At 40.6% G+C, this 55,525-nt stretch overlaps 2 protein-coding genes and 1 long non-coding RNA gene across 7 annotated transcripts; 2 read left to right on the top strand and 1 right to left on the bottom strand.

The window, feature by feature from the left end:
* The first annotated feature begins 9,689 nt into the window (after positions 1 to 9,689).
* Positions 9,690 to 12,278, top strand: LOC311119952. Of its 5 annotated transcripts, XR_014612053.1 has the most exons (6): positions 9,692 to 10,017; positions 11,008 to 11,213; positions 11,302 to 11,388; positions 11,488 to 11,555; positions 11,810 to 11,849; positions 12,039 to 12,278. It is a non-coding gene; the product is annotated as an uncharacterized lncRNA (long non-coding RNA). The 5 variants fall into 5 exon arrangements; XR_014612051.1 differs by having other exon boundaries at positions 9,690 to 10,017; positions 11,488 to 11,849; XR_014612052.1 differs by lacking the exon at positions 11,810 to 11,849.
* Positions 12,279 to 22,549: 10,271 nt separating this feature from the next.
* On the top strand, positions 22,550 to 30,367 carry LOC311123948 (uncharacterized protein; the record flags this gene model as incomplete). The annotated part of the gene is made up of 3 exons (XM_084158234.1): positions 22,550 to 22,574; positions 29,359 to 29,605; positions 29,714 to 30,367. The coding sequence occupies 3 exons, from the start codon at positions 22,550 to 22,552 to the stop codon at positions 30,114 to 30,116; spliced, it is 675 nt and encodes a 224-aa protein (XP_084014360.1). The 3' UTR covers positions 30,117 to 30,367.
* A 765-nt stretch (positions 30,368 to 31,132) lies between these two features.
* LOC311116656 (uncharacterized protein) lies at positions 31,133 to 45,241 on the bottom strand. Its single transcript, XM_084157438.1, has 29 exons — positions 44,615 to 45,241; positions 44,361 to 44,461; positions 43,973 to 44,189; positions 42,684 to 42,841; positions 42,364 to 42,494; positions 42,215 to 42,276; positions 41,961 to 42,061; positions 41,573 to 41,789; positions 40,284 to 40,441; positions 39,964 to 40,094; positions 39,815 to 39,876; positions 39,561 to 39,661; positions 39,173 to 39,389; positions 37,882 to 38,039; positions 37,562 to 37,692; positions 37,413 to 37,474; positions 37,159 to 37,259; positions 36,771 to 36,987; positions 35,483 to 35,640; positions 35,163 to 35,293; positions 35,014 to 35,075; positions 34,760 to 34,860; positions 34,373 to 34,589; positions 33,044 to 33,201; positions 32,723 to 32,853; positions 32,574 to 32,635; positions 32,322 to 32,422; positions 31,974 to 32,149; positions 31,133 to 31,841 (listed from the first exon to the last, which is right to left on the bottom strand). Exons 2-29 carry the CDS (start codon positions 44,428 to 44,430, stop codon positions 31,746 to 31,748), a joined length of 3,687 nt encoding a protein of 1,228 aa, XP_084013564.1. The 5' UTR covers positions 44,431 to 44,461; positions 44,615 to 45,241; the 3' UTR covers positions 31,133 to 31,745.
* Positions 45,242 to 55,525: the final 10,284 nt, after the last annotated feature.

Genomic DNA, 55,525 nt, shown 5'->3' with positions numbered 1-55,525 from the left:
GCATGTCTTGTGGGTATGATAATTGTGCGTCTAACTTTCTCACTCATCATTATTCACAAGTCGTTCAGGATTAACTGTAATCATGGTAGCATCCACATGAATGTAGATGTGTTTAGAAACATATTATATTCTTATTTCCAATAAAAGTGACAACAATTAAACAATACATTATTTACCATTAATTTCTATTGGGCACAAAATAATCTGAAACACAACCAAAACAAACAGAAAATGCATCCAACAAATTTGTAGAGTCACAAGCTTGATGTAATTATTGCATGGGACCAAATACTACACCTTTTACTTCTTTAATAAACATATAAGTGAATTTGGAAACACTTCCTTTTAAGGGGTCATCATTACAGTGTAATTACCCTGTAACCAGTAGTGTAGTTGACTGTAAAAAAAATCATAGTTACAGTGTAATAACAACATGTAACTTGTAGTAAATGCGGTCTGTAATTACAGAAGTGTAACAACGAATGCTTCTTACCATGTTTGTTACAAATGTGTAGGTTTCTACTAAATTAAACAATTTATTGTTTCGATTTTTCTCAGCTGCATCCGATTTAATTAACAACTGTGACAAAGGTTGGGATCCCTTGTGGATGCAGTGGGTGTCTGAGAGATTACAGTCTATGCTCAATAGGGTCTAATTACTTAACCATGAATGTGAACTGTTCAAAATATATCTCCAGTATACATTGTTGCTAGCACTTGCTCCCAAAATAAAGTGTACCATCTGGGTTAACTTGGTTGAGTTTACAATAACTGATCTAATACGAGTGTCATCCCAGATGAGGAATAAGACACTATTTCAAAGCACATATAATGTTTGCCTAAGTACAATGTAATTACTAGTTGTTACACAGGATTTAGCTAGGTAAAATGAAGTGTTTCTTGAGGAGTACTTACTTGTAATTAATGTGTACTTATACAGTACAATACCCATCCTGACAACCTGACCAGATATGCATCTGTTGGTCACAGATACCTTTAAAAAAAAGGTAGGGACGTGGATCAGAAAACCAGTCAGTATCTGGTGTGACAACCATTTGCCTCTTGCAGCGTGACACATCTCCTTCGCATAGAGTTGATCAGGCTGTTGATCGTGGAACGTTGTCCCACTCCTCTTCAATGGCTGTGCGAAGTTGCTGTATATTGGCATCCCAAACATGCTCAATGGGTGACATGTCTGGTGAGTATGCAGGCCATGGAAGAACTGGGACATTTTCAGATTCCAGCAATTGTGTACAGATCCTTGCGACATGGGGTTGTGTATTATCATGCTGAAACTTGAGGTGATGGTGGCGGATAAATGGCACGACAATGGGCCTCAGAGGGATCTCGTCACGGTATCTCTGTGCATTACCATTTCCATCGATAAAATGCAATTGTGTTCGTTTTCCGTATCTTATGCCTTCCCAAATCATAAACCCACTGCCACCATGGGGCACTCTGTTCACAACGTTGACATCGGTAAACCACTCACCCACACAATGCAATACAGCGCACACTTCTCCAGCGTGCCAGTGGCCATCGAAGGTGAGCATTTGCCCACTGAAGTCGGTTGCCGAACTGCAGTCAGGTCAAGACCCTGGTGAGGATGACGAGCACGCAGATGAGATTCCCTGAGATGGTTTCTGACAGTTTGAGCAGAAATTCATCGGTTGTGCAAACCCACAGTTTCATCAGCTGTCCGGATGGCTGGTCTTCGACAACCCCAGCATGTGAAGAAGCCGGATGTGGAGGTCCTGGGCTGGCGTGGTTACACGTGGTCTGCAGTTGTGAGCCCGGTTGGACGTTGGAGGCGGCTTATGGTAGAGAAATTTGCATTAAATTCTCTGGCGGACATTCCTGCAGTCAGCAGGCCAATTTCACGCTCCCTCAAACTTGAGACATCTGTGGCATTGTGTTGTGTGACAAAACTGCACATTTTAGAGTGGCTTATTTTACTGTCCAGAGCACCTGTGTAATGGTCATGCTGTTTAATCAGCTTCTTGATATGCCACATATGTCAGGTGGATGGATTATCTAGGCAAAGGAGAAATACTCACTAACAGGGATGTAATCAAATTTGTGCACAACATTTGAGAGAAATACGCTTTTTGTGCTTATGGAACATTTCTGGGATCTTTTATTTCAGCTCATGAAACATGTTACGAAAACAGCCGAGGCTGCCCCTCCTCCTTGCTCAGGCAGGCTTCGGCATTCGTCGTCACCGGAGTACTAGCTGCCACCGATCGATGTTTCTGTGTTACACTAGTCTTGTCTTTATTAATCACACCTGTTACCCATTATGCTTATTTGTGTCCAGAGCACAAGGTGCACCTGTGCAATGGTCATGCTGTTTAATCAGCTTCTTGATATGCATTTTACATTTACATTTTAGTCATTTAGCAGACGCTCTTATCCAGAGCGACTTACAGTTAGTGCATACATTTTATATTTATCATACTGGCCCCCCGTGGGAATCGAACCCACAACCCTGGCGTTGCAAACGCCATGCTCTACCAACTGAGCTACATCCCTGCCACCCATTCCCTCCCCTACCCTGGACAACGCTGGGCCAATTGTGCGCCGCCCCATGGGTCTCCCGGTCGCGGCCAGCTACGACAGAGCCTGTATTCGAACCAGGATCTCGAGTGGCACAGCTAGCACTGCGATGCAGTGCCTTACATATGCCACACATGTCAGGTGGATGGATTATCTAGGCAAAGGAGAAATGCTCACTAACAGGGATGTAATCAAATTTGTGCACAACATTTGAGAGAAATAATCTTTTTTTGCTTATGGAACATTTCTGGGATCTTTTATTTCAGCGCATGAAACATGTTACGAAAACAGCCGAGGCTGCCCCTCCTCCTTGCTCGGGCAGGCTTCGGCATTCGTCGTCACCGGAGTACTAGCTGCCACCGATCGATGTTTCTGTGTTACACTAGTCTTGTCTTTATTAATCACACCTGTTACCCATTATGCTTATTTGTGTCCCGTTTGGTGAGCTGTTGTTCTGCTCTTCCCTGCGTGGAGGGTTTGTTATGGTTTACTTTTGTTTAGTAAATCCATTCATTTTCTCAGTTCTGTGTCCTGCGCCTGATTCCGTTTCACCACTTCACCCAGACGTTGACAGAATCACGCACCACCTATGGAGTCAGCAGGCATGTCCGATCTCAGCGCCTCTGTGGAGGAACGCATCCAGCAGCACTCGACCATGCTGCAGGCTTTAGGGTCGGCTATGGATCGAGTGGTGAACACCATGGATCGATGGGAGAGAAGTGGGTTTCCTACACTTCCTCCTCCTCCGATTTCTCCCCCATCAAGACCATCAAACCCTGGATCCAGTGGAATTCGGCTCTCGCTCCAGAGGGAATATGATGGGACAGCTGCCGGGTGTAAGGGTTTCCTGCTCCAGGTGGAGCTCTACCTGGCAACCATCCACCCGGCTCCCTCGGGATACGAGAGCGTGTCCGCCCTCATCTCTTGTCTGTCTGGCAGAGCGCTGGAATGGGCCAACGCGGAGTGGGGTGGAATAAACGCTGAGTCCGTACGTTACAAGGATTTCACCCGCCATTTCCGGGCTTTATTCGATCATCCGCCAGAGGGGACAGCGGCGGGGGAGCGTCTGTTTCACCTCAGACAGGGGAGGTGGAGCGCACAGGACTTTGCCCTGGATTTCAGGACACTGGCAGCCAGCGCGGGATGGATGAGAGGGCCCTGATTGACCACTACCGATGCAGTCTACGGGAGGACGTTCGTAGGGAGCTGGCCTGCAGGGACACGAATCTAAACCTGGACCAGCTGGTAGATTTATCGATCCGGCTGGATAACCTGTTGGCCACCCGCGGACGTCCGGATCAGGGTCCGTCCAGTCCATCCCCCAGCACTTCCGACTCCACTCCTATGGAGCTTGGAGGTGCTGATGTGTAGAGACCCGGCAAGGGTGTGGTCTCCTGCACCAACTGTGGCCGCAGAGGACACATGGCGGGACGGTGCAGGAGAGGACCCTCATGGAATCGAGGCAGCAGGCAGGGCCCTGGTGGATCATCCCAGGTGAGTAGGCACCCACCTCACCCAGAGCTCCCTGTTGCTCACATGATGGTCAATGTAAATTTCCCTGGGTTTTCCTCAGATTCCCAGCATAAGGCGCTCGTAGATTCCGGCGCAGCTGGGAATTATATGGATAGGCTGGTTGCGCATAAATTAGGGATTCCTATATTGCCTGTAGATGTGCCCTTCCCCATACGTGCCCTAGATAGTCGCCCTTTAGGGTCGGGTATGGTTAGGGAGGTCACAGTTCCACTCCGGATGGAGACGCAGGGGGGTCATGAGGAGAGAATTAGTCTCTTCCTTATCGATTCTCCTGTGTTTCCCATGGTGCTGGGGCTTCCCTGGCTAGCCAACCATGACCCCAGGATATCGTGGCAACAGAGGGCTCTTAAGGGATGGTCAACTCAGTGCTCGGGAAGGTGTGTAGGTGTTTCCGTAGGGGCAACTACGGTGGAGAGTCCAAACCATGTCTCTACAATGCACATTCCCTCAGAATATGCCGATTTGGCTCTCGCCTTCAGTAAAAAGAAGGCGACTCAATTACCACCCCATCGGCGAAGGGATTGTGCGATAGATCTCCGGGAGGGCGCTGCACTTCTCAGAAGTCACGTGTATCCTCTGTCACAGGAGGAGACGGTGGCTATGGAGACATGTCACCGAATCTCTGGGACGAATACAGCCGAGGCTGCCCCTCCTCCTTGCTCGGGCAGGCTTCGGCGTTCGTCGTCACTGGAGTACTAGCTGCCACCGATCTATGTTTCTGTGTTACAATAGTCTTGTCTTTATTAATCACACCTGTTACCCATTATGCTTATTTGTGTCCCTATATTACCTCTGTTTTCCCTCCTGAGTTTGTGCGTGATTGTCCGTTGTCTTACGTCATTTGGTGAGCTGTTGTTCTGCTCTTCCCTGCGTGGAGGGTTTGTTATGGTTCACTTTTGATTAGTAAATCCATTCATTTTCTCAGTTCTGTGTCCTGCGCCTGATTCCGTTTCACCACTTCACCCAGACGTTGACTAAACATGGGACCCACACTTTACATGTTGCTTTAATATTTTTGTTCAGTGTAGGTAGGCCTACCAACTTGGCTAGCTAGCTAACAAAAATGGCAGCTAACTTTTTCTATATAGCTAGCTACGGCTCTGCAGTTAGATAGTTCGCTAGACAACACTTGGCTAGGCAGCTGGCAAATGCTAGCTAGATGGCTAACTTCCTATGCTAAATTGTCCAGCAGAATTCATGTATCCCCCCTAAACACTAAACAAATTGCATGAAAAACTTACTTTCTCTCTCCTGTCTTGACATTTTTGTCTCGTCTACAAAACCTTTCTTATTTCGTGGCAATATATAATGTCTGGAGTTTGCACATTGACCTTCTTCTTGACCCTATTCTTTTACAAAGGGACAAGTTCGGGGTCATCGTTATTTTAAGCGTGTGGCGCAGATTGGGAGATATTAAGCTTTAATTACTTGACATGCCTTATATCCTGGGATAAATAATTGCACCAATGCATCACATCCAAAAGTGAGAATGTTCTTCAACATTGCAAGGTTATATGATGGAATAAGAGTTTGTCTCATGACAATTTTAAGTGCATTTATAAACCATTATTCAACCAAGCTTACAATTTGGCAAGCACAAATTACTATCTCAGAATTGTAACCATAACTGTTTATTAATGTGTCCATTTTTTTTGACCCATTGTCAATTTAAACTCCTTTGACTCATGCCCACCACTTTCAAAACTACTGGCTGAAATTATACGAACGTTTGAGATTGCATCTTTAAGTAAACATACTTCAAAGTACTACTTAAGTCGTTTTGGGGGTATCTGTACTTTACTACTTTTACTTTTCCTCCACTACAGTTCTAAAGAAAAATAATGTACTTTTTACTCAATACATTTTCCCTGACACCCAGAAGTACTCATTACATTTCGAATGCTTAGCAGGACAGGAAAATAGTCAAATTCACACTCTTATCAAGAGAACATCCCTGGTCATCCCTACTGCCTCTGAGCTGGCGGACTAACTAAACACGAATGCTTTGTTTGTAAATTATGTCTGAATGTCGGAGTGTGCCCCTGGCTATCCATAATATATTTTGAATTTGTTTAATGTTTGCCGTCTAGTTTGCTTAATGTAAGGAATGTGAAATAATTCATACTTTTACTTTTATACTTTTACTCAAGGAGTATTTTACTGGGTGACTTTCACTTTTACTTCAGTCATTTTCTATTAAGGTATCTTTATTTTTATTGAAGTGTGACAATTGGATACTTTTTCCACCACTGGCTATCGGGACACTATCATTACAAGTAAGTGCCCCTCAAGATAAACTTCATTACAACTAGCCACATTTTTTATTTTTATTTTTTTTATTTCACCTTTATTTAACCAGGTAAACCAGTTGAGAACAGGTTCTCATTTACAACTGCGACCTGGCCAAGATAAAGCAAAGCAGTGCAATAAAAACAACACAGAGTTACATATGGGGTAAAAAAACATAAAGTCAAAAATACAACAGAAAATATATATACAGTGTGTGCAAATGTAGCAAGTTATGGAGGTAAGGCAATAAATAGGCTATAGTGCAGAATAATTACAATAGTATTAACACTGGAATGCTAGATGTGCAAGAGATTATGTGCAAATAGAGATACTGGGGTGCAAAAGAGCAAAATAAATAACAATATAGGGATGAGGTAGTTGGGTGGGCTAATTTCAGATGGGCTGTGTACAGGTGCAGTGATCGGTAAGGTGCTCTGACAACTGATGCTTAAAGTTATTGAGGGAGATAAGAGTCTCCAGCTTCAGAGATTTTTGCAATTCGTTCCAGTCATTGGCAGCAGAGAACTGGAAGGAATGGCGGCCAAAGGAGGTGTTGGCTTTGAGAATGACCAGTGAGATATACCTGCTGGTCCAGTGTAACAACTAGTAATTATATTGTACTTCACATAGTAATTACATATTACATGTACTCTATGGTGTACTAGTGTGTTTATTCTCCCACTTGGATCGCACTTCCAGAAACTTCAAAATGAGGGCCAGGTTGTCAGGATGGGTAATGTACTGTATAAGTACATATTAGTTACAAGTAAGTACCCCTCAAGATACACTTCATTTTTACAAGCTAAATCCTGTGTAACAATTAGTAATTACATTGTACTTTGGCAAACATTACATGTGCTTTGAAATAGTGTCGTAATCCTCATCTGGGATGACACTCGTATTAAATCTGTTTTCGTAAACTCAACCAAGTTAACCCATATGGTACGCTTTATTTTTTAGACAAGTGCTAGCAACAATGTTGACTGGAGATATATTTTGAACAGTTCACATTCATGGTTAAGAAATTAGAGCCTATTGACCATAGGCTATAATCTCTCAGACACCCAGCGCATCGACAAGATATCCAAACCTTTGTCACAGTTGTTAATGAATCAGATGCAGCTGAGAAGAAGCAAAACACTAAGTTGGTGAATTTAGTGGAACACTGCCCATTTGTAACAAGCATGGTAACAAGCATTTGTTGCTACACTTATGTAATTACAGACCACAATTACTACCAGATACATTGTAACTATGAGTCGCTTCAATGCTTGTTAGTGTAATTACACATGTAGATACACTGTAATAAGGACCCCTTAAAAGGAAGTGTTACCGTGAATTTGGCCCAATACTTTTGGTCCCATAAAATGGGGGGACTATGTACAAAAAGGGCTGTAATTTGTAAACGTTTCACCCAATATGGATGAAAATACCCTCAAATTATAGCTGACACTTTAACCTCATAGTCATTATATCATTTCAAATCCAAGGTGCTGGAGTACCGAGCCAAAACAACAAGACCTTTGTCACTATCTCAATACTTTTAGAGCTCACTGTATGTTGAACAATAACTAAGCAGACCCTGATTGTTTGGCTCCCTCTTGCTGTAGAGACAAAATACGACTGCAATAGTGAAATATGATGTATCTTCAGACTGATGGAGGCGGTCTTTGTCCAGTCATAATTTCTTCACATAAACCTTTCAGGAGACTGAGTTAAAGTGGCACTCCAGTCTCCTTTTCACCTCATTTAACACCTGATTTACTTAACAAAAGGCACATCTGAATTGAGTACCACAGTATGAGTCATAATACCCATAAAACTTATGGTAAAGCCCGGAAATGGTTCCAATCGTTTTTCCACCATTCATTTTTCCGTAAGGATTTTAGAACTATACTCTTCCTGTTTCTTCAAGAACGTTGTGGTGGGAAGCTAGCTAGCAAGATGGCAGAGAAAACAGCCTTTACATGGTGGAAGTATTCACATTATTTTTAATTGGTAGAAGAAAAGGAGAGAAACAATAATAAAATGCAAACTGTGCCTCTGGGATAAGCGCCTGTCAGCTGCGAAGAACTCAACTTCAAATATCAAGAAGCACCTTCAGGCCAAGCACAGCTCCACCAGACTGGTGGAGAAAGACCCATGCCAGCCGATTGCCGTTGATGCTGAGTATGACGGTGCTTCTACTCCAAAACAGCAAAAGTTAGATTTCTGTTCAACTAAACCTGTCACCCCAAGAACTAAATGAACATGTATGCGTCTTTGATGATTGTAAGTAATTCCTTTGATTGCATGCCATTTATTTCAATGCATTATGTTTTGGATTTCTTTGACAGTTTGCATTCATGGTCAGCAGTTTAGTGCACAGGTTAAATATATGTTCATGTCGAGCTTGTTGACTTAATAGCCTGTATTTAGTGACTTTAATATGTATATTTCGTTTAATAAAGCTGCTTAAATGTTGTTTTTGATTCATGGACAATGTTCCTTTGATGCAACACTTTGCATCATCAGACATTTCGATAGTTGAATGTAGAATTTCTTTAGAACACTTGGACATAGGCTATTATTTATACATCTTTCTTTATTATCATAATGTGTATACATGTCTCCTCCATCATGCATTATTTGTGGAACAGTTACATTTCAATAGGCTGCTGAACTATAAAGACCAAATAATAATGCAATAAAAAAAAGAAGACATTGTTTCTTGCAAAATACACACTTCAATTTACTAAAAGAACTGAAAAAAACTATTAGGAAATCTGACAGAGATCTCGGTCTTGAGCTCTCCCATGATGTCCGATGACATCAGTGCTGCCTACAGTGTGGCGCATTGCCAACTCTTTAGGTGCTCATATATCCGGCGAGTACTAAGTAGGCAAGCCATTCTAAGGTAGTGTGCACCCTCTACTGGGCATAGCAATGACTAACACGCCCAAAGCATTTTAAGAGGGTTTTCTGTTTTTGGTAACGCAAAAGTAATGTAAGGACTAGCAAGTTACTTTCCACAGTAAGTAACGGTGTAATGTAACAAGTTACTTTTAATGGTAGTAAAGTTGTAACCAAACGAGTTACTTTTAAAAATACCTTTCCCCAACACTGGTGTTTCTTGTAGGCTTACCCTGGCGTGCCGTTTTGATATTCGTGCAAATCTCTCTCGGACAAGGTAACTTTTATCAATATATTTGCCTGTAATTACCCCCAAAAATGAAATGCTAATTATCCGCTAATGTGGCTATCATACAGAACTACACATCCTGTCGCAAGCTTTGACGTAATCACTCAAGACCCAGGGTGGGGAAAAACCTCCATGTTTCTCCATGCAAACTCTCATCGACAAGTTGCAAGTAACATAGCGAATAGATATTATAGCCATTTTAGTTTCTCGTGTAAATAATTGATTTTGTATATTTCTCGTGTGATTTCTTGTTTAGCATTTTTCAATTATCTAGTTAGCTACCTTAGGTTTTTTTAATTACTAGAATTTTTTTAAATTACCCTGGCCTTTGTAGCGATCAGAAACAAGGATGGTTCTGTGCTAGGTACCGGATTGTAACCCCTACCCTGTTCAACACGTGCATTTGATCATTTTCCGACCTCTGTAAGCGAGAGGCATCGCTGGAGCTGTGTGATAAGGTAAGCCCTGTTTGCTAGCTGCTAACAAGCTATAATGGTTAGGTCAAAGATCTGTGGTTAGCTAGATGCTTTTGAAAATTATCTACATAACCACTGACTGTAGTTACGTGTACAACATACGTTACCTTCTTTACAAGTAAAAAGAAATCCAGCATTGGCTAGCATAATGACTGTTGTTACCTTTTGTGAGCTAGCCAGCTAGTTAACGTTAGCTCACAGTTTGTGTAGTAATACTTTTTCACATGCTAACTAACGTAAGCCCAAGGTGCTAGTTAGGCACCTTGGTTGGCTAGTTGGCTTCATTAGCTAATGTTGCACCGTATCTCACCGTGGTGTAGTCAGACATTCCTGACAGGTAGTGTCACCACCCGTGGGGTCGGGGGAAAAGTCTGACTACACGAACGATAAGCTAACATAACTATCTAGCTAAACGTTAACTAAATATCCATGCCCTGGTTGGGTAACATTAGCTAGCATGTCACCACGTGGAAAAGTGTGTACACGAACGATGAGCTAACGTTAACTAGCTGGCTAACTAGCTCACAAAGGACTTGTGGGCTCAATGTTTTTTCATAGAAAAAACAAATGGTTTTGTTCCACAAGTGCATCTGTTGTACATGACTAATAAAATGACCTTTAAGTCAGATATACATGTCAGCAGCGATGGAAAGTAAGCTAGCCCAAGGCTAGTACTTTTCAGACTGGGCTAGTAGACATTGTGCCAAACTTGCCTGGCACAGTAGTGACATTTTTCCTTTACAAACATCGCATGCCACAGATTTAGGACCTGAATGTTACCCGGGCTAGTAGAAATCGTGGTCTGCTGGCCAGTGCCCAAAATTAATATGTTACATCCCTGCATGTCAGTCCCTTTCAGACTTTTACCATTACTATAGTCAAGTCTGTGGGTTTTGGGATTGTAATATAGATTTTACCATTTTAGTAATCAAATTAGCTAGCTAGTAAAAGTCACTTTTTTTTGTCTTTCAGATGGGTGGATCGGAAACCCAGTGACAACACCCGGGTTTGCAGCTGCCATTTTCCGGTGGGAAAGAGAAATGGCCCTGTATTTACCAGAAAAGGTGGCTCATCCACCATGGCAGAAGAGGAAGATCCAGACTGTTGATTGGGAATCAAGAACAAACAATGAGGCATGAGGATTAGGTGTTGAGGGACCACTTGTCACATTGTCCAAGGTGGGTTTGTGGTATGATAAACAATGCATTTTCTGTCCAGATAAAGATGTTTATACAGCATTGAAAAATACCCACCACTGACCAACAGGAGTGCATGGACATTCTGTGCCAGTGTGATCTGAGCGCAAGCGTCCAGTTGTGGAGACTACAGCTCATCGAGCCTGTGGACGGACAGGTCAGGAACTCATCAAATATGATACAATATTGTGTAAAACATTGACTTTGTAGATGCAACGAAATGTTGACTTTGTCTCCCCTTTTCCACATGTTTTAGACAGTGCATGAACAATTCAGCAAGGAGATCTGCTGGAAGTGATGTACTCTCTCTCTCTCACTTTGGGGGTAAGACATAATTTAAACATCACAGATATAAATTCTAACTGTGTCGATGATAAAATGCAATGTGAATTGTTTTGTACTACTGAATGAAACTGAGGAGATGAGCTCAGACCAGCCTTTGTGATTGAACTTGCATTAACTACATTACTTTAGTTGGCTGCTTTGAGCAAAACCTGAATGTAATATAACCTATTCTAGGAGCCTATTGTTTTTGTACGATCTTTATTCATTGTTCACTTGTTTTTCAAAAATGTCAGGTACAGGCAGGGATGGACTGGGGCCTTCAGCAAATAAGACGCAAGTGGCAATAAATAATTTGAACGTCACAGATATAAATCCCCAATGTGCCCATGATAAATTTAACTACAATACTTTAGTTGGCTGCTTTGAGAAAAACGTGTCTGTAATATAACCTATTCTGGGAGCTTAGTGTGTGTGTATGAACTATGTGGAATATTTGTGGACCATTGGCTTCCATGAAAACAGGTACTGACAGGAAGAGTAATATGAGTCTGCCAGAGGTCGTCACGCTGGATGGAGATGATGATGGAGGCTTTGGTGGTCAACACAACGAAGAAGCAGGTGTCCCTTCCAGTGATGTGGAGTTGACCTTGGACCTGGTTCCAGTAAGAATGGTCTTCACGGAGGCTGGACATTTGACCTCCACCACTGCTGTGGTGCACACCAGACCATCCGGTGAGGCACCCAGGATCCCAGAACCCGTGACCGAAAGCCATGACTCCTGCACATCCATCCCTGTAGCCATGTTGAATGCCTTGATGCCCTCCTCTTTGTTATCTGTGCCCCCACTTCGTAAAATATTTAATAAACTTTAATTTTCACATGAGGACATGTGCAGTTTTTCCATGAACTTTTAATTGCTAACTTGGGATTTTATCACTTGACATATCATATATTGGAAGGATCCTATATATCAAGACTGTGTGAATGCATGTAACACTCCGAATAAATAAATACTGTACCTTTGAAGATGTCTCTGGTCGTGAACCTACAACATAAGCTGGATGTCTAAACAAAGTCCATTTTGAATGACAACATTCTAGAACTGAGTTATCACTCATTGAAGTCTTGTATCTGGGGTAATCTGGTTAATGATTATATAATTGATTAAGTGTCTCTTTCCTTGTAGAATGTTGACAGCTGTATAGAACACATTGTATTGTTATATTATTAAGATGCTCAAACTTAACTTAATAGCTATACTCACTGACACAGGATAAATGTTATCCCTCATGCTGGCCCTGACCAAACTGGTAAGTTGCCCCTCACTATAGCTGCACTTCTCCACATGGCCAGACTTATAGTGATCTTCTCCCCTTTTAAATGCTCTTATGCTCATCCTTAAAAAATGCCATATGTTCTGTAATAGACACCAAAGTCAACATACTGTACAAACAATTATCTAGGCTAAGTAAAACTAAACTATTTTTTTATCTCCTGCTCTGCTAACTAGCTAAAGTGTAATCGGTGGCTAGCTAAGACAGAGAAAGGGGACATAAGTTCATGGATTGGGCACAGAAGGTCTCTGGGCACAAAGGTCTCTGATCGAGCTGGTGAACGGTAGCTGACAGTGTCGGCAAGACATGACGTGCAAGAGCTTCCTGCAGGAATTTGTAGTCTTGCTGAGGTCTTCTCTGTTGCTAATTAGCTTTTCATTTTCTTTTGTAAGTTGAGGCGAATATATTGAGAAAACTCAACATGTCCGAGAGAGAATTACATGGCTATCAAAACGTAACGCCAGGGTAAGCCTACACAAAACACAGACCTTATATGAAGTAGTTCTAAAATTCCAGACGCAAAAATTAATGGGGGAAAAAACTATTGGAACCATTACCAAGTTTTACCACTAGGTTTTATGGGTATTATGATGCATCCACTGTGCCGGACTATTGTAGCTAGCTTCTCACAGGTGTGCACTGCAGAGTTGTTGAAATACCAAACACATGGCAGAGTTGTTAGTTCGGCTGTTGATCAGCACACATATGGATTAAAATGTCAAGAAGACAGAAGAAGGAGCATACTGTAATGTATTATGAATGTTGGAATCTGGTGAGTTTGCAAAAACCCATTCCATAAATTATAAGATAGCAGCGTGACAATTTGCCCAAAGTTTGGTGTTAGTTTTGAACTTATGTGCGTTAGCTAGCAAGCTAGCTAGCTAGGTTTTGTGGAAAAATGTAGGACTGGCATTTGAACTTAAACTAGCTACCGTTAGCTGGATTCTGTGTCAAAGTCAGCTTTAGTTGTCTGGCTCAAGCTAGCTAGATAGCTAAATAGCTAACGGCTGAAGTTATTTGTATAACAAACCTTCCGTAAACAAATATAACTAGCTACCTTTCTTTGCCTGTTCGTTAGGTAGCTAGCTACAGAGGCTAGCTGCTGGACTTTGGGCAAACAAGCTAACATTAGCTAACAGCAGCTGTGTTGTTGCTACCTGCCATCACATCATCTGGCTCTGAGGATCTTCCCTCGGAGAAGAGGCCATTCCCAAAACTATTAAATACAATTTAATATTGTATTCCGTATTTGTTGTTCATTCAGTTAAGCCTGTACTCGATTGAAGTACTTACTCAGCTAAGCTCTGTATCTACTTTGATACTACTCATGGGTGATTTAAATATACACATTGATGACTCCTACAGCAAACTTGCTGATGAGTTTTTCTCTGTACTGGACTGTTTTGATTTGTGTCAAGATGTTGATTTTCCCACACATAATCGGAGGCACATTTTGGATCTAGTCTACTCTGCTGGAGTAGGCATTAGTTATCTGACCACAGAGCCCTTCTCATGACTTCCATCCCAAAGCCAGCCCTGTGTAAAAAGAGATGGATATGCTTCCAGACTCTATCACCCCCAGCTCATTTGCAGAAGCATTATCTGGTGTGCAATTGCTCCCTACATCTTCAACCTCACTTGAAATGGCAGTTGAACAATATCATTACCATATCTAAGTGCTTGCTTGTCAGCAAATAAAAAAATAGAAAATGAAAAAAAGATTTCATGTTGCTAACATGCTGTCAGTTCCACTTTTTCCATAACCTTAACCAGACTGTTAACCTTAACCCTAACCTTAAATTAAGACCAAAAAGCTAATTGAATTTTTCGATACAGCACATTTTGACTTTGTGGCTGTGGTAACTAGTCACAACCGCAAAGCAGCCTATGCGGAAAATGACGCAATCATTCCAAAACTGCAGCTCATTGTTGGAACACATATTTCCCTACTTCAGTCAACCAGTACATTTAGAATTTGTGTTAAAACTGTCAAGAAATGTAGCTTGTTGAAATGCAATTGAGAGAGTGGGACACTGAGGGGAAAGGGAATTTAGGGAGAAGAACTGTGTGATGCTTGGCTTGGTTTATTTTTTGTTGTGTCCCGCAAATGCACATGTACAAATTGAACACTACAGTCAAAGCAAATTAACATTGTCTTCAAGACAAAATTTCGAACAACAAGTTTGACAGTATTTCAAGAAAATGTGATCTCTGGTTAAACATTGAGTTTTGATTTCAGTTTGAGTACTCCAGTACTTAATTACTCATGCCCATCTCTGTCCCACAGCACTTATGAAATCCAGCCTCACTCTTCTCACTCCAACAATAACCAAAATCATAAATTACAGTCTTAATTCAGGTACTGTTTCTAATTCCCTGAAAACTGCCTCCGTTACACCAACATTAAAAAAACCTGGACTTGACCCCAACACCCTTGACAATTACAGACCAATTTCCAACCTGCTCTTTCTATCAAAGGTCCTTGAATGTGTAGTCTCAATACAGCTACAGAACTACCGTTCAACCAACAGTCTCCATGATCCCTTCCAGTCTGGCTTCCGTGCACAGCACATCACAGAGACAGCCCAGGTAAGAGTATGAAATGACTTATTGATGGCAGCTGATGATGGGGACACTAGCATCCTTTTGCTTCTGGACATGACATCAGCCTTTGACACAGTGAATCATGACATTCTCATCAACAGACTACACAACTTTCGCTCCTATCTGATGACAGACAACAATTTGTGACATTTGCCAATTATAAATCAAACCCTGCCACAGTCACTCAAGGGGTCCCACATGGCTCTGTTCTGGGGCCACTCCTGTTCTCTATATACACGCTGCCACATGGTATACTTACAGTGGTGGAAAAAGTACTAAATTGTTATAATTGAGTAAAAGTAAAGATACCTTAATAGAAAATGACTCAAGTAAAAGTGAAAGTCATCCAGTAAAATACTACTTGAGTAAAAGTAAAAGTATTGCTTTTAAATATACTTAAGTATCAAAAGTAAATGGAATTGCTCAAATGTACTTAAGTATCAAAAGTAAAAGAAAAAGAATGGAGTAAAAAGTACATTATTTTCTTTAGGAATGTAGTGAAGTAAAAGTAAAAGTTGCCAAAAATATAAATAGTAAAGTACGGATACCCCAAAAAACTATTTAAGTATTACTTTTAAGTATTTTTACTTAAGTACTTTACACCACTGTATACTTATCCAAAGATTTGGACTGAACTGTCATTCTTATGCTGATGACACACAAATATATGTAAGGACAAATGGGGACACTGAGACTGTAAAAACTAAACTGACAGACTGTCTAAATGCAATCAAGAGATGGATGCAGTTGAACTTCCTGAACTTTAATTGCAGCAAAACAGAGCTTGTGCTTAATGGCTCTAAGAGTGCATGGAGCAAGCTGAGCACATTCTCAATTTCTCTGGATGATTACACCACGCAGTTTACCCCACCACCAGGAACTTTTTTTTTTACTGTAATCTATCATTTGAAGCACACATCCGCAACACCAAGTGTCATATTTACATCTACATAACATCGATTTGATCATGTAGTTCTTGTCCACTGTCGATGCTAAGAAGCTTGTGCATGTCCTGGTAACATCATCATGACTACTGCAATGCACTGCTGACAGGAATCCCAGTAAGGCTCCTGTCTCAACTCCAGATGATCCAGAATGAAACTGCCAGAATAATCTCACACACCACACAGAAATAACACATCATCCCTGTTTTATTAAACCTCTAATGGCTGTCTGTTTAATATAGGAACAAGTTCAAGATTATTCTGCTCACCTTTAAGGCCCTCAAAGGTGATGCACCTAAATACATATGCCAACTTCTAGAGAACTATTCCCCAGCACGCACTCTATGATCATCAGGCTCAAACAGCCTGGTCATACCAGCCACAACCCTGCACAGCATGAGTGACAGGAGCTCCTCACATGTGGCCCCTCAGCTCTGGAACACTCTATCTGTACATGTCAAGGAGGCAGCTTATATTTCCTCATTTAAAAAACAACTAAAGTGATAACCATTCAAGCTACCTTTTAATGTTTGATTGCTTAATTTGCTTAAAGTCTATATTTTGCATTAGTAGGTAATGTTTTTATGTATTGTGATCGGTTTCTACTTTTTTATGTATTGACGCTGTTTTTAGTTTAGCTTTTGTTTTCTACCTTATGTGCATTGAACTTGGGAAATGCGTTCTAAAAATGAAATGTTGTTATTTTTATCATTATAATAACCCAGGAGTAGTAAAGGGTTGCAAAAATGGAGCAGTAGCTTTTCAAGGTTGTGCCCTTTAGCTGGGCACTATGCCCAAAAGTGATCAATACAATCAGTTGATCTAAAAACAAATGAGTTTGTGCAACTTGTTTCTAACCAGCAACATGTATCACTTCTGAACTTGTACATGCTCCCTGAGGGGGATGGCTGACTCAACGTATCTAATTGTTCAAATCAGAGCCTTCTTGGCTAATAAGGAACGTTGCCATGGATGTAATGTGTGTGCAATTCAGTTATGCTTGCTAGGCGAAGAGAACATGTTTATTTTTTTAGGGTGTAATTTTTTAGGGTGTGAAGGCTCATATTCATTTAGTTTGTAAGGCTCATAGGGTGTGAAGGCTCATATTCATTTAGTTTGTAAGGCTCATATTGCCCAACCTATTCACGGAGTAATATGACATTTCACATTCAACAAAACCTGAGATGACATAGTCTCGGATATCTCAGACCTTGGAGCATCGTAAGCTATAGCCTGGTTACCCATCCACATCGTTCTGGCCAACTGACGTTTCTTCTCCTCTATGAGTCTGGAAATGCCTCCGTCCCTGATGATTTCTAGAATGCAAACACATTCTGACCGTTCTGATTGCTCCCAGAAATCAATGGGTTGGGACAGAGCAGGCCTACATGATGACGTTATCTGTATTGATGAGGTTGAGGTTGAGTGATTGTTTATGACACTATTTTACAACACCTGTGGTATATATGGTGGCAATGGCGGAATAACATTAAAAGGCCATACTGATGGCCTTGCAGTGGATAGAGGAAGTCAAACAAGACAGAGTAGTTATTTGCTCTGATTCATGTGCAGTGTTAATGAGTCTCCAGTCCTTTAGCTCACGTAGCAGACAAGACTTGCTTTATGAGGTGCTACAAACCCATGGCAGGATTAAGCAGATGGGTATTCAGATAAGATTTACTTGGGTCCCAGCCCATGTGGGGGTGGAGGGGAACGAGGCAGTAGAAGAACAGGCTAAACAAGCACTTAGTAGTGGGGCTGTTGATGTTGAAGTTTCAATGAGCAAGGCAGAGGCAAAATGATATATACAGTGATGATGCAGAGGTGGCAGGAGAAGTGGAATAGAGATAATAAGGGAAGGCATTTATTTCAAGTACAGAGGAAAGTCGGGGAGGGGAGGATGGCAGGAAGGGACAGAAGAGAGGAGGCTTTTTTTTAACAAGATTAAGGGTCGGACACAGCCAGTTGAATAAGACATTACATGTGATAGGAAAGCATCCAACAGGAAAGTGTGATTATTGTTATGAAACAGAGACCGTGGAGCATGTATTGCTGCAGCATGGGCAGTATCAGAGGGAAAGAGAGAGGATGAGATCTAGTATGAGGGAGAAGGAGATACAGGAAATTAGTTTAAAGAGTCTATTGAGTAGAACGTCATTAGATATAGTCTCAAATATTTTGTTATCTTTTTTAAGAGCAACAGGGCTGGCAGGTAGGATTTAGTTTCTCCCTGTCTCAGGCCCACACTCCAGTACAGTACGTGGCGGTACTGCACCATAACGTTGGATGCCAACCGCCGATAAACCCCACTGAAGATGAAGAATAACATTATTGATGGTGTTGGGTGTGCTTGCTCGCTGTGACCCACTAAGTAATACTTGGTACCATGAGTGAAAATCGTGTTTTTTTCTGTGAATGTGGGAGTTTATGGAAGTTTAATGGATGTTATCAAGCCACCAAAGGCTTTGAGCCTGGATTGGAATGTGGACGCGAATTGGAAAACATTTCTGCAGCGGTTTTTGCTGTATATGTCTGCTATTGGAGTTACAAAGGAGCCGGATGAACATAAAGTTGCTCTCTTTCTTACTATAACGGGACCACAGGCAATCGATATATTCAATACCTTCACATTTCCAAATGAGGAGGATGAAGACGAGTTTGCGAAGGTACTGGGTCAGTTTGATGTATATTGTTTACCTAAGAAGAACGAGACATATGAACGTTGTGTGTTTCGTTGTCGTATAAAACTGCAAGGTGAAAAGTTTGCCGTCTTTCTTACAGATTTGAAATTAAAAGCACAGACGTGTAATTTTGTAGACCTAACCTCCTCTATGCTTCGAGATCAGATTGTGTTTGGTATAAATGACTCCAGAGTTAGAGAAAAATGTCTGCGGGAAAATGAGTTACATTTGGACACTGCAGTAAAAATATGTCAGGCGAATGGCCTGGCACAATTGCATATTAAAACTTTTAGTTCCACACCAGCAAACACTGCTATGGAGGTGGAAAATACAGCAGTGAATTTTGTAGACAAAGACACAAGGTGGCGCTATGAGCAAAGGAGACACAAGCAATATGACTTTGACCCAAGGAGTCACAACCAACATGAGTGTAATAGGAGTGGCACCATGCACCAGGCCAGGAAGTGCCCTGCTTTTGGAAAATGTTGCTACAAGTGCAAGGGTAAAAATGTGTTTTGCAAAGGACAAGTATGGGAGACAGAATGTTCACATCATTGAAATGGAGGAGAATGAACAAAGTGATTTGTTTGTGGGTACTGTGGATTGCATGGAGGACGGGCAAGAACCATCACAGGTCCATACTGGAGCTAGTGACCATTGGGTTGTACCACCCGTGGTCAATGGTACAATTTTGACCTTAAAGCTGGATACAGGGGCTAAAGCCAACCTGATCAATATGAGGGATTTTCATGAGCTAAAGCACAAGCCAGCCATCATGCAAAAGGCTGTGGCTCTCAAAGCGTAGAATGGCCAGGCAATTGAGACTAAATGTTTGTGTCAGCAAACTGTAAAGGGGAAAACAAGAAGCCACACACTTATGTTTGTGATTGTACCAGAGGGGCATGATTCTCTTTTGGGGGATACAGCATGTGAGTCGTTGGGACTGGTTAAGCGAGTGTACACCATTAATGACTTTGACTGGCTGCACAGTGTTCAACGGGTGACAAGTAATCAAAATGGTGAGATTGCTCAAAGATATTCTGATGTGTTCAAAGGATTCGTGGCATTGCCTCTCATTCACTCTATTACTCTCACAGAGAATGCAAGCCAGTGATTCATGCACCACGCAGAGTTCTAGTGCCACTATGGAAGGATCTAAAGAAGGAGATGGGAAGAATGGGGAAACTCAATGTGCTCGTGAAAACAGAGGAGCCAACAAACTGGGTCAATTCCATGGTGTGTGTGCGGAAAAGGAATGGAGATCTGAGAGTCTGTATGGACCCCAAGGACCTTAATAAATGTATCAAAAGGGAGCATTTTCAGATTCCTAAGAGGGAGGAGATAGAATGCTTCAAATGGATTCTGGCAGGTGAGGTTGGATGCAGCCAGCACCAAATTGTGTACAGTCAATACTCCTTTTGGAAGATATTCCTTTAAGAGGTTACCTTTTGTCATAAGTTCTGCCCCTGAGCTCTTTCACAAGGCCATGTAAAGTGTTTTTGAGGGGTTAGAGGGAATTTGGATGATCTTGGGGTCCACTATGCAAGAACACAATGAGCGGCTGGAAAAGACTGCAGAGGGTTCAGAAGCATGGTTTAAAGCTAAATCAGGCTAAATGTCAGTTCTGTGTTAATGAAATCACATTTCTGGGGGATAAGCTGTCCTCAGAGAGTGTGCAGCCTGATCATGCCAAGGTCAAATCAGTGAGGGAGATGGCAAATCCCACAGATAGGAAAGATATTCAGAGTGTTTTGGGTATGGTCAATTATTTGGGGATGTTTGTACCAAACCTGTCAGCTAAAACAGTGAACTTAAGGACACTCCTTCAGGACAAGACAGAGTTCTCATGTAACAGAGAACATGAAAGAGAGTGGAACGATGAAAATAACATTTTGGCTGAAGAGCCAGTGCTAACTTTTTTCAAACCTGACAGGCCTACTAAGGTGTCCACGGACGCCTCCAAAAGATGGCATTGGAGCAGTGCTGCTTCAGGAGCATCAAGGTATGTGGAAGCCTGTGTCTTATGCGGCCCATTCTTTGACTGATGCTGAGAAGCGTTATGCTCAAATAGAAAAGGAGTGCCTAGGGTTGGTCGTTAGTTGTGAGAAGTTTCACTGTTACATTTATGGCTTACCAAAGGTGATTCTAGAAACAGACCATAAACCCCTTATTTCAATCTCTCAAAGAAATCTGAATGACATGCCTCCTCGTCTTCAAAGGATGATGATGAGGTTGCAACGCTATGATTTTGTTCTAACCTATGTGCCTGGGTCAACTTTAGTAGTAGCAGATGCCCTCTCAAGGGCTCCACTAGTGGTGAGCCAAGTCAGCCTCAGTCAGGAGTCAATGGAGGAGGAGGTTGCCTTGCATGTGGTTATGGTCATGGAGTCACTTCCTGTTTCTGAGCAGCAACTAAGGATAATAGCTGAAGAGACCATAACAGATCCCATTCTTTGCAAGGTGATCCAGAATCTGGAATTGGCTGGCAAAAAGGATCTTGTGAGCAGTACTTCCCACTAAGCACAGAGCTGTTAGTGGTCAATGGTGTGCTGTTGAAGAATAACAGAATAGTGACAACTACTTCAATGCGTCAGGAGATGCTACAGAGAGTTCATGAAGGACATCTGGGAGCTGAGAAATATAAGAGAAGGGCCAGAGAGTCCCTTTATTGGCCAAATATCAATTCTGACATTGAGCAAATGGTGGGAAATTGTGACAAGTCTCAAATTTCATTATAGACAGCACAAGGAGCCCATGGTTATGGGAGAGGTACCCACCACAGCTTGGGAGAAGGTTGGAGTCGACTTGTTTCACTGCAATGGTAAGGACTATTTGTTGACTATCGACTACTTGTCAAATTACCCTAAAATTGCACTCTTGTCCAGCACAACATGAAAGACTGTCATTTTGCATTTGAAATCATTTTTTGCTAGGCATGGGATTCCCCTAGTGGTGGTTTCTGATAATGCACCTACATTTGCTTGCATTGAGTTTTAAGATGTTTGCAGAGCATTATGAGTTCAGACATATAACCTCTAGTCCGCTATATCCTAAAAGTAACAGAAAGGCTGAAAAAGGTGTGCAAATCGTGAAGAGACTCTTAAAAAAGGCAGCACACAGTGGGAATGATCCATACTTGGCTTTATTGTGAGCAGCGCCCTTGGAATGTTTCCGGTCACATGCAGAAATCTTAATGGGACGCAAGTTGCGTTCCAGGTTGCCTATTTTCTGCCCATTAGCTGTGCAGGACAGGGCCCTGCAGTTGAAGGCAAGACAAAAACTCTACTATGACAAAACTGCTAGAGTGTTGTCACCGTTGGCAGCTCAGGATGTGGTTCGAATTCGGGGTCCGGATTCATGGGATTGAAAGGCTACTGTATTGGAGGAGGTTGCGCCTCGGTCATATACAGTCAGGACAGAAGATGGGGCTGTGTATCGACGCAATAGACAAAGCCTTTTGAGAACACAAGATGTTTGAGGACGCTCAGGACACAGGTAAACTGCCACTGAACACACAGGACAAAGAAAGGAGAACAAGTGCGAATGCTTCTGTGACAGTAGCTTCGGACACAGTGCCTCAGACCCTGCGCAGGTCTGAGAGGGCCAGCAGGCCTCCAGAAAGACTGACTATTCAGTGGTGATGTTTAATGGACCAAAGATTGAGAGGCTGACTCATTGAGTTGTTAGGGTTTGTTTTGATATTTTCACTATTGACTATTTTGAAACAGGGATGAGTTGGTATTTGTGAATGTATGTTTGTTTTAAAGAAAAGCTGGGGGGAAAAGGAAGATGTATTGATGTGATTGTTTACGACACTCTTTTACGACACCTGTGGTTTATATGGTGGCAATAGCAGAATAACATTAAAACTTGTTAACTATGATTGATGGTGTTGGTCGTGTTTGCTCGCTGTAACCCACAAAGTAATACTCTGTAACTTTGATACTCTGGTTGGTTAGATTTGTTAAAGACCATCCAATCGCTGATGAGTTTGTTTTGTACAATGGAGCTAATTTTCAAGTCACACAAACGACTTCTAGGATAGCAGTTTGAGACTGAATGTATGTAGCAATCGATAGAGCAGCAGAAATACATTCAGCGTGAGTCGTCAGGCAACGTAAGCTAGGGAACGGCAGAAGGTCTGGGGAGGATGTCGGCTGATCTCTTGACATTTCGAAATGGGGAAAAAATGTTTTTAGGGGAGGATCCTCTTCAGACAGACAACTCTCAACAAATCAAGAGTTTGGGTAGGCAGGGTTTAAAATGCAGGCAGGAATTCTGCTCATGTTTAGCTAGGGCAAGAAGCGGATCCGGCAGTGACGTTACTGGTGACATGCTTCCCATTTCCGACTCGTTCTCTTTGTCTCAACTGATGCAGGAACATCTATCTAACTTCTGTCATGTAATGAATATCATAATAAATTGTGTATTCATATTTGTTGGAGGAAACCCTTCCAATATAATGAGAGAGCTATAAAATGCCTAGCTTCTAAAATTATTTGTAACTATAAATGAATCATATTTGATCATAAAAACACTTGTAACACTTGTAACACAAAATATTCAATGACTCTCATGAATCTATAGTTGTAATACACCGAGATAACAACCCTTAGGCATTCATGATGTAAAACAGTGTAATTGTTCCTCTCACAGAGAAGGATATTCCCCTCTGAAGAGAAACGCATAACTTGTGTTGAAAATGTCACCATCCTGTGTGAAAGAATGAATTGTAGAGTCCAATCCAAATAGTTTTGGATTGATAGTTGTATACAGATTGGATATCTGTTTAGATTTTCTTTTGTCTGAGAGAAAGAAACAATTTAGGTAATGACATTTAAAGCCAACATAATCTCACAAATTCAATGCTTTATTCAACATTTGTCCAAAACACCCATATGTGTATGTGTATATACAGTGGGGAAAAAAGTATTTAGTCAGCCACCAATTGTGCAAGTTCTCCCACTTAAAAAGATGAGAGAGGCCTGTAATTTTCATCATAGGTACACGTCAACTATGACAGACAAAATGAGAATTTTTTTTCCAGAAAATCACATTGTAGGATTTTTTATGAATTTATTTGCAAATTATGGTGGAAAATAAGTATTTGGTCAATAACAAAAGTTTCTCAATACTTTGTTATATACCCTTTGTTGGCAATGACACAGGTCAAACGTTTTCTGTAAGTCTTCACAAGGTTTTCACACACTGTTGCTGGTATTTTGGCCCATTCCTCCATGCAGATGTCCTCTAGAGCAGTGATGTTTTGGGGCTGTCGCTGGGCAACACAGACTTTCAACTCCCTCCAAAGATTTTCTATGGGGTTGAGATCCGGAGACTGGCTAGGCCACTCCAGGACCTTGAAATGCTTCTTACGAAGCCACTACTTCGTTGCCCGGGCGGTGTGTTTGGGATCATTGTCATGCTGAAAGACCCAGCCACGTTTCATCTTCAATGCCCTTGCTGATGGAAGGAGGTTTTCACTCAAAATCTCACGATACATGGCCCCGTTCATTCTTTCCTTTACATGGATCAGTCGTCCTGGTCCCTTTGCAGAAAAACAGCCCCAAAGCATGATGTTTCCACCCCCATGCTTCACAGTAGGTATGGTGTTCTTTGGATGCAACTCAGCATTCTTTGTCCTCCAAACACGACGAGTTGAGTTTTTACCAAAAAGTTCTATTTTGGTTTCATCTGACCATATGACATTCTCCCAATCCTCTTCTGGATCATCCAAATGCACTCTAGCAAACTTCAGACGGACCTGGACATGTACTGGCTTAAGCAGGGGGACACGTCTGCCACTGCAGGATTTGAGTCCCTGGCGGCGTAGTGTGTTACTGATGGTAGGCTTTGTTACTTTGGTCCCAGCTCTCTGCAGGTCATTCACTAGGTCCCCCGTGTGGTTCTGGGATTTTTGCTCACCGTTCTTGTGATCATTTTGACCCCACAGGGTGAGATCTTGCGTGGAGCCCCAGATCGAGGGAGATTATCAGTGGTCTTGTATGTCTTCCATTTCCTAATAATTGCTCCCACAGTTGATTTCTTCAAACCAAGCTGCTTACCTATTGCAGATTCAGTCTTCCCAGCCTGGTGCAGGTCTACAATTTTGTTTCTGGTGTCCTTTGACAGCTCTTTGGTCTTGGCCATAGTGGAGTTTGGAGTGTGACTGTTTGAAGTTGTGGACAGGTGTCTTTTATACTGATAACAAGTTCAAACAGGTGCCATTAATACAGGTAAAGAGTGGAGGACAGAGGAGCCTCTTAAAGAAGAAGATACAGGTCTGTGAGAGCCAGAAATATTGCTTGTTTGTAGGTGACCAAATACTTATTTTCCACCATAATTTGCAAATAAATTCATAAAAAATCCTACAATGTGATTTTCTGGATTTCTTTTTCTCAATTTCTCTGTCATAGTTGACGTATACCTATGATGAAAATTACAGGCCTCTCTCATCTTTTTAAGTGGGAGAACTTGCACAATTGGTGGCTGACTAAATACTTTTTTCCCCCACTGTATATATGCAAAACTATATCATAAGATATATTATGATATAGTTTTGCATCAATTGTTATAAAAATTCTGCAATACTTCAGACGGGCCTTGACATCAATCAAATGAACCCTGTTTTACTCCATTGTTTGTAAATAATTGATAGCTTAAACCAGTTAAAACTATCATTTTCATCTTTGGACTGTCAGTCCTTGCACTAGACGAAATGTCTATGAGAGGGGTTACATTTCCCTCGTCTTTCAGCTATTTACCAAGTGGCAGAGCCACAGTTTTTTTACTTTAAAGAGATTCTTACCTCGGTCCTTTTTGTATATTTTTTAGCAAGTAGTACCTGATCACTGAAGACGATGAGACTGCCTATAAAGAGGAGGTCAGTGATTTGGCAGTGTGGTGCCAGGACAACAACCTCTCCCTCAACGTCAGCTAGACAAAGGTGCTGATCGTGGACTACAGGAAACGGAGGGCCGAGCATGCCCCCATCCACATCGACAGGGCTGTAGTGGAGCAGGTCGAGAGCTTCAAGTTACTCAGTGTCCAAATCGCTAAAGAATTAACATGGTCCACACACACCAATACAGTCGTGAAGATGGCACAGCAATGCCTCTTCCGCCTCAAAAGGCTGAAAAGATTTGGCATATGCCCTCAGATCCTCAAAAAGTTCTACAGCTGCACCATTGAGAGCATTTTGACTGGCTGCATCACCGTTTAGTATGGCACCTGCTTGGCATCCGACAACAAGGCGCTTCAAAGGGTAGTGGGTACGGCCCAGTACATCACTGGGGCCGAGCTCCCTTCCATCTAGCCCTAAAAATGGTCAAAGATTCCAGCCACCCAAGTCATAGACTATTTTATTTTCTACCTGATGGCAAGCGGTACCGATGCACAAAGTCTGCAGCCAACCGGACCCTGAACAGCTTCTACCCCCAAGCTATAAGACTGCTAAATAGTTAACCATAGAGTCACTGCGTCAATATAAGTTACATTACAAAATAATGGCCATCAAAATATGTCAATTTAAGCTAGAGATATCGTTTTCTTTGCATTTCAACCTCATAGTGTTTAAATATACAGTGCCTTCAGAAACTATTAACACCCCTTGACTTTTCCACATTTTGTTGTGTTACATGTTGGGATTAAAATGGATTTAATTTACATTTCTTGTCAAATATCTACTCTATATGGTAAAAGTGGAAGAAAAATTCAAACATTTGTAAAATAAAATATGAAAAATAAAACACTAATTTATCTTGATTACATAAGTATTCAACCCACTGAGTCAATACATTAGAATCACCTTTGCCAGCAGTGATTACAGCTGTGAGTCTTGGGTAAATCTAAGATCTTTCCACACCTGGATTGTGCAACATTTGCCCATGATTATTTTCAAAATTCTTCTAGCTCTGTCAAATGTGTTGTTGATAATTGCTAGACAACCATTTTCAGATCTTGCCATGGATTTTCAAGCAGATTTAAGTCAAAACTGTAACTCGGCCACTCAGGAACATTCACAGTCTTCTTGGTTTAGTTTATAAGGATCCCCATTAGCTACTGCACATTCAGAAGCTACTCTTCCTGGGGTCCACATAAAACATAGAAATACATGACAAAGTACAGAACAGTAATAGACAAGAACAACATAAGACATTACATTAAATAAAACATTTACATTACAAGTCAAAAGTTTGGACACACCTACTCATTCAAGGGTTTTTCTTTATTTTTACTATTTTCTACATTGTAGAATAATAGTGGAGACATCAAAACTATGAAATAACACATGGAATCATTTAGTAACCAAAAAAGTGTTAAACAAATCAAAATATATCTTATGTTTTAGATTAATCAAATAGCCACCCTTTTTGGTTTAAATATGGAGAGTGGTACTCAGTAATGTATTGTATTGGATTTGCACCAAACATAACACCTTGTATTCAGGACAAGAAGTTTTGGAATATTTGTATTATATACAGGCATCCTTCTTTTCACTCTGTCAGTTCTGTCACGACTTCGGCCGAGGCTGCCTCCCCTCCTTGTTCGGGCAGGCTTCGGCGTTCGTCGTCACCGGAGTACTAACCACTGTCTTGTCTCGTTATCACACACACCTGGTTCTAATCCCCTAATTAGTCTGTGTGTTCCCTCTGCCCCCTTGTCCTTGTGGGTGATTGTTTATTGTGAAGGTTAGTGAAGCTCTGTGGAGCTCATATATTTTGTTCGACGGGAGTATTATCCTGTGTGCCAGATATCCCGACCACGGGCATTTGATGGGACAGTGGCGCTGTGCCAGGGATTCCTCCTCCAATTGGAGCTTTACTTCGCCAGCATCAGGCCGGAACCATCGGCGCAGGAGAAGGTGTCCGTCCTCGTTTCCTGCCTCTGTGGGAAAGCCCTGGAGTGGGCCAATGCGGTGTGGAACGAAGGAGGAGCCGCATTGGAGGACTACAGGGAGTTTGCTCGCCTCTTTTGGGCGGTCTTCGATCACGAGGACCGCGCAGGATTTCGCCTTGGAGTTTCGGACCCTGGCAGCTCGGGTGGAACGAGCGGGCCTTGATCGACCAATTCCGGTGCTATCTGCGGGAGGACATCTGATGGGAGCTAGCCTGCCGGGACACCATGTTGTCCTTTAATAAACTGGTGGACATGGCCATTCGGTTGGACAACCTGCTGGCAGCCAGAGGACGTCCTGGTAGGGGTCTGCCCGTTTCCACCCCAGACGACTCTGATCCTGAGCAGATAGAGCTGGGTGGAGCCGCCAGCCGAGAGAGCGGAGGAGGACAGCGACAGTGCCACTCTGGTGGCATGAAGGGACAGTACACCACACGTCATAGTCAACGTTCTTTTGGGCCTGGAGGCGGCAGGCAGGGCACTCACGCATCACCCCAGGGATCGAACACCCACACTTGTTCAGAGCCCTCTGATGCGCACTGTACCCTACCTATCCACTTTCCCGATCACATGGTAGTTCCCCAGTGTAAGGCGCTAGTCGATTCAGCGCAGCTGGGAACTTTATGGACAGGGCATTCACATGCCATCAAGGCATTTCATTGGTTCCCCTATCCATTTCACTCCCCATCAGAGCACTCGATAGTCGACCAATAGGGTCCGGGTTTGTTACGGAGGTCACGATACCAGTCACCATGATCACCCAGGAGACTCATTGTGAGCAGGTAATTTTTTCGATTATTGAATCTCCTGCTTTCCCTGTGGTATTAGGTATCCTGTGGCTAGCACTCCACAACCCCACCTTCTCATGGCCACAGAGGGCTCTCACGAGAGTGTCAGGGTAGGTGTCTAGATGTTTCCGTTGGTACCTCCACCGTGCACATTCCCCCTGAATACCTCGATCTGGCGCAAGCGTTCTCTAAAACGCAGGCGACTAAATTCCCACCTCATCGGGCGGGGGATTGCGCGATAAACCTACGGGTAGACGATGTACCTCCCAGGAGTCATATATACCCCCTGTCACAGGCTGAAACAGTGGCTATGGAAACATATGTCACAGAGTCCCTGCGCCAGGGGTATATACGTCCCTCCACTTCACCCGCCTCCTCGAGTTTCTTCTTTGTGAAGAAGAAGGACAGAGGGCTGCGCCCATGCATTGATTATCGACCACTGAACAGGGAGACGATAAGATTAAGTTATCCTCTCCCCCTCATTCCTTCAGTGATTGAATCAATGCAGGGGTCGGTGTTCTTGCCATGGGCAGAATATGCCCATAACTCTCTCCGCCACTCCTCTACTAACCTAACACCATTCCAATGTGTTTTAGGTTACCAACCGGTTCTGGCACCATGGCACCAGAGCCAGACCGAGGCTCCTGCGGTGGATGACTGGTTTCAGCGCGCGGAGGAAACGTGGGACGCTGCCCACGTTCATCTCCAGCGCGCCGTGCGTTGTCAGAAGGCCAACGCTGACCGTCACCGCAGTGAGGCCCCGGTCTTCGTATCGGGGGATTGGGTCTGGCTCTCGACCCGGAATCTGCCCCTCCGCCTGCCCTGCCGGAAGCTGAGCCCGCGGTTTGTGGGGCCGTTCAAAGTCCTGAGGAGAATCAACAAGGTTACGTATAGGTTGTTACTTCCCCCTGATTACCGTATTAACCCCTTGTTTCATGTGTCTCTCCTCAGGCCGGTGGTGGTTGGTCCACTCCAGGAGTCTGAGGTGCGGGAGGTTCCTCTACCTCCTCTGGACATCGAGGGGACCCCGGCATACTCTGTCCGTGCCATCCTGGATTCGAGGCGTCGGGTGGGGGGCCTTCAGTACCTCGTGGAGTGGGAGGGGTACGGTCCGGAGGAACGGTGCTGGGTCCCGGTCCTCGATCCCTCCCTGTTGCGGGATTTCCACCGTCGCCATCCGGCTCGCCCTGCTCCGCGTCCTCCTGGCAGTCCCCAAAGCCGGGGTCGGCGCGCTGCTGGAGCTGGGCGTCGACCGAGACTGCCTCCCCTCCTTGTTCGGGCAGGCTTCGGCGTTCTTCGTCACCGGAGTACTAACCACTGCCGCCCCAATCATCACCACAATTGTCTTGTCTAGTTATCACACACACCTGGTTCTAATCCCCTAATTAGTCTGTGTATAAGTGTTCCCTCTGCCCCCTTGTCCTTGTGGGTGATTGTTTATTGTGAAGGTTAGTTAAGCTCGGTGGAGCACGTGTATTTTGTTCGACGGGAGTATTTTCCCGTGTGCCTTGTATTTTCCAGTGCACCTGTTTTGTGCCCTGGGGTGTGTTTGACGCATTTCTGTGTAACCCTGTATTTTTGCGGATTGAAGGCTGTTATTCTGTGATTTAGCCTCCTGCGCCTGACTCCTTCAACACCACCTCATCACAAGTTCAGTTAGTATTGTGGAGTAAGTACAATGTTGTTGGTCCATCCTATGTTTTCTCCTATCACAGCCATTAAACTTTGTAACTGTTTTAAAGTCACCATTGGCCTCATGGTGAAATTCCTAAGCGGTTTCCTTCCTCTCTGGCAACTGAGTTAGGAAGGATGCCCATATCTTTGTAATGACTGGGTGCAGCATTGATACACCATATAAAGTGTAATTGATAACTTAACCATGCTCAAAGGGCTATTCAATGTCTGCTTATTTTTTATTTTATTTGTATCTACCAATAGGTGCCCTTCTTTGCGAGGTATTTGAAAACCTCCCTGGTCTTTGTGGTTGAATCTGTGTTTGAAATTCACTGCTCGACTGAGGGACCTTACAGATAATTGTATGTGTGGGGTACAGAGATGAGGTAGTCATTCCAAAATACTATTGTTGCACACAGAGTCCATGCAACTTATTATGTGACTTGTTATGTGAACTTATTTAAGCTTGCCATAACAAAGGGGTTGAATACTTATTTACTTTTTTAAATAATTTGTAAAAAATGTTAAAAACATAATACCACTGACATTATCGGGTATTATGTGTAGGCCAGTGTCACAAAATCTAAATTGAATCCATTTCAAATTCAGGCTGTAACACAACAAAATGTGGAAAAAGTCAAGGTTTGTGAATACATTCTGAAGGAACTGTATACAAAACACAGGAAAATCACATTTCTGACTGCACTGGGTCTTTAATAAGGTTTGCATAGATCTTTAAGGTGCCAGGTCGGACAATTTGGACTACTTTTGATGTGTAGATGTGCTGTCTGTAATCACCATGCAGTCAAACCCATTCATACAGTATTTTTATTACATTTGTCAAACTGTAAGATGAAGAAACAAGTAATGTATTGCAGATTTTAAAATAAATTAGTTCATAGGTAATCAAGAGAGGAAATAACAAAACAACAAAAAAATATATTGTAATGAAGCTTATTATACATTAAATAAATAAGTGATAACTGTTTTAGTCAGTGGACAGCACAGCTTGAAACCACACATGACATAGTTAATAAATATATAAACATACTTTGTTCAGCTCACCTCAAACGTTGATTAACAGCCAGATGAATTATATAAAAAGTAGTACATTGCACAAAAAACATGTGGCCTATTATCAATTTTCTTTTTATGATAAAAATATATGGAAGTCCTCACTTGATCTTCTCAGATGCAATGGTGTGTATTCACAAGTGATTTTCCATGCATTAAAGTCCCGTGATTAGCAGATATAGATGATTGGCTGTTCTTGTGATGACAGTTGCCCACAGATGTTAGTGTTGTCACCTCAGAAGAGGCCGTTTCTGGTGGTGTACTGTACATTGTAAGATCTACGTCTGTGCCAGCGTCTCCTTACAGCTGCACAGCAGCCACACAGCATGCACTACAAAACAAAGATGGGGAAGTATGATTCACATGTTAAATCAATATCATTGCAGAGATTGAACAGCTTATTTGATAATATACTTTGTAGAGTATTTTCACAGTACACAAGTGAACACAAGCCTATACGTACACATAGCAGGATCCACAGGGGTACCAGAATGATAGCGATGCCACAAGGGATGATAATGGCCAGAGCCCAGCCAGGAAACCCTCCACCACTTGTGGTATTGAAAGGAGTGGTCAGCAAAACAGTAAAAAGTGATGTGGTGCCGGTAGTTGTTGGGGCAACAGTGGTTGTCAGGAGACCTAGAATATCAATGAAAATACATTTTAAGAGTGATTATAAACTTGTAATATGTCAAATACAGTACCACAGATGTGAACGTGTTTTTTTGAGATTGAGTATTACGCATATTTTACATGATGTTTGATAACTCATTGTAATAAAAAAACAGAAAAAGCAACAAAAGCAGCATACCTGAGACTTTTAAGACTTCCTCTAGAATAGCACTAGGGAGGTTGATTTCTCCCTCTTTGTATACATACATCACGTCTGCCCTGATTTGAGTGCCAAGAGTACTGTGGGAAAAAAAAGGGTTTTGTGTGAGAGTTGAACATGTTCCCTCCATCCTGTTTAGCTGTACAAACAGCAGCTGTATGACATCTGCAGACATTCTAAAGAGTGAGTTGAGAAAGCTGGGTTGGTTCACGGACATGACGTTGTACTTACGTGAAGTTGGGTTTGGGAAAGTCAAACTGTTTGCTGTCTGGTTTACAAAGAATATCACGGAGCTAAAAGGGGAGAAAACACCAAGTTGTCAATTACTATCATGACCTGAACATGACCATGGATGTATCTTATGTATAAAAGTATCTTACTAGGCTGTTAATTGAATCCTGTATCTGGCTGTAGGTCTCACTGGTGAATGTGATTCTATTACTTCGCGACTCCATGGTTACATTGGTTATTTTGAAACCAAGATCAACGGCAAATGAAGTATCTGTAAGTTCTGTGAGGACACAAATAATTGTAACTATAGCAACAGACAAAATGAATTGCTACAATTTAGGAGTTTCAACATTAGAAAACATTCAAGAAGTATTTACATAGCGGAAGCAGTTGAATGTTTTTATCTATAAAAAATGTAATAGAGTGGAAATAAATGTCTTCATGATATAAGCCTAATTTGTTGAACTCACTGATATAAGTTCCATTCTGGAAGGTGGTTTGAGTGTTTGTCTGAATGTTGAATTGATGATACAGTTGCTTGTTGAAGGCACCAAGGACATCATCCTCAGTGGGCACTGGTGTGTTGAGCTGGAACATCAGTCTAACAAAAACCACCACTGTTCCAAATCTAAGAGAAAATAATAATAAATAGAAAAGTAAATTTCCTAAAGAAAATGTGTATTCTTGCTAGCTTGTCTTAAGGTATTTATGGTTGTGAAATAAGTTATAGTAGTGGTAGTCACTGCAGTAGTAATGGAAGTGACTGGTTATAGTTGGGAAAAGTAGGCAGATGGAAAAATTGATAGATTGGATAGGATAGCCAGAACATGTAAACGTTGGTTTGTGTCTCTAGCTTGAATGGTTCAATAGTTACTATTATTGTTGGTAGGTTATTATATGCTAGTTTATACTTGTTTGAATTAGTATAGTTTATAACGTTTTGAAAATGTTAAAGTTGTTTTAAATGTTTGTAGCTGAAATGGTTAAGGAGCAGCATCATTTTAAATGTTTAACACTGTGTTTCCATGATTGGCATTGAATCAATGAATTGTTGTTCTAATTTATGCATATTATATAATTAAAGTTTATACAAGTTTTAGAAAATGTGAAGCTTTTGACAAGCAATCTAAGATGGGTCAGTCTGTACATTTCAACGTTGGTTTGGTCTTTGTAGCATAAATAGGTCAAGAGAAGTGGCGAAACCAAATATTTCTCATTAAAGCCTATGGAGCTTTTATGCAACCTTAAAATGGTTATAGTTCAACAAGTATAAATAGTATAAAAAAGCTGAATAAAAGCAATCTAAGTTGGGTCAGTCTGAAAATATCAATGTTGGTTTGGTGTTGAAATGCATTGGGAGCTGATTTAAATATTGTTGTAGTACTAAGGGTATTAATGCAACAAAGAAAATTCCTCAAGTAATCTAAATTGGTTCCGTTTTCATAGCTTGAAGCGTTTAAGTACTAGAGCGGGCTAAATTAATCAAATAATTAGAAGAAGTATGTAAGAAATATGGTGGTCTTGCCTTCAGCAAGCACATTAATAACAATAGATTGGCTTTATATAGCGCCTTTCTACCAACTGAGGTCCTCAAAGAGCCTTTATATAGCGCCTTTCTACCAACTGAGGTCCTCAAAGAGATTTTCTAAAGAAAGGCTGACATTTTGAATGCTTTATGAAAATATCAGTAGTTAACGACACAAGCACGGATATACATGGTTCTTCGCTTCAAATGTTCCTTGATTGACAAAGTGTTAATTGAATTGCATAAAACAATTCTACTAAATGATCTTGTTTACCTAGTTGTTGGTGTCACTGAAGCCATAGAAGTTGAGGTAAAAGTTGCAGTTGTCGTTGTAGGAAGTACAATTGTGGTTGTACTTGTAGATGATGCAGTTGTAGTCATTGTAGGAGCAGCAGTTGTGGTTGTTGTTGTAGGACCTGCAGTTTTAATTGCCGTAGTAGAAGCCACAGTGGTGGTGGTGGTTGTTGGGGCAACAGTGGTTGGCAGGAGACCTAGAATATAAATGAAAATACATTTTGGGGGGATTATAAACTTGTAAAATGTAATATACAGTACCATAGATGTGAAAGTGTTTTTTTGAGATTGAGTATTTCACATATTTGAAATGGTGTTTGATACCTCACCGTAATAACAAACAGAAATAGCAAAAAAAGCAGCATACCTGAGACTTTTAAGACTTCCTCTAGAAAAGCACTAGGGAGGTTGATGTCTTCCTTTTTGTATACATACATCACGTCTGCCCTGATTTGAGTTCCAACAGTACTGTGGACGTAAAAATTGGTTTTGTGTGAGAGTTGAACATGTTCCCTCCATCCTGTTTAGCTGTACAAACAGCAGCTGTATGACATCTGCAGACATGCTAAAGAGTGCAGTTGAAAAAGCTGGGTTGGTTCACGGACATGACGTTGTACTTACGTGAATTTGGGTTTGGGAAAGTCAAACTGTTTGCCGTTTGGTTTACAAAGAATATCATGGAGCTAAAAGGGGACAAAACACCAAGTTGTCAATTACTATCATGACCTGAACATGACCATGGATGTATCTTATGTATAGAAGTATCTTACTAGGCTGTTAATTGAATCCTGTATCTGGCTGTAGGTCTCATTGGTGAATGTGAGGCTATTGCTTTGCGACTCCATGGTTACATTGGTTATTTTGAAACCAAGATCAATGGCAAATGAAGTATCTGTAAGTTCTGTGAGCACACAAAACAATGGTCACTATAGCAACAGACAAAATGAACTGCTACAATTTAGGAGTTTCAACATTAGAAAACATTCAAGTAGTATTTACTTAGTGGAAGCAGTTGAATGTTTACCTATAAAACATTTTATAGAGTGGAAATAAATGTCTTCATGATATAAGCCTAATTTATTGAACTCACTGATATAAGTTCCATTCTGGAAGGTGGTTTGAGTGTCTGTCTGATTGTTGAATTGACGATACAGTTGCTTGTCAACGGCACCAAGGACATCATCCTTAGTGGGGACTGGTGTGTTGAGCTGGAACATCAGTCTAACAAAAAACATCACTGTGCCAAATCTAAGAGAAAAATAACAATAAAAAAAAAGTCAATTTCCTAAATAAAATGTGTGTTCTTGCTAGCTTGTGTTAAAGTCTTTATAGTTGTGAAATAAGTTATAGTAGTGGTAGTCACTGCAGTAGTAATGGAAGTGACTGGTTATAGTTGGGAAAAGTAGGTTGATGTAAAAATTGATAGATTGGATAGGATAGCCAGAACATGTCAATGTTGGTTTGTGTCTCTAGCTTGAATGGTTCAAGAGTTACTATTATTGTTGGTAGGTTATTATATGCTAGTTTATACTTGTTTGAATTAGTATAGTTTATAACGTTTTGAAAATGTTAAAGTTGTTTTAAATGTTTGTAGCTGAAATGGTTAAGGAGCAGCAGCATTTTAAAATGTTTAACACTGTGTTCCCATGATTGGCATTGAATCCATGAAGTGTTATTCTAATTTATGCAAATTATATAATTACTGTTTATAAAAGTTTTAGAAAATGTGAAGCTTTTGACAAGCAATCTAAGATGGGTCAGTCTGTACATTTCAACGTTGGTTTGGTCTTTGTAGCATAAATAGTTCAAGAGAAGTGGCGAAACCAAATATTTCTCATTAAAGCTTATGGAGCTTTTATGCAACCTTAAAATGGTTATAGTTCAACAAGTATAAATAGTATAAAAAAGCTGAATAAAAGCAATCTAAGTTGGGTCAGTCTGAAAATATCAATGTTGGTTTGGTGTTGAAATGCATTGGGAGCTGATTTAAATTTTGTTGTACGACTAAGGGTATTAATGCAACAAAAAAAATTCCTCAAGTAATCTAAATTGTTTCCGTTTTCATAGCTTGAAGCGTTTAAGTGCTAGAGTGGGCTAAATTAATCAAATAATTAGAAGAAGTATGTAAGAAATATGGTGGTCTTGCCTTCAGCAAGCACACTAATAACAATAGATTGGCTTTATATAGCGCCTTTCTACCAACTGAGGTCCTCAAAGAGATTTTCTAAACAAAGGCTGACATTTTGAATGCTTTATGAAAATATCAGTAGTTAACGACACAAGCACGGATATACATGGTTCTTCGCTTCAAATGTTCCTTGATTGACAAAGTGTTATTTGAATTGCATAAGACAATTCTACTAAATGATCTTGTTTACCTAGTTGTTGATGTCACTGAAGCCATAGAAGTTGAGGTAGAAGTTGCAGTTGTCGTTGTAGGAAGTACAATTGTGGTTGTACTTGTAGATGCTGCAGTTGTAGTCATTGTAGGAGCAGCAGTTGTGGTTGTTGTTGTAGGACCTGCAGTTTTAATTGCCGTAGTAGAAGCCACAGTGGTGGTGGTGGTTGTTGGGGCAACAGTGGTTGGCAGGAGACCTAGAATATAAATGAAAATACATTTTAGGGGGGATTATAAACTTGTAATATGTCATATACAGTACCATAGATGTGAAAGTGTTTTTTTGAGATTGTGTATTACACATATTTGACATGGTGTTTGATACCTCACCGTAATAACAAACAGAAATAGCAACAAAAGCAGCATACCTGAGACTTTTAAGACTTCCTCTAGAAAAGCACTAGGGAGGTTGATGTCTTCCTTTTTGTATACATACATCACGTCTGCCTTTATTTGAGTTCCAACAGTACTGTGGACGTAAAAATTGGTTTTGTGTGAGAGTTGAACATGTTCCCTCCATCCTGTTTAGCTGTACAAACAGCAGCTGTATGACATCTGCAGACATGCTAAAGAGTGCAGTTGAGAAAGCTGGGTTGGTTCACGGACATGACGTTGTACTTACGTGAATTTGGGTTTGGGAAAGTCAAACTGTTTGCCGTTTGGTTTACAAAGAATATCATGGAGCTAAAAGGGGACAAAACACCAAGTTGTCAATTACTATCATGACCTGAACATGACCATGGATGTATCTTATGTATAGAAGTATCTTACTAGGCTGTTAATTGAATCCTGTATCTGGCTGTAGGTCTCATTGGTGAACGTGAGGCTATTGCTTTGCGACTCCATGGTTACATTGGTTATTTTGAAACCAAGATCAACGGCAAATGAAGTATCTGTAAGTTCTGTGAGCACACAAAACAATGGTCACTATAGCAACAGACAAAATGAACTGCTACAATTTAGGAGTTTCAACATTAGAAAACATTCAAGTAGTATTTACTTAGTGGAAGCAGTTGAATGTTTACCTATAAAAAATGGTAAAGAGTGGAAATAAATGTCTTCATGATATAAGCCTAATTTATTGAACTCACTGATATAAGTTCCATTCTGGAAGGTGGTTTGAGTGTCTGTCTGATTGTTGAATTGACGATACAGTTGCTTGTCAACGGCACCAAGGACATCATCCTTAGTGGGGACTGGTGTGTTGAGCTGGAACATCAGTCTAACAAAAAACATCACTGTGCCAAATCTAAGAGAAAAATAACAATTAAAAAAAAAAGTCAATTTCCTAAAGAAAATGTGTGTTCTTGCTAGCTTGTGTTAAAGTCTTTATAGTTGTGAAATAAGTTATAGTAGTGGTAGTCACTGCAGTAGTAATGGAAGTGACTGGTTATAGTTGGGAAAAGTAGGTTGATGTAAAAATTGATAGATTGGATAGGATAGCCTGAACATGTCAACGTTGGTTTGTGTCTCTAGCTTGAATGGTTCAATAGTTACTATTATTGTTGGTAGGTTATTATATGCTAGTTTATACTTGTTTGAATTAGTATAGTTTATAACGTTTTGAAAATGTTAAAGTTGTTTTAAATGTTTGTAGCTGAAATGGTTAAGGAGCAGCAGCATTTTAAAATGTTTAACACTGTGTTCCCATGATTGGCATTGAATCCATGAAGTGTTATTCTAATTTATGCAAATTATATAATTACTTTTTATAAAAGTTTTAGAAAATGTGAAGCTTTTGACAAGCAATCTAAGATGGGTCAGTCTGTACATTTCAACGTTGGTTTGGTCTTTGTAGCATAAATAGTTCAAGAGAAGTGGCGAAACCAAATATTTCTCATTAAAGCTTATGGAGCTTTTATGCAACCTTAAAATGGTTATAGTTCAACAAGTATAAATAGTATAAAAAAGCTGAATAAAAGCAATCTAAGTTGGGTCAGTCTGAAAATATCAATGTTGGTTTGGTGTTGAAATGCATTGGGAGCTGATTTAAATTTTGTTGTACGACTAAGGGTATTAATGCAACAACAAAAAATTCCTCAAGTAATCTAAATTGTTTCCGTTTTCATAGCTTGAAGCGTTTAAGTGCTAGAGCGGGCTAAATTAATCAAATAATTAGAAGAAGTATGTAAGAAATATGGTGGTCTTGCCTTCAGCAAGCACACTAATAACAATAGATTGGCTTTATATAGCGCCTTTCTACCAACTGAGGTCCTCAAAGAGATTTTCTAAAGAAAGGCTGACATTTTGAATGCTTTATGAAAATATCAGTAGTTAACGACACAAGCACGGATATACATGGTTCTTCGCTTCAAATGTTCCTTGATTGACAAAGTGTTAATTGAATTGCATAAAACAATTCTACTAAATGATCTTGTTTACCTAGTTGTTGATGTCACTGAAGCCATAGAAGTTGAGGTAAAAGTTGCAGTTGTCGTTGTAGGAAGTACAATTGTGGTTGTACTTGTAGATGCTGCAGTTGTAGTCATTGTAGGAGCAGCAGTTGTGGTTGTTGTTGTAGGACCTGCAGTTTTAATTGCCGTAGTAGAAGCCACAGTGGTGGTGGTGGTTGTTGGGGCAACAGTGGTTGGCAGGAGACCTAGAATATAAATGAAAATACATTTTAGGGGGGATTATGAACTTGTAATATGTCATATACAGTACCATAGATGTGAAAGTGTTTTTTTGAGATTGTGTATTACACATATTTGACATGGTGTTTGATACCTCACCGTAATAACAAACAGAAATATCAACAAAAGCAGCATACCTGAGACTTTTAAGACTTCCTCTAGAAAAGCACTAGGGAGGTTGATGTCTTCCTTTTTGTATACATACATCACGTCTGCCCTTATTTGAGTTCCAACAGTACTGTGGACGTAAAAATTGGTTTTGTGTGAGAGTTGAACATGTTCCCTCCATCCTGTTTAGCTGTACAAACAGCAGCTGTATGACATCTGCAGACATGCTAAAGAGTGCAGTTGAGAAAGCTGGGTTGGTTCACGGACATGACGTTGTACTTACGTGAATTTGGGTTTGGGAAAGTCAAACTGTTTGCCGTTTGGTTTACAAAGAATATCATGGAGCTAAAAGGGGACAAAACACCAAGTTGTCAATTACTATCATGACCTGAACATGACCATGGATGTATCTTATGTATAGAAGTATCTTACTAGGCTGTTAATTGAATCCTGTATCTGGCTGTAGGTCTCATTGGTGAATGTGAGGCTATTGCTTTGCGACTCCATGGTTACATTGGTTATTTTGAAACCAAGATCAACGGCAAATGAAGTATCTGTAAGTTCTGTGAGCACACAAAACAATGGTCACTATAGCAACAGACAAAATGAACTGCTACAATTTAGGAGTTTCAACATTAGAAAACATTCAAGTAGTATTTACTTAGTGGAAGCAGTTGAATGTTTACCTATAAAAAATGGTATAGAGTGGAAATAAATGTCTTCATGATATAAGCCTAATTTATTGAACTCACTGATATAAGTTCCATTCTGGAAGGTGGTTTGAGTGTCTGTCTGATTGTTGAATTGACGATACAGTTGCTTGTCAACGGCACCAAGGACATCATCCTTAGTGGGGACTGGTGTGTTGAGCTGGAACATCAGTCTAACAAAAAACATCACTGTGCCAAATCTAAGAGAAAATAACAATTAAAAAAAAAAGTCAATTTCCTAAAGAAAATGTGTGTTCTTGCTAGCTTGTGTTAAAGTCTTTATAGTTGTGAAATAAGTTATAGTAGTGGTAGTCACTGCAGTAGTAATGGAAGTGACTGGTTATAGTTGGGAAAAGTAGGTTGATGTAAAAATTGATAGATTGGATAGGATAGCCTGAACATGTCAACGTTGGTTTGTGTCTCTAGCTTGAATGGTTCAATAGTTACTATTATTGTTGGTAGGTTATTATATGCTAGTTTATACTTGTTTGAATTAGTATAGTTTATAACGTTTTGAAAATGTTAAAGTTGTTTTAAATGTTTGTAGCTGAAATGGTTAAGGAGCAGCAGCATTTTAAAATGTTTAACACTGTGTTCCCATGATTGGCATTGAATCCATGAAGTGTTATTCTAATTTATGCAAATTATATAATTACTGTTTATAAAAGTTTTAGAAAATGTAGAGCTTTTGACAAGCAATCTAAGATGGGTCAGTCTGTACATTTCAACGTTGGTTTGGTCTTTGTAGCATAAATAGTTCAAGAGAAGTGGCGAAACCAAATATTTCTCATTAAAGCTTATGGAGCTTTTATGCAACCTTAAAATGGTTATAGTTCAACAAGTATAAATAGTATAAAAAAGCTGAATAAAAGCAATCTAAGTTGGGTCAGTCTGAAAATATCAATGTTGGTTTGGTGTTGAAATGCATTGGGAGCTGATTTAAATTTTGTTGTACGACTAAGGGTATTAATGCAACAAAAAAAATTCCTCAAGTAATCTAAATTGTTTCCGTTTTCATAGCTTGAAGCGTTTAAGTGCTAGAGCGGGCTAAATTAATCAAATAATTAGAAGAAGTATGTAAGAAATATGGTGGTCTTGCCTTCAGCAAGCACACTAATAACAATAGATTGGCTTTATATAGCGCCTTTCTACCAACTGAGGTCCTCAAAGAGATTTTCTAAAGAAAGGCTGACATTTTGAATGCTTTATGAAAATATCAGTAGTTAACGACACAAGCACGGATATACATGGTTCTTCGCTTCAAATGTTCCTTGATTGACAAAGTGTTAATTGAATTGCATAAAACAATTCTACTAAATGATCTTGTTTACCTAGTTGTTGATGTCACTGAAGCCATAGAAGTTGAGGTAAAAGTTGCAGTTGTCGTTGTAGGAAGTACAATTGTGGTTGTACTTGTAGATGCTGCAGTTGTAGTCATTGTAGGAGCAGCAGTTGTGGTTGTTGTTGTAGGACCTGCAGTTTTAATTGCCGTAGTAGAAGCCACAGTGGTGGTGGTGGTTGTTGGGGCAACAGTGGTTGGCAGGAGACCTAGAATATAAATGAAAATACATTTTAGGGGGGATTATAAACTTGTAATATGTCATATACAGTACCATAGATGTGAAAGTGTTTTTTTGAGATTGTGTATTACACATATTTGACATGGTGTTTGATACCTCACCGTAATAACAAACAGAAATAGCAACAAAAGCAGCATACCTGAGACTTTTAAGACTTCCTCTAGAAAAGCACTAGGGAGGTTGATGTCTTCCTTTTTGTATACATACATCACGTCTGCCCTTATTTGAGTTCCAACAGTACTGTGGACGTAAAAATTGGTTTTGTGTGAGAGTTGAACATGTTCCCTCCATCCTGTTTAGCTGTACAAACAGCAGCTGTATGACATCTGCAGACATGCTAAAGAGTGCAGTTGAGAAAGCTGGGTTGGTTCACGGACATGACGTTGTACTTACGTGAATTTGGGTTTGGGAAAGTCAAACTGTTTGCCGTTTGGTTTACAAAGAATATCATGGAGCTAAAAGGGGACAAAACACCAAGTTGTCAATTACTATCATGACCTGAACATGACCATGGATGTATCTTATGTATAGAAGTATCTTACTAGGCTGTTAATTGAATCCTGTATCTGGCTGTAGGTCTCATTGGTGAATGTGAGGCTATTGCTTTGCGACTCCATGGTTACATTGGTTATTTTGAAACCAAGATCAACGGCAAATGAAGTATCTGTAAGTTCTGTGAGCACACAAAACAATGGTCACTATAGCAACAGACAAAATGAACTGCTACAATTTAGGAGTTTCAACATTAGAAAACATTCAAGTAGTATTTACTTAGTGGAAGCAGTTGAATGTTTACCTATAAAAAATGGTATAGAGTGGAAATAAATGTCTTCATGATATAAGCCTAATTTATTGAACTCACTGATATAAGTTCCATTCTGGAAGGTGGTTTGAGTGTCTGTCTGATTGTTGAATTGACGATACAGTTGCTTGTCAACGGCACCAAGGACATCATCCTTAGTGGGGACTGGTGTGTTGAGCTGGAACATCAGTCTAACAAAAAACATCACTGTGCCAAATCTAAGAGAAAATAACAATTAAAAAAAAAAGTCAATTTCCTAAAGAAAATGTGTGTTCTTGCTAGCTTGTGTTAAAGTCTTTATAGTTGTGAAATAAGTTATAGTAGTGGTAGTCACTGCAGTAGTAATGGAAGTGACTGGTTATAGTTGGGAAAAGTAGGTTGATGTAAAAATTGATAGATTGGATAGGATAGCCTGAACATGTCAACGTTGGTTTGTGTCTCTAGCTTGAATGGTTCAATAGTTACTATTATTGTTGGTAGGTTATTATATGCTAGTTTATACTTGTTTGAATTAGTATAGTTTATAACGTTTTGAAAATGTTAAAGTTGTTTTAAATGTTTGTAGCTGAAATGGTTAAGGAGCAGCAGCATTTTAAAATGTTTAACACTGTGTTCCCATGATTGGCATTGAATCCATGAAGTGTTATTCTAATTTATGCAAATTATATAATTACTGTTTATAAAAGTTTTAGAAAATGTAGAGCTTTTGACAAGCAATCTAAGATGGGTCAGTCTGTACATTTCAACGTTGGTTTGGTCTTTGTAGCATAAATAGTTCAAGAGAAGTGGCGAAACCAAATATTTCTCATTAAAGCTTATGGAGCTTTTATGCAACCTTAAAATGGTTATAGTTCAACAAGTATAAATAGTATAAAAAAGCTGAATAAAAGCAATCTAAGTTGGGTCAGTCTGAAAATATCAATGTTGGTTTGGTGTTGAAATGCATTGGGAGCTGATTTAAATTTTGTTGTACGACTAAGGGTATTAATGCAACAAAAAAAATTCCTCAAGTAATCTAAATTGTTTCCGTTTTCATAGCTTGAAGCGTTTAAGTGCTAGAGCGGGCTAAATTAATCAAATAATTAGAAGAAGTATGTAAGAAATATGGTGGTCTTGCCTTCAGCAAGCACACTAATAACAATAGATTGGCTTTATATAGCGCCTTTCTACCAACTGAGGTCCTCAAAGAGATTTTCTAAAGAAAGGCTGACATTTTGAATGCTTTATGAAAATATCAGTAGTTAACGACACAAGCACGGATATACATGGTTCTTCGCTTCAAATGTTCCTTGATTGACAAAGTGTTAATTGAATTGCATAAAACAATTCTACTAAATGATCTTGTTTACCTAGTTGTTGATGTCACTGAAGCCATAGAAGTTGAGGTAAAAGTTGCAGTTGTCGTTGTAGGAAGTACAATTGTGGTTGTACTTGTAGATGCTGCAGTTGTAGTCATTGTAGGAGCAGCAGTTGTGGTTGTTGTTGTAGGACCTGCAGTTTTAATTGCCGTAGTAGAAGCCACAGTGGTGGTGGTGGTTGTTGGGGCAACAGTGGTTGGCAGGAGACCTAGAATATAAATGAAAATACATTTTAGGGGGGATTATAAACTTGTAATATGTCATATACAGTACCATAGATGTGAAAGTGTTTTTTTGAGATTGTGTATTACACATATTTGACATGGTGTTTGATACCTCACCGTAATAACAAACAGAAATAGCAACAAAAGCAGCATACCTGAGACTTTTAAGACTTCCTCTAGAAAAGCACTAGGGAGGTTGATGTCTTCCTTTTTGTATACATACATCACGTCTGCCCTTATTTGAGTTCCAACAGTACTGTGGACGTAAAAATTGGTTTTGTGTGAGAGTTGAACATGTTCCCTCCATCCTGTTTAGCTGTACAAACAGCAGCTGTATGACATCTGCAGACATGCTAAAGAGTGCAGTTGAGAAAGCTGGGTTGGTTCACGGACATGACGTTGTACTTACGTGAATTTGGGTTTGGGAAAGTCAAACTGTTTGCCGTTTGGTTTACAAAGAATATCATGGAGCTAAAAGGGGACAAAACACCAAGTTGTCAATTACTATCATGACCTGAACATGACCATGGATGTATCTTATGTATAGAAGTATCTTACTAGGCTGTTAATTGAATCCTGTATCTGGCTGTAGGTCTCATTGGTGAATGTGAGGCTATTGCTTTGCGACTCCATGGTTACATTGGTTATTTTGAAACCAAGATCAACGGCAAATGAAGTATCTGTAAGTTCTGTGAGCACACAAAACAATGGTCACTATAGCAACAGACAAAATGAACTGCTACAATTTAGGAGTTTCAACATTAGAAAACATTCAAGTAGTATTTACTTAGTGGAAGCAGTTGAATGTTTACCTATAAAAAATGGTATAGAGTGGAAATAAATGTCTTCATGATATAAGCCTAATTTATTGAACTCACTGATATAAGTTCCATTCTGGAAGGTGGTTTGAGTGTCTGTCTGATTGTTGAATTGACGATATAGTTGCTTGTCAACGGCACCAAGGACATCATCCTTAGTGGGGACTGGTGTGTTGAGCTGGAACATCAGTCTAACAAAAAACATCACTGTGCCAAATCTAAGAGAAAATAACAATTAAAAAAAAAAGTCAATTTCCTAAAGAAAATGTGTGTTCTTGCTAGCTTGTGTTAAAGTCTTTATAGTTGTGAAATAAGTTATAGTAGTGGTAGTCACTGCAGTAGTAATGGAAGTGACTGGTTATAGTTGGGAAAAGTAGGTTGATGTAAAAATTGATAGATTGGATAGGATAGCCTGAACATGTCAACGTTGGTTTGTGTCTCTAGCTTGAATGGTTCAATAGTTACTATTATTGTTGGTAGGTTATTATATGCTAGTTTATACTTGTTTGAATTAGTATAGTTTATAACGTTTTGAAAATGTTAAAGTTGTTTTAAATGTTTGTAGCTGAAATGGTTAAGGAGCAGCAGCATTTTAAAATGTTTAACACTGTGTTCCCATGATTGGCATTGAATCCATGAAGTGTTATTCTAATTTATGCAAATTATATAATTACTGTTTATAAAAGTTTTAGAAAATGTAGAGCTTTTGACAAGCAATCTAAGATGGGTCAGTCTGTACATTTCAACGTTGGTTTGGTCTTTGTAGCATAAATAGTTCAAGAGAAGTGGCGAAACCAAATATTTCTCATTAAAGCTTATGGAGCTTTTATGCAACCTTAAAATGGTTATAGTTCAACAAGTATAAATAGTATAAAAAAGCTGAATAAAAGCAATCTAAGTTGGGTCAGTCTGAAAATATCAATGTTGGTTTGGTGTTGAAATGCATTGGGAGCTGATTTAAATTTTGTTGTACGACTAAGGGTATTAATGCAACAAAAAAAATTCCTCAAGTAATCTAAATTGTTTCCGTTTTCATAGCTTGAAGCGTTTAAGTGCTAGAGCGGGCTAAATTAATCAAATAATTAGAAGAAGTATGTAAGAAATATGGTGGTCTTGCCTTCAGCAAGCACACTAATAACAATAGATTGGCTTTATATAGCGCCTTTCTACCAACTGAGGTCCTCAAAGAGATTTTCTAAAGAAAGGCTGACATTTTGAATGCTTTATGAAAATATCAGTAGTTAACGACACAAGCACGGATATACATGGTTCTTCGCTTCAAATGTTCCTTGATTGACAAAGTGTTAATTGAATTGCATAAAACAATTCTACTAAATGATCTTGTTTACCTAGTTGTTGATGTCACTGAAGCCATAGAAGTTGAGGTAAAAGTTGCAGTTGTCGTTGTAGGAAGTACAATTGTGGTTGTACTTGTAGATGCTGCAGTTGTAGTCATTGTAGGAGCAGCAGTTGTGGTTGTTGTTGTAGGACCTGCAGTTTTAATTGCCGTAGTAGAAGCTACAGTGGTGGTGGTGGTTGTTGGGGCAACAGTGGTTGGCAGGAGACCTAGAATATAAATGAAAATACATTTTAGGGGGGATTATAAACTTGTAAAATGTCATATACAGTACCATAGATGTGAAAGTGTTTTTTTGAGATTGAGTATTACACATATTTGACATGGTGTTTGATACCTCACCGTAATAACAAACAGAAATAGCAACAAAAGCAGCATACCTGAGACTTTTAAGACTTCCTCTAGAAAAGCACTAGGGAGGTTGATGTCTTCTTTTTTGTATACATACATCACGTCTGCCCTGATTTGAGTTCCAACAGTACTGTGGACGTAAAAATTGGTTTTGTGTGAGAGTTGAACATGTTCCCTCCATCCTGTTTAGCTGTACAAACAGCAGCTGTATGACATCTGCAGACATGCTAAAGAGTGCAGTTGAAAAAGCTGGGTTGGTTCACGGACATGACGTTGTACTTACGTGAATTTGGGTTTGGGAAAGTCAAACTGTTTGCCGTTTGGTTTACAAAGAATATCATGAAGCTAAAAGGGGACAAAACACCAAGTTGTCAATTACTATCATGACCTGAACATGACCATGGATGTATCTTATGTATAGAAGTATCTTACTAGGCTGTTAATTGAATCCTGTATCTGGCTGTAGGTCTCATTGGTGAATGTGAGGCTATTGCTTTGCGACTCCATGGTTACATTGGTTATTTTGAAACCAAGATCAACGGCAAATGAAGTATCTGTAAGTTCTGTGAGCACACAAAACAATGGTCACCATAGCAACAGACAAAATGAACTGCTACAATTTAGGAGTTTCAACATTAGAAAACATTCAAGTAGTATTTACTTAGTGGAAGCAGTTGAATGTTTACCTATAAAAATGTTTATAGAGTGTAAATAAATGTCTTCATGATATAAGCCTAATTTATTGAACTCACTGATATAAGTTCCATTCTGGAAGGTGGTTTGAGTGTCTGTCTGATTGTTGAATTGACGATACAGTTGCTTGTCAACGGCACCAAGGACATCATCCTTAGTGGGGACTGGTGTGTTGAGCTGGAACATCAGTCTAACAAAAAACATCACTGTGCCAAATCTAAGAGAAAATAACAATAAAAAAAAAAACTCAATTTCCTAAAGAAAATGTGTGTTCTTGCTAGCTTGTGTTAAAGTCTTTATAGTTGTGAAATAAGTTATAGTAGTGGTAGTCACTGCAGTAGTAATGGAAGTGACTGGTTATAGTTGGGAAAAGTAGGTTGATGTAAAAATTGATAGATTGGATAGGATAGCCTGAACATGTCAACGTTGGTTTGTGTCTCTAGCTTGAATGGTTCAATAGTTACTATTATTGTTGGTAGGATATTATATGCTAGTTTATACTTGTTTGAATTAGTATAGTTTATAACGTTTTGAAAATGTTAAAGTTGTTTTAAATGTTTGTAGCTGAAATGGTTAAGGAGCAGCAGCATTTTAAAATGTTTAACACTGTGTTCCCATGATTGGCATTGAATCCATGAAGTGTTATTCTAATTTATGCAAATTATATAATTACTGTTTATAAAAGTTTTAGAAAATGTGAAGCTTTTGACAAGCAATCTAAGATGGGTCAGTCTGTACATTTCAACGTTGGTTTGGTCTTTGTAGCATAAATAGGTCAAGAGAAGTGGCGAAACCAAATATTTCTCATTAAAGCCTATGGAGCTTTTATGCAACCTTAAAATGGTTATAGTTCAACAAGTATAAATAGTATAAAAAAGCTGAATAAAACAATCTAAGTTGGGTCAGTCTGAAAATATCAATGTTGGTTTGGTGTTGAAATGCATTGGGAGCTGATTTCAATATTGTTGTACGACTAAGGGTATTAATGCAACAAAAAAATGTTTCTCAAGTAATCTAAATTGTTTCCGTTTTCATAGCTTGAAGCATTTAAGTGCTAGAGCGGGCTAAATTAATCAAATAATTAGAAGAAGTATGTAAGAAATATGGTGGTCTTGCCTTCAGCAAGCACACTAACAATAATAGATTGGATTTATATAGTGCCTTTCTACCAACTGAGGTACTCAAAGAGCTTTTCCAAAGAAAGGCTGACATTTTAAATGCTTTATGAAAATATCACTAGTTAATGACACAAGCACGGATATACATGCTTTAAAGGTTCCTTGATTGACAAAGTGTTAATTGAATTGCAGAAAATAATTATACTAAATGATCTTGCTTACCTAGTTGTTGATGTCACTGAAGCCATAGAAGTTGAGGTAAAAGTTGCAGTTGTCGAGTTAGGAAGTACACTTGTGGTTGTACTTGTAGGTGCTTCAGTTGTAGTCATTGTTGGAGCAGCAGTTGTGGTGGTTGCTGTAGCACCTGCAGTTTTAAATGCCGTATTAGAAGCCACAGTGGTGGTGGTGGTTGATAGAGCTGGAGTTTCCATTGTTGGAGCTTCATTTGTAGTTGTCATTATGCTAGCTAAAGTTGTGGATGTCGTAGTAGAAGCTACAGTTGTGGTGGTTATATGAGCTGCAGTTGTAGTTGTGGAAGTATGAGCTTCTATGGTACTGTTGGTAGTAGGAACAGTGGTAGTTCTCGTAAAAGCTGCAGTTGTGGTTCTCATAGTAGGAGCTGTAGTTGTGGTTGCCGTATCAGGAGCTGCAGTTGTGAATGTCGAAGGAGCTTCAATTATGGTTGTGGTGGGAGCTGCAGTTGTACGTTTTGCAGTTGTTTTTGTAGTAGGAGCTGAAATTGTTGTCATATTTGGAGCTACAGTTGTTGTTGTAGCTGTTATGGTTGTGGTAGGAGCTGCAATTGTGGTAGGAGCTGCAATTGTTGTTGTAGGCGCTGCAGTTGTGGTTTTCTTAATAGGAGCTTTAGTTATGGTTATCAAAGGAGCTGCAGTTATTGTCGTAGTAGGAGTTTCAGTTGTAGGAGCTGCAGTTGTGGTTGTCATAATAAAAGCTGCAGTAGTGATTGTCAACGGTGCTACATTTGTTGTTGTAAGAGCTGAAGTTATTGTAGTAGGAGCGGTTGTTGTGGTTGTCATAGTAGGTGCTGCAGTTGTAGTGGTCATAGGAGTGACAGTTATTGTAGTAGGAGCTGCATCTGTGGTTGTCACAGGAGCTACTGTTGTGGTTGTCGTAGGAGCTACTGTTTTGGTTGTTGTAGCAGCTACTGTTGTGGTTGGTGTAGAAGCTAGAGTTGTGGTTGTTGAAGGAGATGCCTTTTTAGTGGTCGTTGTAGTTGCTGCAGTTGTAGTGGATGTAGGAACTACAGCTGTAATCAGAGCAGCAATTGTGGTTGTCGTAGTAGGAGCTGTGTTTGTTGATGTAGAAGCTGCAGTTGTTATCTTCAGATCTAAAGTTGTGGTTGTTGAAGAAGCTGCAGTAGTTGTTGTAGGAGCTGCTGTTGTGGTTGTCGAAAGAGCTGCTGTTTTGGTTGTCATAGGAGCTACAGTTGTTATTGTAGGTGCTGCTGTTGTGGTTGTTGTAGGAGCTGCATTTGGGGTTGTCGTAGGAGCTGCAGCTGTGGTTGTCGTAGGAGCTGCAGCTGTGGTTGTCATAGCAGCTTCCACTGTTGTAGTAGGAGCTGCAGTTGTGGTTGTCGTAGGAGATGGAATTGTCATTGTAGGTGCTGCTGTTGTAGTGGGTATAGAAGCTACAGATGTTTTAGTAGGAGCTGCATGTGTGGGTGTCATAGGAGCTGCAGTTGTAATTGTAGTAGGTGCTGCAGTTGTAGTGGTCATAAGACCTACAGTTGATGTAGTAAGTGCTGCAGTGGTTGTCCTAGGGTATGCTGTTGTGGTTGTTGTAGGAGCTAAAGTTCTTGTAGTGTTAGATGTACTTGTGGTTGTTGTAGGGGATGCAATTGTTGTCATAGAGGATGCTGTTGTGGTTGTCATAAGAGCTGCAGTTATAGTAGGAGCTACAGTTGTCGTTGTAGATGCTGCTGTTGTGGTAGCCGTAGCAGCTACAGTTGTGGTTGTTGTAGCAGCTACTCTTGTGGTTGTCGTAGGAGCTGGAGTTGTGGTTGTCAAGGGAGCTACAGTTGTTGTTGTAGGTGCTGCAGTTGTGGTTCTCGTAGAAGCTGCAGTTGTGGCAGTTGTAGGAGCTGCAGTTGTGGTTGTCATAACAGCTGCCGTTGTTGTGGTAGGAGCTGGAGTTGTGGTTGTCATAGCAGCTGCCATTGTTTTAGTAGGAGCTGCAGTTTTGGTTTTTGTAGTAGTTGCCGTTGTGGTTGTTGTAGGAGCTGCAGTTGTGGTTGTGATAGGTACTGCTGTTGTGGTTATCGTAGGAAATGCAGTTGTTGTCATAGCAGCTGCAGTTGTTGTAGGAGCTGCAGTTATCATGGGAGCTGCAGTTGTTGTAGTAGGAGCTTTAATTGTGGTTGTCGTAGGAGCTGCAGTTGTAGTTGTCGTAGTAGGTGCTGCAGTTATAGTGGTCGTAGGACCTAGAGATGTTGTAGTAAGAGCTGCAGTGGTTGTCGTAGCAGCTGTTGTTGTGCTGGTTGTAGGAGATACAGTTGTTGTATTAAGAGCTTTAGTTGTGGTTGTAGCTTTAGCTGCAGTTGCGGTTGTCGTAGGAGCTGCAGTTTGAGATGACGTTGTAGGTGCTGCAGTCGTAGTGGTCGTAGGAGCTACAGTTGTTGTATTAGGAGCTGTAGTGGTTGTCGAAGTAGCTGCTGCAGTTGTAGTGGTAGTAGGATATATATTTGTTGTTGTATGAGCTATAGTTGTCATTGTAGGCGCTGCTGTTGTAGTGGCCGTAGGATCTAAAGTTTTTGTAGTAGGAACTGCAGTTGTGGTTGTCTTAGGAGCTGAAGTTTTAGTTGTCGTAGTAGGTGATTCAGTTGTAGAAGTCATAGGCGTTTCAGTTGTAGTAGGTGCTGCATTTGCAGTGGTCATAGTCGCTACATTAGTTGTAGTAGGAGCTGCAGTGCTTGTCAAAGTAGTAGCTGCAGTTGTAGTGGTCATCAGAGGTACAGTTGATGTGGTAGAAGCTTCAGTTGTTGTTGAAGGTGCTGATGTTGTAATGGTCGTAGTAGGTGTTGTGGTTGTAGTAGGAGCTTCAGTTGTTGTTGGGATAGTAGTTGCTGCAGTCGTAGTGGTTGTAGGACCGACAGTTGTTGTAGTAGAAGCTGCAGTGGTTGTCGAAGTATGTGCTGCAGTTGTTGTAGGACTTCCAGTTGTTGTAGTAAGAGCTGCAGTGATTGTAGTAGCAGCTACAGTTGTCATTGTTGGTGGTGCTGTTGTAGCGGTCGTAAGAGCTACAGTCACTGTAGTAGGAGCTGCAGTTGTGGTTGACGTAGGAGCTGCATTTGTAGTTGTCGTAGTCGGTGCTAAGGTTGTAGTGGTCATAGGAGCTACAGTTGTGGTTATCGTAGGAGCTGGATTTGTAGTTGTCGTAGTAGGTGCTTCGGTTGTAGAATTTGTAGGAGCTACAGTTGTTGTAGTAGGAGCTGCAGTGGTTGTCGAAGCAGGTGCTGCAGTCGTAGTGGTTGTAATAGCTATAGTTGTTGTCGTAGAAGCTACAGTTGTAGTTGTCGTAGTAGGTGCTGCTGTTGTAGTGGTTGTAGGAGCTACAGTTGTTGTTGTAGGCGCTTCTGTTGTAGTGGTCATAGGATCTAAAGTTGTTGTAGTAGGAGCTGCAGTTGTGGTTATCGTAGGAGCTGAAGTTGCAGTTGTCATAGTAGGTGATTCAGTTGTAGTTGTGGTAGCAGGTGCTGCAGTCGTAGTGGTCGTAAGAGCTATAGTTGTAGTAGTAGATGTTGCAGTTGTGTTTGTCGTAGGAGTTTCAATTGTAGTTGTCGTGGTAGGTGCTGCTGTTGTTGTGGTCGTGGGAGCTACAGTTGTTCTTGTAGAAGCTACAGTTGTTGTTATAGGTACTTCTGTTGTAATGGTTGCAGTAGGAGTTTTGGTTGTCGTTGGAGCTTCAGTTGTCATTGTAGGTGCTTCTGTTGTAGTGGTAGTAGGATCTATAGCTGTTGTAGTAGGAGCTGCAGTTGTGGTTGTCGTAGGAGCTGCATTTGTAGTTGTTGTAGTAGGTGCTTCAGTTGTAGAAGTCGTAGGAGCTACTGTTGTCGTTGTAGTAGTAGGTGCTGCAGTTGTGGTTGTCGTAGGAGCTTCAGTTGTAGTTGTAGTAGTTTGTGCTGCTGTTGTAGTAGTCATAGGAGCTTCAGTTGTAGTTGTCGTAGCAGGAGAAGCAGTTGTGGTTGTCGTAGGTTTTTCAATTGTAGTTGTGGTAGTAGGTGCTGCAGTCTTAGTGGTCGTAAGAGCTAGAGTTGTTGTTGTAGAAGCTACATTTGTCATTGTAGTAGTAGGTGCTGCAGTTGTGGTTGTTGTAGGAGCTTCAGTTGTCGTAGTAGTTGCTGCTGTTGTAGTGGTCGTAGGAGCTACAGTTGTTGTCGTAGAAGCTACAGTTGTTGTTATAGGTGCTTCTGTTGTAATGATCGTAGTAGGTGTTGTGGTTGTCATTGGAGCTTCAGTTGTAGAAGTCGTAGGAGCTACAGTTGGTGTTGTAGGGGCTTCTGTTGTGGTGGTATTAGGATCTAAAGTTGTTGTAGTAGGAGCTGCAGTTGTGGTTGTCGTAAGAACTGAAGTTGCAGTTGTCGTAGTAGGTGATTCAGTTGTAGAAGTCGTAGGAGCTACAGTTGTCATTGTTATAGTAGGTGTTGTGGTTGTCATAGGAGCTTCAGTTGTAGTTGTAGTAGTAGGTGTTGCAGTTGTGGTTGTCATAGGAGCTTCAGTTGTAGTTGTCATTGTAGTAGGTGCTGCTGTTGTAGTGGTCGTAGGCTCTTCAGTTGTAGTTGTCGTAGCAGGTGCTGCAGTTGTGGTTGTTTTAGGTTTTTCAGTTGTGGTAGAAGGTGCTGCAGTCTTAGTGTTCGTAGGAGCTACAGTTGTTGTCGTAGAAGCTACAGTTGTTGTTATAGGTGCTGATGTTGTAATGGTCGTAGTAGATGTTGTGGTTGTCGTAGGAGCTACTGTTGTCGTAGTAGGCGCTTCTGTTGTAGTGGTAGTAGGATCTAAAGTTGTTGTAGTAGGAGCTGCAGTTGTGGTTGTTGTAAGAGCTAAAGTTGCAGTTGTCGTAGGTGGTGATTCAGTTGTAGAAGTCGTAGGAACTACAGTTGTCATTGTAGTAGTAGGTGCTGCAGTTGTGGTTGTCGTAGGAGCTTCAGTTGAAGTTGTAGTAGTAGGTGCTGCTGTTGTAGTATTCATAGGAGCTTCAGTTGTAGTTGTCCTAGCAGGTGCAGCAGTTGTGGTTGTCGTAGGAGTTTCAATTGTAGTTGTGTTAGTAGGTGCTGCTGTTGTAGTGGTCGTAGGAACTACAGTTGTTGTTGTAGGTGCTTCTGTTGTAATGGTTGTAGTAGGTGTTGTGGTTCTCGTTGGAACTTCAGTGGTAGTGGTCGTAGGATCTATAGTTGTTGTAGTAGGAGCTGCAGTTGTGGTTGTCGTAGGAGCTGAAGTTGCAGTTGTCGTAGAAGATGATTCAGCTGTAGAAGTCGTAGGAGCTACAGTTGTCATTGTAGTTGTAGGTGCTGCAGTTGTGGTTGTCGTAAGAGATTCAGTTGTAGTTGTCGTAGTAGGTGCTGCTGATGTAGTGGTTGTAGGAGCAAAAGTTGTTGTTGTAGAAGCTACAGTTGTTGTTATAGGTGATTCTGTTGTAATGGTTGTAGTAGGCGTTGTGGTTGTCGTTGGAGCTTCAGTTGTCGTAGTAGGTGCTGCTGTTGTAGTGGTTGTAGGAGCTACAGTTGTTGTTGTAGGCGCTTCTGTTGTAGTGGTCGTAGGATCTAAAGTTGTTGTAGTAGGAGCTGCAGTTGTGGTTATCGTAGGAGCTGAAGTTGCAGTTGTCGTAGTAGGTGATTCAGTTGTAGTTGTGGTAGCAGGTGCTGCAGTCGTAGTGGTCGTAAGAGCTATAGTTGTAGTAGTAGATGTTGCAGTTGTGTTTGTCGTGGTAGGTGCTGCTGTTGTTGTGGTCGTGGGAGCTACAGTTGTTCTTGTAGAAGCTACAGTTGTTGTTATAGGTACTTCTGTTGTAATGGTTGCAGTAGGAGTTGTGGTTGTCGTTGGAGCTTCAGTTGTCATTGTAGGTGCTTCTGTTGTAGTGGTAGTAGGATCTATAGCTGTTGTAGTAGGAGCTGCAGTTTTGGTTGTCGTAGGAGCTGCATTTGTAGTTGTTGTAGTAGGTGCATCAGTTGTAGAAGTCGTAGGAGCTACTGTTGTCGTTGTAGTAGTAGGTGCTGCAGTTGTGGTTGTCGTAGGAGCTTCAGTTGTAGTTGTAGTAGTTTGTGCTGCTGTTGTAGTAGTCATAGGAGCTTCAGTTGTAGTTGTCGTAGCAGGAGCAGCAGTTGTGGTTGTCGTAGGTTTTTCAATTGTAGTTGTGGTAGTAGGTGCTGCAGTCTTAGTGGTCGTAAGAGCTAGAGTTGTTGTTGTAGAAGCTACAGTTGTCATTGTAGTAGTAGGTGCTGCAGTTGTGGTTGTTGTAGGAGCTTCAGTTGTCGTAGTAGTTGCTGCTGATGTAGTGGTCGTAGGAGCAAAAGTTGTTGTTGTAGAAGCTACAGTTGTTGTTATAGGTGATTCTGTTGTAATGGTTGTAGTAGGTGTTGTGGTTGTCGTTGGAGCTTCAGTTGTCGTTGTAGATGCTTCTGTTATAGTGGTTGTAGGATCTATAGTTGTTGTAGTAGGAGCTGCAGTTGTGGTTGTCGTAGGAGCTGCATTTGTAGTTGTTGTAGTAGGTGCTTCAGTTGTAGAAGTCGTAGGAGCTACAGTTGTCGTTGTAGGCACTTCTGTTGTGGTGGTAGTAGGATCTAAAGTTGTTGTAGTAGGAGCTGCAGTTGTGGTTGTTGTAGGAGCTGAAGTTGCAGTTGTCGAAGTAGGTGATTCAGTTGTAGAAGTCGTAGGAGCTACAGTTGTCATTGTAGTAGTAGGTGCTGCAGTTGTGGTTGTTGTAGGAGCTTCAGTTGTAGTTGTAGTAGTAGGTGCTGCAGTTGTAGTAGT

This window comes from Coregonus lavaretus, assembly GCF_964263955.1.
Source record: "Coregonus lavaretus genome assembly, chromosome: 3".
NCBI classification, from domain to species: Eukaryota; Metazoa; Chordata; class Actinopteri; order Salmoniformes; family Salmonidae; genus Coregonus; species Coregonus lavaretus.
This window is presented reverse-complemented; position numbering and strand designations above follow the sequence as displayed.

Coding starts and splice junctions, on each gene's coding strand:
- LOC311116656 (XM_084157438.1), bottom strand. CDS start 44,430: ATGTATGTATACAAAAAGGAAGACATCAACCTCCCTAGTGCTTTTCTA. Junction 35,294..35,482: donor CCAGAATGGAACTTATATCA/GTGAGTTCAATA, acceptor GTGTGCTCACAG/AACTTACAGATACTTCATTT. Junction 33,202..34,372: donor TCAGTGACACCAACAACTAG/GTAAACAAGATC, acceptor ATTTTCTCTTAG/ATTTGGAACAGTGGTGGTTT.